Source organism: Anoplopoma fimbria, chromosome 7 (genome assembly GCF_027596085.1).
Source record: "Anoplopoma fimbria isolate UVic2021 breed Golden Eagle Sablefish chromosome 7, Afim_UVic_2022, whole genome shotgun sequence".
Lineage (NCBI taxonomy): Eukaryota > Metazoa > Chordata > Actinopteri > Perciformes > Anoplopomatidae > Anoplopoma > Anoplopoma fimbria.
The window spans coordinates 12450035-12522123 of record NC_072455.1 but is presented as its reverse complement, the minus strand read 5'-3'; the positions used below and the strand labels follow the sequence as shown (position 1 = coordinate 12522123).

General features: G+C 42.0%; 4 protein-coding genes across 5 annotated transcripts; 1 reads left to right on the top strand and 3 right to left on the bottom strand.

The window, feature by feature from the left end:
* Positions 1–15185: 15185 nt before the first annotated feature.
* On the bottom strand, positions 15186–49602 carry LOC129093459 (mitogen-activated protein kinase kinase kinase 11). Its single transcript, XM_054601486.1, is given in 11 exon segments — positions 15186–16039; positions 16041–16173; positions 18259–18876; positions 19059–19171; positions 19290–19461; positions 22895–23011; positions 25697–25949; positions 27268–27443; positions 28523–28671; positions 32140–32320; positions 47776–49602. Coding segments are annotated over 11 exon segments (3135 nt in total). The 5' UTR covers positions 48533–49602; the 3' UTR covers positions 15186–15573.
* A 5184-nt stretch (positions 49603–54786) lies between these two features.
* drap1 (DR1-associated protein 1 (negative cofactor 2 alpha)) lies at positions 54787–60326 on the bottom strand. Its single transcript, XM_054601351.1, has 7 exons — positions 59996–60326; positions 59266–59338; positions 58620–58713; positions 58199–58324; positions 56834–56924; positions 56410–56498; positions 54787–55891 (listed from the first exon to the last, which is right to left on the bottom strand). Exons 1-7 carry the CDS (start codon positions 60035–60037, stop codon positions 55702–55704), a joined length of 705 nt encoding a protein of 234 aa, XP_054457326.1. The 5' UTR covers positions 60038–60326; the 3' UTR covers positions 54787–55701.
* A 97-nt stretch (positions 60327–60423) lies between these two features.
* c7h11orf68 (chromosome 7 C11orf68 homolog) lies at positions 60424–62468 on the top strand. The gene is made up of 2 exons (XM_054601188.1): positions 60424–60712; positions 61239–62468. Exon 2 carries the CDS (start codon positions 61280–61282, stop codon positions 62024–62026), a length of 747 nt encoding a protein of 248 aa, XP_054457163.1. The 5' UTR covers positions 60424–60712; positions 61239–61279; the 3' UTR covers positions 62027–62468.
* Positions 62469–62476: 8 nt separating this feature from the next.
* On the bottom strand, positions 62477–71468 carry rela (v-rel avian reticuloendotheliosis viral oncogene homolog A). 2 transcript variants are annotated; one of them, XM_054601186.1, is made up of 11 exons: positions 71430–71468; positions 71028–71063; positions 70715–70860; positions 69636–69781; positions 68873–68964; positions 67938–68072; positions 66784–66888; positions 64837–65052; positions 64593–64673; positions 64403–64483; positions 62477–64316 (listed from the first exon to the last, which is right to left on the bottom strand). In XM_054601186.1, the coding sequence occupies exons 1-11, from the start codon at positions 71452–71454 to the stop codon at positions 63466–63468; spliced, it is 1914 nt and encodes a 637-aa protein (XP_054457161.1). In that variant the 5' UTR covers positions 71455–71468; the 3' UTR covers positions 62477–63465. The 2 variants fall into 2 exon arrangements, with proteins under 2 accessions (XP_054457161.1, XP_054457162.1); XM_054601187.1 differs by having other exon boundaries at positions 62477–64313.
* Positions 71469–72089: the final 621 nt, after the last annotated feature.

Below are 72089 nucleotides of genomic sequence, written 5' to 3'. Positions count from 1 at the left end.
TAGAGTAGATTAGTGCACAAAGTCTCATGCTGTGCACTTGCACGTTGCCCTCTGGTGGTTCCATCTGCACCAACAAAACTGAGTGGATATCCTCCTAAGCCTAATGAATGCATGTAGGGAGAAATATGTCTTTTTGCAATCAGAGCACAGCTAATTGTGTTTTATTTTAGTGATATTCCGCGGTTTTAATGTGACATTAACATTCAAATGAACACAGATTTATACAGTATCACAGACAGCACATTCATCTATTGCCTAAATTACTACATTTGGTCTTTCCTGAGTTCAGTAATAATATTACTGGAAAGGGAGCTCTGTTATGTATCGGCTTGAGATGTCTTGCCTTTCCATTATTACTGCACTGGGGATATCTTTTTATATCTGTTTAAATGGACCTCAATCTTATAGTCACTACGTTTTTAATAGAATGATAGTCTTTGTTCCACTCTTAGACCTTACGTAAACAATGTCAGGCCCTTGACCCCAGGAGGCGGAGCTTCAAGCACTATAAAAGCATTACATTACATTACAGTCATTTAGGCATTTTTATCAAAGACCAGGTCAGTAGGAAACTATTACATATCATTCACCATTCAATCCTGATCACCCATGCATGTGTGCCACCATTCTCTTCCATTTCCACACCTGTGTAAAGACTTGGGGTTTGGAAGTGTCAGGACACATAGAGGTATCGAACCACCGGATTGGAAACTACCTTGCTCTCCATCTACTCAAATGTTGCAATTTCACCTCAAAGACCAGGTTAGGAAACACTTCCCACATTTGATGTCAATTCAATCATCACCCATACGGTGCACGTGCCTCGTGTCCATGTGAATTGCGGTCGTTTTGTTGTGTATATTGCCTCGTGGTAGGCCTAAGCTGATCAATGTATTGTTTTCTTTATTAGCCAGTCGCTGGTTTTGCTAGCATGCTAGCTGGCTCCAGTGTTCGTGTATGTTTCTTTCGAATTATCAACCGGTGAATCATAGTGAAATATATGTTTTAGTGCAAAGTTTGGTAAGAGCTATTTCACAATTCGCAATTGGTGAACTTTAGTGTTGTGCATGCTCGGCACGTTAGCATACGGGTTGAGGGCCATTTTATCTGTGTGGGCTTGATTTCCCTCTACTGTTGTTCACGGTCAGCAATGGATGGGGGATTGATCATCTGAGAGAGGACGTGGACGATCCTCGCAATGCTGCTTGTGATCCGTCCAGGGAGGAGAGTGATTCCCCTCACAAACCAAGCCGTGGTGAGGTGCTTAAAACTGGTAAAGCCCGACTCGTGCTCCATCAGCAAAGAGTTGCAGCTCAGACACTCAACATCAGAATCTCACCACCCTTCAGAGTTTATCTCAGAGGATGGACAGATTTAAGGCTCGTCGTTCCAACTAATCGTTATCCCTAACCGCCCGGACAGAAATGCATTCCTCCACCAGGGCTCCAGAGCTATGACGGAGAGGACACTACGGATGATGCTGATGTTGTGTCTCTTTTTGCTCTCAACTCCCTGTTTGATTGTGTATATCAATCAGGAGGGGGAAGCCACTAGGATGATCCTCATTCAAATACTGCAGAAGTGGATGAGGAATCAGAAGTGTTGCGGGACTTTTCCGCAAATCCTCTTAATACTCGAGTAATAAGTGAAGCCGCTCATGTCTGGCCCAGTCCCTTTGGGAGGTGTATGGGAGGTCATATCTCAGACTAACTCCCAAACTTGCATTTTGGTGGCAGATGATTATGCTTCGATGCTGAGGACAGAATTCAATGAAGGCTGTAGACGGCTGGCTAATGCCTTAAGTCCAGGTCGAAGCTGGACTTGGGGACATGCTACCATGGACAGCGCTAGGGCAAGCCAATGTGTCTATCAAACGCTGCCCCAGGAAAGAGTGTGCTTAAAACCATCCGCCTGATTTCACACTCGTTTAATGCTAACGCACGTGCGGATCAGGATTCCAGGGCTCTTATTGATTCCGCTTTGTCAGCTCATTCGCCACTGAGATGTGGTGTAGGGGAGGCGGCAGTTCTCGGTTTTTTTTTATGACAAGTGTGGCTGGAACAGACTTCTTTGCCAGATGCCATTAACAAAATGAATTTGCCAGTAATGCCTGGTCATGAATTTCTTCCAAGTTCTCAAGATGTGCTGGATAGGGCTGAGTGCTCTATTACTATGAGGGGAACTGTCTGCAGCAAGCCAGTCCCGGCCTTTAAACAGGGGTTTAGAGTACTTCAAAACCTACAGATACTCTAGACAAGTCAGGTACTGGAGGAGGGCTGGTTTCATCCTCGCGGGCAGAGGGGGACGAGTTGCTCATGTAACTGGTACTCAGCCTCTAAGGAAGGCTCCCTTTCAGCTTTTCATCTGCTATGGGAAGACGAAACTAGTGGTTACCGCTTTTCTAAGCAGCGTTTGCCACATTGTGCGGTTGATGTTGTTTGCAATGCCTAAGTGGAACAGGGGTTCTCAGTTCCTACAGGGAGACAAGCCCACTAAACCAGAAGTGTAGCTACTTCACGGGCTGCGCTGAAAGGAGTTCCTTTGGGAGACATTTGTGCTGCAGCATCGTGGTCTACACCATGTATGTTTTTAGAGTTGATGTGACCTGATCATCTTCCTTGCAACCATATTCAACAGATTTGGTAGCATACATGCCTGAGATATATACATTTTGTCATATTTAAGAGGTAATAACAAGTTAAATACCTCTGAGAGCCCACAGTAGTATTATATTAAAGATATACAGTATATATTATAAATAGTATCATATATTTTTCAAAAAGCAAATGCAATATGGAGAGTTTAGTGACCCGACTGTTGGACATAAAAAACATTGTTTTTAGAAGCACTTGCTGAACTGTTTCACTCGACCCCCTAAAGAAGGAATTTCATATCAGGTAACTCACCCAAAGAACGCTCCTCTTTTATGACATGGATGTTAATTTTGCCATTTTCCCTGCTGAAAGGTGACATTTTAGAAACAATTTCTGGGCCTAATTAGAACGTTTCATATGGGTTCATATTTTTCATGGGCTTGCTGAGAATTTCCTGCACAAAATGCTTTTCTGCGGCTTTACTGAATATGGAAGCACAGACAGCCTTGGTTTGAGAAATAAAAGTGATATAGATATAAAAATACAAAACAAGTTTGGAAGGACTTTTCAGCTCACATTAAGTGATGTCATTTCAGGGCAGTTCACAGCAGTCAAGGCTCCCAGAGCGTCATTTTTTAAACATGCAGTAACTGTTTGTTTTTTTGCATACTTAGGGCCAGCGGCTAATGTTATAATATCATCACCTTTTAAGTTGATTCTAAACTTGTTAGCGTCAGACACTTATGTGCATATCCACCAGTTATGGAGCAAATTCATTTGGAGTAGTGTTTTTGTCCACCAGATGAATTCAAGTCCAATATTCTCTCTCTTTTCACTCTATTTTGGTCTCTACCAACTCCGGAAGGAGATATCTCTCTCTTTAGCTGCTAAATGCTCCACTTTGTCTGCTGAAGCCTTAAACAATGCCATGATAGTAGTGATAGTGAAGCACTTAGTATATTTACTCAAGTACTGTACTTGGGAGCATATTTACACTTTTCTTGAGTCTGTCAAATCAAGCCACTTTCTATTTCTACTCCACCACATCTGAGGTGCATACATTCTCACTGCACATTATTTTATAAATACCTGTTTATGTGTGGGAAACGTTTGTGATGCTTATCGTTTATACATCTGGCCCCAGATGTTCTGTCTCTCTCTCTCTGGGCCCGCAGAGACAAGGCGCCGCACTTCACTTGTACTCACTCCGCTCTCATCAAGTCCGTCAGTCAACTGGATAACAGAGAGAATGGAGAATCAGCAGCGTCAGCGAAGACGTGATGGAGAAACTCTCTGCAACGCCTGACCCTCTTCTACCCTGGCACAAGTCTCCAAGGCTCTGGTTGCCATGGACACTCTGAATGAAAGTCTGTAAAGCGCAGTGGTGTGGCTCTGCAGTGCCATCACACTGAGCACTTAGTGCTTTGTTGTTGTTCTTTTTTCCCCTTTTTATTGAAACGAATTACTCTTATGGTTCATGTTGGATGTATTATGTATTATGTTTTGTTTGATTAGAATAAACGGTATAGGACATTTTATATATTATACTCAATGAGGGATAGTAAAACTCAAAGTCAAGTTTAACATACTGTATAATGAATAAACCCATATTAAAAATAAAAAGGAGAATGTTGTAAACTATATAAATATTAAAAGACAAAAAAACATGCAGAATATAAACCATTTAAAAAATACTTGGTGTCAAAAACAAGTGAGAACGAAAGCTGAAAAACCATGAAATCACCGTATAAAGATGGTGAACATGTTAGCAAACAGTTGCCTATTTCTTTATCCAGCAGACGCAGAGCCACATTAGCATTCATATGGAGTTATTTTTCTGGCCGTCTACTGAATGTGAATCCAATATTCACTCTCAGTTCAGCTCTGTTTCAGCCTCAGCTAACTCCTGAGGAAATTATCCGCCAATGTTGCTGTGTGTCTGATGAATATCAATTTATATCAATATATATATTGTTCGCAATTGCAACTTTATGAGGCGATAACATGTCAGTGTTGTGCCCATGTGGCCAAAAAGTAATAAAAAACAACAAGCAATTCTTATTATAAAGTATTTTTTCACTTCTTCTCAACTCTTAAGCATTTGAAAAATTGTTAAATCGTGATGTAAAAATGTTTTAAAATTATTTAAAATTATTTAAAATCAATGCATTAAGCTCTCATTTAAAATTAAATGAAATGGTCCATCAAGTTTATACATAAACTATTGCTGACCGGTTGTTGAGATATTCCTATTTTAGCCCCAGACATCTTCAACACTGTCACCTGATCTGTGTAAAGCTTTCCATGTCCGCAATTCAACTTTAAATCTTTTTTTCTCTTTACAGTTCAAAAGATCCTGTTCAGCATCATATGTATTTACAGACCTTAGCACCAGGTGTTCTAATGTTTGTCTCAGTTTGGTAATCAATTCTGGCTTCCTCTAATCAGGGCATTCTATTTCCCTAAAGAGAACGTCCTATCAACGTTAATGAAGAGTGAGAATGAAGTTCTCTCCTTCTCTTGCAATTGCTCTCTGCTTAGCTGCCTTTTAAGTAAAACAATTTGTCTAGCAGCGAAGCAAAATAAAATAAAAAAAGGAGCATACTCTAAAGTTTCCCCAAGATGTGATTAAACTTAATTCTAGTCCTGAAGAAGAGTGTTTCAGATACTTCACCAAGCTGTAAAGAGGATAACGGTTTTGGGCACTTTTATCTGTTTCAATCACAGAAAAAGCAATGTATGTATATTGGAGCATGGAGCATGGAGGTTTGGAGCTGCTTTCCTGCATCAGCGTCCAGACAACCCCCAACAATTGAGCAATCAATGAGGTAGGAGTTGTAGCAGGAAAAACTGCAGAAGAATAACAGGGCGATTATGAGCAGGGTTATAGAATCTGTGCACTGTCGACAATGCAGAGACCGATAGACATCAGCATTTTGTGAATGGCTAAATCTAGGAACAGACTTTAAGCTTAGTATTATGATTAGGCGTTCCTCTCAACAACCTTGGCAAACTATCATTGCGAAACCAGGTCAAATTGCACCAACCGCCCACATGGCACATAAGTCACTATCGTTCCCAATGGTCAACATTTAATAAACATACCAGCTGGCACAGACTTAACAATGACACAATACACACATTTTAAAAACAATAAGGCCTTTAATCGACAGCTAAAAAGAAATACGTGACGTAACTCACCGGTCACAGAAAAACACTGTCACACCCTCAATGTACATCTCACCAGTCCTCATGGAGCTGGTGGCCAGCAAAGCACGGTAGCTGCTTCTCGTTTTCGTCACCAGCATTGTCCCTTAGGTGTGTCTTTGGCCGACATACAGCATGAAAAAATGTCGAAGAGATACACAAGAGTTTGAATAAGTCAGAGAAAGCATTCTGATATGACCTAAATAACACAATGCATCCCTCATGGCGTTTTTTTTCATTCCTTCAATATGGCGCTTTGCTGGTTGAAGTTAAACAGAAAGGGTATCGTCACTTACTCAGTAACGTTGTCGCATTTTTCTGTATCCCGGTCAACTTCGGCTATTTACAAGTTGAATATGCCACTTAATTTTGCAATTAATAGCTAGTAGTAGCAGTGACAGTAAAGGCTAATATAATGAGCAACGAGCGAATGAGTCTAACTCAGAGCTTCGACCCACCACACTGTGGTTTGACTCCCATTAGAAGCCTATTTTTTACAATTATATGACTAATTATTTTCTATTTTTCATATAAAATGTTCAGGGGGTGCTTGGACTGTCTTGGTGGACCTTGAGCACCCCGTACAGCCACGTGTAGGATGGTCTGTGTTTTTAATGTGTGTGAGTATTGGCACCAGATAATTAACTATGAGACACTGCAGGGATTAGCTGGACTCGCGATATGCATGTCTTTGTGCATCTGTGTGTAAAGCAGTGGTGGAGGAAGCCTAAAGAAAGCAGAAAAATGGCCTCTGTGACTATAATATGTATTTTACTGTAGTTAGTTAAAGTGGAGCTCATTGTTAACTATTGTGTATAGGACTGCAACGGATTATTTTCATTGGACCTATATGGACATAACTGTGGTAGTAGAAATGAGGCTCGTGCACGTGCACCCAAGTCCACAACAAGGCACTTACACGGTGGACATTAGGTCGAATGAGTGCATTCATGTGTCTGAACGAGTGGCCCAGAAATTGTGTTGTTTAGGATAAAATAACACAAGTGCTGTCCTCCCCCCGTCTTCAGCTGCCATGTCGCTGTAAAGCAGCAGCTCTCACCACTGACAAAACGTCTCCACCGAAAGTTACAGGACAGAAATAGAAGATGTGCACACATATACACAGAGCCATCATTTCCACTGAACCATAGTAGTCTTCATTCCATTTAGTGGACCGTAAATGATATGAGAAGATGGTGTAATATGATAATAACACAATATTTCCTTCCGCTTCTGTTGCAGGATTGAGATGGGTTTAGATTGAATATTAACTGAGCTGTCAACTGGAGGTAAATGCTCACATCTGACCCGCAGAGATGACTATTGAAAGCCAGACGGGACATGTACAGGTCCATTTTTTAGCCAGTTTTCTGAGTATCAAGGCATTACTATCTAAAGGTAAGTATTTTGACAACTACCGGATTGATCGCCATCGTCCACAGAGGATGAATGTTTCTGATTCATTTTTGGTGTTGTATTGTTTCTGGAAAAACTGTGAAAGGTGAAATGACTGAAGCCTCTAGAACAGCTACTAAACAGACCTTGTTATCAACAAAATAAAGATGAATGAAAAATAATAATCATGTCAACGTAACATCCTCATGATCACAGAATAAAAAGGACTATGTTGAAATCATGAAATAATGACTTGACATTACATGAACACAACACAAGGGAGATAATTACATGCATGTCCTCTCGGGCCTCCATAGCTGACAGTGAGTCCACAAGGTGGATGAAAATGACAATTAACAAAAATAATATGATATCAATATAATCAATCAGCCTTACTTGTGAAAATAAACTATTTCCTTGAAAGTTTTATAGTTGACTGAGATCCCTAAGGGAACGACTAAGCATTCTTGTTGTGGCACCAGATTCAGTTGTTTCACCTTTTCCTCTAAGATATGAATGAAGTCACAAAGAATTTAGGAGTGTTACATTTTATTTGGTCTTATCTCTTTTTGAGCTTTTTCCTTTGTTTTGTTTTTTTTCCACAGGTTAAAACCCATTATAATAGTCAAGAGAAATAAAAACATTTTCACATAATGTATACAGAAATAGTCCTCTTGACACACAACAATAAAAACAGTTGATTAGGCCCAGCCCAGTGCGAGATTTCACAAAAATGCAACAATAACAAATTTTCAAAGCCCGACGAGCACGAAACCTCGAACTCGCATGAGCGGAGGCGGTTCTGAGAGAGATGTAAAAATGGCTGCCAGGGCAATGCAACAAATGTGTTATCACATCGCCTAGGTTGTAATAAGACACAAAAACAGACATGGAAATGAATCTGGAACAATAACAATAAAAGCAAATAGATACACAGACAGAGAGGAGGTCAACTTTGTCTACTACTTAAGGGACACAAGCCTCATCTCTATCTAGCAGTTTTATGCACAAAAAAATTCAGTATGGGTGCCTCAAGGAGACATTAGACTGCCATTTAAGTTTGGGGTTTTGTTGCAAAGTACACAAAGAACCGGATTTCAAGCTCTACCAGGCAATTCTCTTCAATGTTCTGCTACACACAAATACTGGGGCTTGTAGAGGAATCGTTTTGATGCCGATTTGGTCGAATTGAAGAACTGGAATGTAAAGAGACTCTGCCTCACGTGAAGCACCCATACACACATCTTAAATACTCCAGTGAAAACCTATACAATGTTTTGTTCATATGAAGCAATCAATTCCGTCATCCTAACGTAGACCGCGTCCATGGCCATCTCGAGAGAGAAATAGTTTTGATCCAGTGTGTGAAAAGATGGCCATTTATAAATATCCGCTTTTACCCCAAACCCCCCCTGCATATTAAGTTTTGTAAATGTCCTTAGCTGGCTGGTACGAAGCTTGGAGAAAAGAAAAAGGATTTACAGTACTGTGATCCCGTTAGTGGAAGAGATTTGACCAGTGAGTCATGGCCACCGCTTTTCAAATTGCCTCTGTGGAACATTTAGAGCTATTCAAGCGAGAGCATGAGCAACTGAAAGAGACCACCTGCTGTTAAATATCCTCAAGCCTCATTAAAATATGTTACCCAGAATTATAAAGGCATATCTAAGAAGACATTATTCAGATCAATGACCCGATCCAGGACCATCATACTGCTAATTACGGTTTTGAACACCATTTTGTCACAACATTGGACATTTGGACAACACTTGCTTGCTGCTCACTTAATTTGTAACTTTACACCTGCCTGTCAATCTTTTATCTACAATAATACAGTTAGTTTTTTATTCAATCCAATTTCTTTAATTGGAATCGGAGCAACGAGTGGTCTACACAGAAGTGGCCAAAATCCATGTGTAGTTTTCCATATTTCTAATTTGGTGAACTTTGATATGCAAATTCGTGCCATGTTCAATTTTAGAGGTAGCTTACACCTGAGAGAGCAAAGCGTGCTTGGACTCGTGCTAACGGGGCTAGCTAGCAGGGCCATGGGGCATTGCAACCAAATGTATTGATTCACCTCCGAAAGGCATTTAAAAAAAAATACGTAATTGGAAAAATGTTTAAAATACAAACACAATGGTAGGCAACGTTCTTAGCATTTGTAAGGCGGGGGAAAAATGATGCGAGGCGGGTGAAAAATACTGTTTAAGACATAGCAACAACATCATCAAGTTTCAAGGACGCCAAATAGGTTGTACTCGTAGAAGTAGCTTATGCACACGGACAAGTAGGTTCACAAAGTATTATAATGTAAGCTATTACAAATCTTTCATCTGCGTGCAATGTTGAGGAGACGACAATAAATCACCTGCTGTCTCTAGAATTGAGACACAAGGGCTGTTTACTCCACCAATTGGTTTGCAGCCCATTCAACACTCCAGGAACCGAAATTTACAGATTGAACGGCCTCTATTCCAGGAAGATCACAAGGTAATTGAGTGTCAATAGCTCGGCAGAACAATAATCACGACCACAGGGCTGTCGAGCAAAATAAACCCATGTTTATTTTGCTAAAGAAAGCACCAGCCTTGGTCTTGGAAACAAATTGTTGCTCCTTTCGTGGCTCTCATTCACTGGGATTTTTGTTTTTGGGGAAAAAAAAAAAGAAAAGGACAGCAGATGGTGACCTTGGACGCACAGACTGAAAAGAATTAGGAATAATGTTCACACTTTGAGAGACCGAGCATTAGTTTACACACCTGGCAGAGCTCTCGCAGACATGGCTTTTGTCCACATCCCAATATGTGGATGTGCAATTCCTGTACAGTCGAAGGAAGGTCATATTTGATCATTTGGTCTCGGCCTGTTAATGTCAAACAAAGGCCTGGGCAGGTGTTTCACTTAATACGAGCCAGAAAGAGCAATGATGTGTTTCTGGCGCTGACGGCTGGCTGTGAGACGACCGAAACGAGGCCGATAACCAGCTAGATTTGTAACCTCCACTTAATTGAACACAAGCAAGCAGTGGCAGCACCGGGGAATGGGGTGAAAGCCTGTGAAAAAGCCAGGCCATCTATTTCGTCGTTTCAGAATTTACTCTCCACTGACCCGTCGAGGTAAGATTTCATCAATGAAATAAATGTGGCACGTGTTCAGACGGCGTTTTTCCCTCCGTCCTTCAATTTTCTTAGTAACCGTGAAGAAGAAAAAACATGACTTAGCCAGAGCTGAAGCAATTTAAAAAGTACAGTCCCCTCCTGACTCGACTTCTTTAAAGTCAAAGCTAGAGACGGGGAAGTTCACTACTTTTGAGTTATCAGTATAGAATTCAAGAGTTCAGACTAGTCAATGGGATCCAATTTGAATCGGCAGCTTAATTTGGGTAAATGAAATAATTAGTATGCATGTAAACAAATCCACTGATCATAAAGCCAAATTAAGCTTTAAGTGTGGGTGTAACGCTGACAGATGGTTGCATTAGGCAACGGGTTCCATTGTTACCCTTCACAAAGCCAGCAAATAGCTAACTCACAGCTTTTTTTTTTTCTTCCTCTAGATAATGGCTCTGATTTTTCAGCTTTATAACGCAACAAGCGTTCACAAGCAGCCTCTCGGCGTGATGAGGGTCGCGGCCTTGGGCTCCTCCATTGTGCCGTCTCATTAGCTTTTATTCATGTAATGTATTGACCATTTGCCATTCACTGATTGGGGCAACGGTCTGAGCTTGAACTTTGAATTAAGATCGTCAAATCAGCCACTGCGGGGCTGAAAGTGGATCACCGGTGGCCAGATATGGCTCCCTCCTGCAGAGGATTCACATCCATTGTCCCTGTCAGCTTGTGCTCCGGGACGCTGATTCACAATGACGGATGGGGCGATGCCTGAAAGTGCAGAGCGTCGCAAACAACTCATCTCTGCTTTCTTGTTGGAGTGCCGGCTGTCAGCTCGGGAAGAGGAGTGGCAGCCACGCTTCTTAAATCTGACAGCCAAAACCAAATATCGGAACATTCATGTCCACAAAAGACTTCTTAAAAATGTGTCCCACTCAATCCGTCATCTACCGAACTAGAGTTCTGTCAGATTCACATTTTATATGAATACAAGTATTCCAACATCTTCCTATGCAATAGCGGGAAGGTTTCTCCCCACTTCAAATGAACCACTTCCAGGAGGAAACCCACTCTGACTGTAACTTAATCATACGTAAACAGCACAGTGACTCCTGTTACTACAGGTGATATTTCATGAGGTAAATTACTCAACGTGCTCAAGCTAGATGAAGAACAGCGGGCAACACTTCTCAACATCAGGTCTGATGGAAAATTGAATTCTGGCAGAGAGCAAACATACAGACGAGACATGAGTGGCAGGTTGCAGTGGATACTTGACACGCACACAGAATTTGTGACAGAAATAATCTGCCAGACGTTTCAATCATCTCAAGTTCCTTCATGTATCACTTCTCCTCACAGAGCTATGTTGACAATAACAGCCATCCAAGCCTAATGACTATCACAGGATGGCTCTTGTGGCTTTGTGTGATGACACGGAAGAGACGAGGCAATAACTCATCACTTGTCACGTCGGTAAAATGTTAGCGGTGAGGGACAAGAGAGCAAAGGAAGGTAGGAAGCACTGCTGAGAGAGAAACAACTTCTGCACACCGGGAACGAAGATCCACAGTGCTCATGGCCAGGTGATGACAGGCGCTTGATTGGATCAGAGGTCAACATAACATTTTTGGCAAGCAAAATGTGAATTTTGTTGTTTAGGTGTCATGAGAATAGAGATCTGCTGTTTGCAGAGCATTGCATGTTTTCTTTCATTAACGGTACGCTTTAGCAAGATGCTCCTATATTTTAAAGGGAAACTAAAACAAAAACACGGCCACTCCCCGACACTGTGGTAGCACCTGTCAATCACAAGGTAGCCCCGCCCTAAAGCATTATCTGGTTCATCGTCTTTTTTACCCTAAATGGGACCATAATTTACTAAATGAACATCATGCTGTATTGAAGAAGACTTGAAACTAGAGATTGAGAGCATAAACTCATGTTTACAATGTTTACTGAGGGAATAAATCAAGAGGGAAGTAGAGTCATTTTCTCATAGACTTCTATACAATAAGCCTTCTTTAAGACTTCCCCAGGTTTGAGATACTTCTGCATTGGTCTTAATTGGTCTTAAAAAAAATTCACCAAAGCCTCTTCACCCCCATCTTCCATGAGACGACGGAACAGCCATAAAACACTTTTGGCTTTATATGTGTGTGGACGACACACTGTGCAATCAAGTTTGTTTGACACACAATGAGACTTTTACAATCACTGTGTCTCTTTGTAACTGTTGAATATTACTTGGATGTCCAGTAGATGATGAACAGACGCATTATGGTGCAATAGAGATATTTAATAAAGCTCCTGTTTCAATTTCAAACAAATTCAATTGCCTCTGTAAAATGAGCAATCCCCGGTTATTGGACTCTGTCCTAGAACAAATGCCAATTCTTTTTCCAGGACAGAAACCTGGCTGTTGGTAAATTGAACGGTCTGCGGTGTCAGGACAAATCTGCCCTCCAGAAAACTTTTCAGAGAAGACGGAAGCAAAGGAGAAGGAGTAAGAAGAGAAAATCTCCCGCATCACCTGAAGGTGATGGACGTAGTAAAAGGTGAGCCTTTGCGGTGAGATTTCATCCGGGCAGCAGTTGAGGAGCCAGTGGCAACAGAAAGCAAAGACAGAAAAGTGAAGAAAGATAGGCGAACCTGTCTTTGAAACTTTAAGCATAAAAAAATATATAAAAAAATAAAGGGCACGGCTTTAATCGAGACTTAAGCAGGAAGCAACTCAATATACCTTGTGAGGAGGACGCGGGGCATTCACGTAACGTCGGGGGGATTTAATTAAGCAAATATCTGAACGCTTTGTTAATGCTCTCTGCTCTTATCAAGAGGCTAATTATCACTATCAGCCTCCTCTGTTCGTCAGAAGGATTATTAGGCTAATCACAAAGCCTTCCTCTTCGGAGACAAGGTTTTCACTCTTCATCCGAACAAAGCCGGTATTGTCCACCAATGACACGGTGTCAGTGATGAAGCCAATCACTACAGTATTTGTGCCTCGTAATGCTCCGGCAAAGACATGGGTAACAGGGCGTCTTTGGGCCATGTGTAAGTGGGTCTCTTTCAGTTGCTTACATGCTTGACCTACACTAGTTATGGTAATAGACAACATGCTATAGAACCAGCTGACTAAATTATTGGATAATAATAATTGGATACTGTCTATGATGCCAAATCCATTCCAGGGGTTATTTTGTGAGGAATCTTTTTGTTGCTGCAGTTACTTTCCCTCAACCTGACTCACGTCATACAGGATGTTTTATGGGGAAAAAAAGCCAAGCCTACATCATCCAAGCTCAAGTCGGATTTGATTGAGCCGGAATAGGAATGGACTTGAAACAAGGGAAAACAGATAGCCTGGCTCTGTCAAAAAATAATGAAATCCACCTCTAAAACTAATCAAAAAGTTAAATATTGCTAGTTTAATCTGTGCAACAACATAAAAACAAAGTTTAAAACACTACAAAGTTGTGGTATTCTTGGGGCTCGCGCCTATGCTAATTCTTGGCTGGAAGCAGTGACTGTTTAAGGTTCAACTGGTTGCCTGGAATCCTTCTGGTGACGACAAAACTCCAGGAAGCCACTGCTGATAAACAAACAACATGTGATTTATTAATAAGAGAGGAGCTTTTAAGGTGGATTTATAATTAGAGTCAGGTCAGCCGTTTCCCCCTGCTCCCGGTCTTTATGCTAAGCTAGGCTAAACGTCTATTGGCTCCAGCTTCATATTGAATGGACCAAGTGATGTATCAATCTTTTCCATCTCATTCTGGACAATAAAGAAGTGTATTCACCCAAATTGCAAACTATTCCGTTATAATTTGGGCATGGATTTGAACGTTTGCAGCCTGTTTCTGGCACGATGGTTTCCCTAGTTCAAGAATTGGATGAGGGAACTAATGACAGCTGTGCAAGCACTCGTCCAATCAAGTCAAGGAGAGAAGTGTCAATTTTGTGGTCTAAGACATTTGACTGGCTTTGCGAGGCTTCTACTACTCTGGTGGACTGTACAAATAAATAGAGTATTCAGTGAAGCTTCCATACAGACGAATTGTGGTATGTGCAAATACTTGAAAGTATTTGGTTGAATCTTCCTACAGCATCAGACGGGTCGTGATAAGACAGCAGGGATGATATTAAAGAAGATAACCACAGAAAAGTACGTTAAAGTAATGTTTAAATTCTATCTGTGATTGTCTCCACTTTCTCTGGACTGTCCAGTGTGGCAGCCGACCCCACCCATCTGGCACTGGTAAAAACAATGTACTTGCAAACACCCTTTGTCCCAGTTATGACACTGTCACAGTGGCATTCTTTGGCATATGAAGGGAATGCAGAGGGCCCCCCCCCCTGTCCTGTTTCCTGTGCTATGTCGCCCGCCAGCCAAATGAATCTGTCCAATCCCTGGCATTTCAAGGGGAACGTGATTGGAATTTTATCTGCTTCCAAGTGGAATGTCTGGGTCATGGATTTGTCTTGGATTTCATGAGTGGCCTGGAATATTTGGTGCTTTCTCCCATAATGCAACAGGCAGATGCTGTTTAAAAAAAAAAAACAGTCAGCTTTCCTTGAACAATGAGTCTAGACATACATGCACACACGCACGCACACGCAGACGACATTTTCCTCCACAGCAATGCTAAGCTGATTTGCAAATTTAAGCCAAATTCATGGCATCTTCCCTATGCACCAGAATAACCATTCAAGACATCTTGAAAAGATATATGCTAAAAACACTTCACAAAGTAAGGCACTCCATTTTCCCATTGTCCTGAATGCTTTCAGTTTGCAGAGAGGTAGAGGCAGATGAAGCTGTGCAAGGCGCCTTATCCACCTCTGCATTGTCACAATGCTTCAAAGGCAGGGGGGTGATGAAAGCAGGTGATATGAGGGGTCTGATAGAATCTGAAGATGGGACTAGTGATCTGTGTTCTGCTCCTTCAAAGGGATAGAGAAACCAAGATAGAGAGGGAGAATGAAATGGGCACCAGCTATTGGTTCAAAGGCAGCTATCCCACAATCCAATGTACCACCTTTCACCGGCTTTCCGGTTTACGGAACAGCAGGCAGGCGTATAAAGGACCTGCAAGGATTGGGGCTCCCATTGGGGGAAACTTCCCTCTGTGGGTTCAGTGATGGCTGTGTGTTTTTTTTAAAAGATTCCAAATCCTGGCTAAGATGTGGGACAAAGCAGTAAAAAGAGTCCTGGACTGTGATGCTGTGATAAAAACCACGGCCTTGCCACTGGCACAGGTTTAGAACCTATCGTCTCTGAGTTGCGTTGGGGACTTGAAGGGCTTGAGCCCCAGTGTCTTGCGGGGGTGAGCTCTCTCTTTGGTGACATCCAGGGGCTTGCTGCAGGACGGCCAGCCCAGGTCGATGAGGGTCGAGTCGGCCGGGTTGAGGGGCGCTATACGGAACGAGGGTAGTGTGGGTGAGCCGTTATGGGAGCACGGGGCAGAACGGGAGGTGGGAAAGGGTGCCGAGAAGGGGTCGAAGGGGGAGGCAGCGTCCGAGCCACTCGAGGGGTCAGCCTTGAGGGCGAACGGGTCGCAGTCCGGTGAGGGGAAGGGGTCACAGTTGGTGAAGGGGTTGGTAGGGGAGGGTTGGTAGCCCAGAGGGTTGCCGTCCAAGCGGTGTGGGCTGCGGCCACCACCTGAGTTCGCGCCACCTGCCGAGATGAAGCTCCAGGGGTCGATGCGGGGCGGATGGGGGACGGGCGGGGCCGGGGATGACGGTGACCTCCAGGCGGCGGGTTTTGGGGCTCCATAGGGCAGGGTTTGGGTGGAGAGACGAGGACACCGAAGGCTTGTCATCAGAGTCCTGTGTGTCTTGGCACAAGGGCAGGTCCAAAACTGGAAGGAACAGAGAGAAACAACATTAAAGGGGCACTGCAGACATTTAGTATCTGACTAGTTGGAAAGACTGGCGTGAAACAGACGTCAAATCGAAGCAGTGGAGGACAATCCCTAGTATGAGTCAAGCTTTAAAATGATGGTACCTACATTTCCCATAATGCAACTCAAGAAAATCTTTTATATGACTATCCCTTCCTGTCAAATCCCCTGTTTCAATTTGCCCTGCTGCTCTTTCATAAACTGCTCTCCTATATGAAATTTGCATTTGCCTTCTAGTATTTGGCAAAACACATAAACCTGCGAGATGAAATTGATTCGAACAGACACACAAAAGTGGCACAGTATTGTTGCAAAAAGAAATGGAACAATAACCAGCATAGAATGCTGATGCAATTAGTCAAAATTAAGCATAACATGGCGCTGTGTAACTAGTTGACAGAGCTGTAACAGCAAGTGTAAATTAGCACTGACAAGAACATTAAACTCAAAATGAATCAGCTTGAATGAACATTTGCTATTTCCAAATGCGATGTGTCTGCCAAATGGCATTATTTACATCAACAGCAGCTCTCCGAGGCGCCTAACTTATTCAGCTGACAAGATAGAGCATCAGGAGTCACATGAGAGCACATGATAAACGGCCGTGAAGGAATCCTCCCTCTTTCAAGCGCATATTCAGCGCCATGCAACCGTGTGGCAGTGCGTCCGTGCATCTGAGCCGTTACAGTCAATAAACATAATAAGATGTTTAGCTAAAACACCCCCATGTTTAATAATGTTCACCTCTGCGCGCCCGTTGTAATGAGCACATGCGGTTTGTGAGATTACGGTTGTGTCTGCTCGAAGGGGGAGGTGAGAACATCTCTGTGGAGCAGCCAAGGCTCTTGTGAGTCAAACAGAGCAGATGTACTGTGTGGAACGTTACCAGAGGGCATTCTTAAAGCACTCGTAAAGCCCACTTGCTCTTAAAACAAGCAATACCCACGCCTCCGTCGTTACGGCTCTAAACTGTGTCGGTGCTTCTAAGAAAAGACATGTGAATGTGCTGTACAGTAGATGAACGCGGTATGCAGATCATCTCTGCTTACATGAATTAAAACAAAAGTGTAAATATGCCCTTTAGGAACTGAACATCTATTTCCCATGTAATTTAAGGCTGGGAATAAATGCTAATCCTTCTTGAATGTGTTGTTGTTTCATGTGTCATGTATGAATCCTTTACACATGGCATATAAGCAGAAATTTGACATGCTTCCATGTGAAAATGTGCCGGATCTGAAGTGTAGATACACCCTAGAGAGAGTCGACGCCGTGGTGGTGGTGAAGTCAATAACGGATTATTAGCAATTTTGAATCCAGCCCTTTCTTTCTGCATGACCTCAGCTGTGCCCCCTGGATGTTTTGCATTCATCTCCAACATTGCAATAAAAGAAAACCCTGACTTGAAAGAGGGAAAACAAAAGAAAATTGGATGCTAGCTTTGCTTAGCAAGTATTAGCAGTGAAGTATGTGGGGGGCCTCAGCTGTTACCTGAGATATGCAAATAGCTGAAGACGAGCTTTGATGTAAATGAAAAAGCTTGTTCTGCATTGAAGCCTCCCTTGTGCCAGAAAAGATCTTGCTAAAAAAATAATAATTCTGCAAGAACTGTGAAGGGAATATTGTCATGCTGAAAGGGTACATTATTCAAGGTTGGATCCAATTTCAGTGGGGGGGGGGGGGGGGGTTTCCTAAAAAACATACTTAATGCTCTTGAGGAAATGTGGATGAATAATGGAAATAAATTTAAAACCTAACTGTGAATCTAATTTGGAGAAGAGACTGTAATAAGTTACATGCAAAAGACAAATAATAATCAAAAGAGAATGGTCAAAATCAAAGCAGCAGAATTCAAGATATCCGACCTTTAACCTCTAGTATGAGTCATGCTCCTAAAACACTGGACTTACTATACTTCCCACAATGCAAACTTCACACCCCCTAGTGACTAACACAGGCTTTCTTTTACAAATGTGTGAATTAACTCATCCTGACTCGTAGAATTGGTGGGGTTCCCCTTTAAGGTGAACGTGTCAGACTGACCTAGCTGAGAGGCTAGCAGGCCTTGGCTGGACCTCCTCCTCCTGTCAGCTTTGTGCTCCCAGGCCTCACAGCCCAGCTCCCCGTTAGTCGAATGGGAACTCGGGGTCCATTCCCCCGGGCTGGCCTTGCCGTGCTGTAGGGGGTTCCGGGGGCAATGCGGACTGTGTGGTATCTGCGGCGTCCGGTGGCCGCTCCTCTCACGGGGGTTCGGTGGAGGCGGCGTCAGGGGCAAGGGCTTCAGTTCTTGGTACTGCAGAGCTAAATCCAAAAGTGGTCTGGGGAGCAGCTCGGAGGGGGAGAAGGTGATGAGATCGTCCACCACTGGGGGGTCTGAAATGAGGGGCATAGGGGCAGAGATCTCTGGTTCGGAGGGGGTGCGGCTCCCTAGGGATGGGAGGTTAGTTCGAGGAGGCACCCTTGGGGGAATATCCAGGCAGCGACCTAGTACTATGGAGGCCAGGAGGGAGCCCCCGCCCAACAGGGCCTGGTGGGTGCTCTTAACGAGCCCACCGAGGCTCCTCTCTGGCCTGGGGGAGCCAGCCGGGGAGGAACACCCTTCCTCGCTGGCCGAGTCTCGCTGAGGTAGAGGAAGCCGCAGGCTGTCCTTCACTGAGGAGCCTGCAGAGAGAAAAACGTTGTTTTTTTAAGTTTTAAAGAGACAGAGAGGGCCGAAAGAGACGAAACATTTATTATTCATTTAGCTTTTATGCATAATTCACAGTCATGACAGTGTGAGTTGAAACAGTGGCTAAAAGGATCTGCGGCTGGCGGTTAAGCTGGTGATGGAGGGTGTCAGATACCGTTCTGTGCCAGGGGAGGGGTCGGCGCGGAGGGTCTGTACTCCTCAAAGTCATCCTTGGATTCCCCCCTCACATTGCTGTCTGATTCAAGGAGCTTGGCCCTCATCGACAGACTGGAAGGGCCAAGAAATGTAAAAATATTTAAGCATGGTAATGAATTATGTTGAGCTTGATCAAATTCTACGTTTTTCAAAGGTTTACTTGTAAAAGAAAAGGGCAGTCTTGCTGTACCTGCTTTCCTGGGGACTAAGGCGTATGACTTTTGGGCTTTTGGGACTTTTGGGGCTCTGGGGCCTCCAGTGGTGGCCCACCCTCAGGTCTCCATTGGCTTGTTTATGAGAAGTGGCCTCTAGGGGCCAGACCGGGCTCAGACCAAACGTCCTGCTGTTGTCACTGGGACTGACTGCAGGGGGACAAGAGGAGAAAAAGGAGAGGAAAAAAATGAATATAAGCATGTCATCAGTATTCATAACACTTAGCTGTATCCTAATGAGGTGTGCATTTTTAAAAGGCAGGTTTCACCAATAAATCAATGCAGCCCTGCAATCATCGCCACACAATGACCTTTAATTGACTCCTGCAACAGCAAGAATTCATGGGACTTTAATGCACTTTTTTTCTGCTCATATTTATGCACAGTCCTGATTGTCTCTGAAACAGTGAGAAGGTTACCTTATCATATGGATATAGCTTAGCTGGTAACCCTAAAGCACAGAGCAGAAAGTGTGCGAATAAGGAGCCAAAATCATCCAGGGAGAAGATGGGAGAGGAGATGCTGAGTGCTAATAAAAAGTTGGGATTTCACCTGCCTTTCACTCGCTTCACCCAGATGCTGGCAACTCATCCCGCCACTCTCCACCCGCCAAATGGATCACGGCTAACGCCAAGTGTGTGAGCGCTGCGTGAACGTTCATTCATGCACAGCGTGTAAAGTGTATGCTAGGCTTCCTGCCACAACATATAGACCCCACCACACCCTCCCAAAGGCCTTATACAGCCAGGCAAGATAACACCTGGCATTTTAGTAAAATAAATAGACATAAGCAAAATATATCACAAATACCAGGGAGGAAAACTTTAAACCTCCGGTTCGTTTCACTGAGTTCTGGCGCTTGCCTCATTCATGTCATTTTCATTTTAGTTTCAGATTTGTGAAAAGGTAAATATGCTCTCTGAGTGGACAAGCATTATTATTGTCTTTGGCCTGTCTTCTACACTGGGGGCCTGGCGGATGCACTCTGCCTATCACTCTCCAGAACAATGTTTTCAAAGCAAGCACATTTTCTTTTGCAACGTGTCACTGTTAATGTCATCATGCGCTGTCGATAAAATGTTTCGTGTTCTTTTTATATATGTATATCACCATTTCATCCTCTGCTAATCATCTGCCCCATGTTGATATTAAGTCTGCATGTGGCAGGATAAATATTGCTTTTCATTGTGAGATTTTGAGTCAGGCTAAAGGCGGTTTGGATGTCACTTTGTTAAGCTTCAATATTTTTTTCGAGTGAGAAAGTAACCATTTAGATTCTCAATATGTGGTCAGCTTATTCATATGACGCCTGTTTGGAAATTTGCTGCAACGTTTTTGGTGAAATGACGGAGCCGTTGGCTGGCAGTATTGAGACCAGCCCAGACACCAGAGCATACTTCAGAGTGACCTGTCACTAAATTAAATTAAATCATAATGAATTGTTCATTTAGTAAACAGTATGCAGTTCATACTGATTGAGTATGTAGTGTGCAGTACCAAAGTATGCAGTTTGGAACTCAGCAAAGCTCACAGATACAATTCTAGAACGCTGATGTTAGCAGGTTACGTTTCCCATGTTCACCATCTTAAATTAGCGTTATGCTATTAAACACAAAGTGCTGCTGAGGCAGTTCTCAACAATAAAAAAAATGTTTTTAACACATCTGGTTTTTTTGGAACCGATGACGGAAGCAGCTAAAGAGGATGTGGGCAAAACCCCAGATTAATTTAACTAAATAAACAGTAAACATTAAAATTAACTTTAGTCTTTGCTGTCATTAGAAAATGTTAATAAATTAAACTAATTGTACAAGGGCAAGTAAAAATAGACTTTGGGCAAGTTGATTTCTGAAAGAAACCCAACATTAAGGTTGAACCCTGTGAGGCTGTCAAAAGTCATTAGCTTTGAAGGAATCACTTAAGTTATTACATTTGATCTAGAGGAGGATATGAATGGCTGTACCAAAGTTTGCTAAAACCCCTCAGGTCAAAATTGAGCTAATTCCCTAGATGAGTGAAGATTTTTTAACCTTAGCTAGAGAAAATATGGGGGATCACCAACTCTGTATCAGCCATCCCCTTGGTACCGTGGATGTCTGTACCAAATTTGACCGCAATCCATTGAAAAGTTGTTGAGGTACTGACTCACCGACTAACACCGCCATCCCTAGAGCTACTTTGCGAAAAAGGTTAGCATTTTATATAATCAGACAAACAGGGAAATGTAGAGAATTCTATACGTCATGTTCTGGAACTGGAATGATGAATAGGACTAAGAGAGAAGCTCAAGAACCAAGACTAATCCGGCTCCCCAAAGATAGAGGAAAATAATGAGGATGGCGATATCCATAAGCTGCCAGAACCTCTACCAGCACATTGACATGCTAAAAATCAATCCAATCCAAGAGTTCAAAAATACAGTTTGATTTTCTTGTGATCTAATTCATTAGAATATGGCACAACAAGAGAACTTACAGACAATCTTTCTGTAGATTCATTGTGCCTTCCTATACTCATTTGTATTAACAGAACAATAATCCTGTTGTATAGAACTCTGTGGACTAATGCAAATCAATTTGGAAGTTCTCTAGACAAATAAGTCAGGGATGCCCCAGCAATAAATCACTGCTCGCGACTGAGAGGGCAAGCATAAATGCCCACTAAACACATTTTAATGACAGACACACTCATGGCTTAGTGGTAACCATTAAGGAAAGTCATTAGCAAGTAAAGAAAATCAGCCCTCTATTTGATGAATAAAAGAAGCTGGCAGATGTTTTTGATCTACTAACCACTTTTACAAATAAATGTTTCACTAGAATTTGTGCTTTTATGTCAACCGCCTTTGGTTAATTGCTTAGAGAAAAAAAGTCCCTTTCACTGGCTGTTGCTACACCACAAATTTCCTCTTGGGTTTTGTTAAGACGCCCTGTGACCCACTGGCTCCAATTTCCCTCCGAAGGGAAACGATCATGGGGCGTTTGTCTGGAAGCCCGACAAGAAGAAGAGTATTGTAAATCTCTGCCGCTGCTGCAACCCTTCTCAACCTCCTTCTACTGGAGCAATGAATTCCTCCCTGCTTATTTTTAATTCAGTAAACCGCACTGTAGCCACTACATGCATATAAAACTGTGGACTCGTTCTGCCTGGAAAATACAGCTCAATGGCTCCCCCCGCTGCAGCAATGAGGAAACTGCAGGCAAGGTGGGAGAGCAGACAGAGGGCTGCAGTGGAACAAAAAGCTGCTGAGAAGTGCTGAGCCGCTGGGAGGAAGTCAGATAATATTTGGACAGTGGAAAAGGGAAAAGGGTGTGTGTGAGAGAGAGAGCAGTAAAGCAGGGAGGGGGAGAGAGAGGGGGCCAACAGGGAAACATGGGAAGACAAAAAATACGTGTGGGTGGTTGAGAGCACATGAAACGAGAGAATTTGGAAACTGAGAGAAGTAATGTTGCAACAGAGTCTTTGTGTGCACGAGAGAAGGCGAGCAATCCCACATTATTTGGTTTTCTGAATGTCTCTGGAAGCACACACAAACATTTGCACCTGTGTGTTTTATCCAAAAGGGGGAAATCACTGCACTCACGTTGGATTGCACGGAAACGTGGGCCGTAGGAGGGCGAGGAGCCCGAACCCAGATCCGGAGAGTTCCGCCTCTTCTCCAGGCCCGGGGAAGCCTGCACCGTGATCTTATGGATGAAATCTGCAACACACAAGCACATAGGGCAGATGTTAGACCACCTGGATGGCACACGCCAACACAAAATACATGCACAATGTTTGGGTTCCCTTGCTCTACTTCACATTCATACATTTGAAGTTGTTAGGTTGCAACACTTTTTTTTTTTACTTCCTTATTTCTCTTGATCAGCCTGTAGGGACTTTTATGGTAGTGGAAATTCAGTGTAATACTTGTTCTCAGCTTGGTAATAAATGCTGTTTCTTTACGTAAAACTTCTAAGCAGATTTCCGTAGCCTTATGTTACATGGCTTATTTCTGTGCTGTGTTTTGTGTGGGGAACTGGACATCTTCAACCTAGCAAGTACCTACTAACTTAGCTTTGATTCACAGCATGCTACTGCTACTACTTGCTACTAGCTAACACTGCTAATAACAAGCTACAGAGCCCAGTGGGTGTCAGGGGACAAACCTTTAAATGGCTAATAATTTAATTAACTTTAATGCTAATTTGAGGAATGATTTTCTGAAGAGCAATTAGCCACTAGCAGTAACTACTAGCATGTAGCAGCAGTACTTAGAGGAGCAAGCAACACTATTAATGATGAGCTTCACTGCTTGGTTGGTATCAGGAGGGAAATCTAATCTAATACATTATTAATTAAATTAGTAAATCATGCCCTCAAATTATGAGCAATTAACTCCAATGAATGTGCTCTCAACATATCCATTTTCTTCCCTGAATCTGTAATTTGAACTCATAGAAATAGGGTAATAGGTAATTCCTTCCCTTTTAATCAATGGTTGGTGCCTTCCGATTACGAAATTAGGTTTTTAAATTAGTATTGACTTCTATTTAAAGGATATCGAAGATGACTCAGTGTTGTTTTAAATTGCAGAAATCTAAAGTTTTATTAAATGCAAAGGTCTCTAGTGAGCGTGTCAAGAAGGCACTAACAAATGAAACAAAGGAGATCTCACTATTAACTTGAATTAATAAATAAATAATGTGGTTCGACAACGAAATTGTAAACTGTAAATTCAAGGAAAGGAATTCAGTAACTCAAGGGTGTAAATTAGTCAATTAAGGTAATAAAACAAGTGTAATTTGCATTTGGCATTAGCTATCAGCATTAGCTTGTACTTGCTGATTGATGTAGTGAATTGGTGTTGCTTAACTAGCTTGCTGGCTAGCTGGCAAAAGAAGCTAACGCTTTGTTCATGTTAACTGAACCGACCCAAGCTATACACCGTGTTTAGAAGTAGAAACTAGGGCTGAAGATTCAAAACCAATTCCTTTACAATAATATTCACATTTACTTAAAGTGTACCTGGAATGTCAGCTGCACCACTGCAATTATGCTCAGCTATCTCTCTATTGCCAGCCTGTTTTTTTGGCTGTGTATTTAGCCACTATACAACCATGATAGAGCCAAATTTGTAATGAAACTGCAAAGCCTCAATTAGTTATTTACCAAAGCATTAAGAGTATGCCGTCCTGAATCTCACTACACATATTGAATGTGTCCTTAATAAGAACATCCTAAGCATGATCTTGTTTATATCAATGGGATGAAGCATAATATAGAAGTTATCCCACAGGGTCAAAAGTACAAGAACACATGGTGGAGAAAAAAATATAATAATAATATTGGTGGAGAGAGGAAGAGACAAAAGAAAGGGAGTCACACAGATATAGTTAGGAGGAGAATAACAACAGAGACTAGGGAGCTAGAGGGGAGAGGAGTGATGAGAAAAAGGGTGGATGAGGGATACCGAGAGAGAGAGAGAGAGAGGCCAGCCAGCAATGTATCCATAGACAGGAAGTAACAAGGCGTGGTTGGCTCACGCTCCCCTCTCATCAACCCCCCCCACTAGCACCACCACATCACCGCCCTGCTGCTGCTGGGAAAGGCCTAACCACAACACACACATAGATAGACACACACACACACACACACACACACACACACACACACACACACACACACACACACACACACACACACACACACACACACACACACACACACACACAATATGTATTTACGCATGCTTGCCTTGCCTAAAATACACTCACACACACGCGCATTTAAAAACACACTGGATGTGAACGGCAGCAGGCTGTGTGACTTTGTGATAGCAGAGGATGCATAAGGAATAGCAGCCAGCTGAGTATTAAACAGGAGCAAAAACTGAGCGTCGGTCAGTGTAAACCTGAGATCCATCTTTAGTCACACAAATGTCTCACAATGGGCTGAAATGTGTTTCAGGGCATGGAAACATTTTGAAGTTTTCAAAATTGAAAATAAGAGTAAACAATAGAAAATAGTGCAGCCTACTTCTTAAAAAAGTCAGCCTTTAAACCTACACAAGTCTTGTCCAGATAGGAACCATCAGCAAAGCCAAGCTACAAAATTACAGTTGCACCACAAAACTCTCTCCCTCGCTTCCTCCTCTCTGCTTTTTTATTTTTTTGCCTGTTGTTGTTTTTGCTGCTTCTTGAGACTGAGCCAGTAATGGCCCTTGAAATGGAATTTCTCGTCAAGACTGTTGGCTGACACAATCCAGCTACTAGTTGGATTTGTGACAAACAACTCAAAAACAGTTCAAAGAAACACACACACACACACACACACACACACACACACACACACACACACACACACACACACACACACACACACACACACACACACACACACACACCTTGAGGCATGCTGATCTTCTCGCCGTTTTTGCACTTGAGCTTGTGCTTCTTGAAGGTGCCCTTCCTCTTCTTGACGTTGGGCTTCTCCTGGTTCTGGTTCTGGTTCAGGTGGAGGATGAGGAGGCTGAGCTCGCGCTCAAACACGTCCTGCTCCCACTGGGCCAGCTGCTGCTCGCGCTGCCGCAGGAACTCTTCGTGGGACTTCTGCTCCAGGGCCGCTCGCTTCAGCTCCTCCTCGCGGCATCGCAGCTCCTGATGGCGGAGGAAGAGAAGGCGGATGAGAGAGATGAGGAGGTGTTATAAATGGAGCAGGTCCCAGTCGTCTGTGACTGAGGTGTGCAGTGTGAAATGAGCTTCTGAGGGTTGGTTGCAATGAAATCTCTCAGAGCAGTAACAGCAAGAGGACTTACAACTTGATAACTTGACATATTTGATGTTCCACAGATTTGTGTTTGAAGGTGTTGCCACAAATTAAAAAGTTGCAGTGTATGTATTGGCCTCTACTTCTTGAATCTTACATTAAAGCTTGGGTAGGTACATTGGCAATAGTCATTATTGGTCAAAGTGAACATAAACAACAAACATGGCTATTGTCTCACAGCATTTTTGTGTGACGAATGCCGTGTGTTCTACGTTTTTAGTGTGTAGCTTTTAATGATGATTTTAATGTTTGTAAAGTGTCTTTGAGAACTTTGAAAAGCGCTCTATAAATAAAATGTATGACGCGCAAAGAGTGCACCCAGGTAGAAGGGCAGGTAGCCCGTCCAATCATTATATTCAGGCCGAATGAAATGATTGAGCAGTTTTTGTTTCTTTGTGTAATGGGAGCAAAAATAGCTGCTTTTTATATCTATTACCAATAACATGGCTTGCTATAGCTTCTTAAGGTTCAGTGTGTACGATGTGGTTGCATCTAGCAGTTTACAGTAAAAGAGACCTTAAAGCAGAGTATTTTTTAGGGTGGGGCTACTTGTGATTGACAGATTCGCTACCTCAGTGTTGTCCAGTATGGGAGTTGTCCATGTTTTCGTCTTACAACGTTAAACCCTTTCACAGTTTGTTTACAGTTCATCAAAGTTAATTGTAACATTTTGGCTGCCTAAAAATCTATCTGTAGCCCACCCTATTGTGCCACTTCTGGTTGCAAAAAAATCATGATGGCAATGGCCAAAATACCAAACTCCAAGTTTCAAAATGGTAGTCCAAGTTGATGATTATTATCACAGTTTTACAAGCATGTCTGAGCAATAAACACATGGCGGACTACGTGAACACGGCCCACTCCCTATGCAGATATAAAGGGCTAATGAAAATACAGTGATTCTTAGTTTCAAGTGATTATACACAAATGAAAGTTATGAATATTATATTTAATTTATGCTAATAAATGGTGCAAAATGCTACACACTGACCCTTTAAATATTTTAAATCATTTTAGGCAATATTGCAGGAATGTTCACTGATGGAATTCAGTTTTGTATAGCTTTATCTTTTGATCAAAATGGATTGATGAATGAAAAGAGGCACAAAAATGGTTACTTGACTCAATCACACACTGACTCCCTCCTACCTTCTCTTTAGCCCGGAGTTCATCGAACATGTCCTGGATCTCAAGTTTCCAGTCCTCCTGCAGGGAGTGGAAGGACTCCTGCGGCATCTCTTCCTTCACCTGCTGCTCCAGGGCCAGGAGCTGGGCCAGGATGGAGCTGAAATTGGGTCTGCGGTGGGGGTCCTGGTCCCAGCACTCTGTCACACACACGGCAGACACAGTCAGACACCATGGTCCTTACTGAAGCACTTCAGAAACTGGGTTTTTACTACAACGCTGTCTACCGAACGCCGAGAAATTTAAAAAAAATTTAAAAATGAGGAAGTAGTGGACCAAAGCAGAGCAGAATGGATATTAAGCAGGATTAGGTTGGAAAATAAAGAAAGGGAGTCGCTTCCTTAAAATGAGTGGAAAAAATCTAACATCAAATTCAACATAATTCACTTTTTCCAGCAGTTTCACTTCTCTTTAGCATTTTCTTGAATCAACAGCCCTGAAAAAAGGAAGTAACTCACATACATACTGATTTGCCTTGGAAAAAAAGAGTTGTTGAGAGGCGTTCATAACAATAGTAAGATTTAAAATCCGGTCAGATTGCTTCTACGATGCCAACGTTACACTCCATGTCCAATGAGTATCCTGAGTTGGCTCTCGTTTCTATTTACACATACTTCAGGCACTTGTGTGAGCATAATCTAGAGTCAAGCTGATCACTTATTCAAAGTGTTATGCTTAATTAACTTGCTGCGGGGGGTTTTGCATAATTTGCTGCATTACAAGCAGATAAAAAAACCAATCCGATAATTAATTAATCCTCTGAGGTGGCTATCGGTGGTTTTGTGCAGTGATCTCTTTTTTTTTTTTTTAAACACAACCGTAAAAGACAAGCAGATATCAAGACAAGGGGCTCAGCAGAAAGACTGTTATCTGTTAGTGACTACTTTTTGGCAAAGGTGGATGACAGGCTCCTGGTAGAATGTTATAAAGTACCCAGAGGACATTTCTTTTTAACTTGAAACTGAACAAAGGAAGAACACAAACATATTGCACAACTAAGTTGCAGGACAAAACACTTCCTCTCCGCGGACAGTCATTAACAACACACAGCACTATGTTTTCTCAATTTCAACCCAGCCTCTGGGAAATGGGAGGAGAGCGTGCCGGGTACACCAATTTGATCTCAGGCAAGAGAACTCTCACACCGCTGGACTGAAAGTAATTTGCCTAAACAGTGCACTGGGTGTATTCTGATTACATTTCCAAACACGTGTCCCACCTGACATGAGCTGAGCGAAGGGTTCCGGGCACGTGGAGGGGATGGGCAGGGTCAGCTTGTTGACAGCGACTCCGTAGGCGACAGCAAGTCCATCTATCCCTTTGTAGGGCGCCTCTCCTGTTAGCAGCTCCCACAGCAGAACACCATAGCTGGAGGGGGGACAACATGAGACAGTACACTCAGTCCAGAATTAGACACAAAATACATCCTGGAAAACACGCTTCATACTGTGTTTTTGCAACACAGGCAGCACCGCACTATCAGCATATTTTTGAATATTGTTATATAATATTTAATCTGACCAGTGCAGTATCAATATATACAGACAACCTTCTGTGTGGAGTTTGCATAAAGGATATATATTTATATAATATATATATATATATATATATATATATATAAATATATATATATATAAATATATATATAAATATATATAATATATATATATATAATATATATATATATATAATAATATATATATATATATATATATAAAAATATATATATTATATATATATTTGGTAAATTGTTCTATTTTCTTTTTTTAGAGGTTAAGATTTAAACTTTGTTTCATATTTATTCTCATTATTATCTACCCAAGATATTCCTCATTGCCAGTGTTTTGGTACATTCTGGAAAAAGGGAAAAAAATAAGTTTGATGAAATCCCAAGTATAGAGGTTCAAATGAAACAGCAAAGAATGGTTTACATTTTGTAATACCTTGACATTTTCAAGTACCATCATCATTTCAAGTGTTAATTGGAAAAATAAATATTATCTAAAATAAAACTGGACCAATCCTGTCTCATTATGTTTTTGGTTTTTTTTGCGATATATGAAATGTGCCAAATCTGATACAATATTTTTGTCTCATGCCTACAAACACATTTGCAGCATAGATACCAATAGATTCCAAAAGGAGAATTCAAATACTGTATATGATGGTGTTTTAACAAGGTTATTGGCTCATCTAGTTCTGAACTGACACAGAAGATAAAACCTTGAGTCGTCTACGGTGTTTAAATATTTCATGGTCATTTTTTCTACTCCCTACAGCACATCATATCTTCACATTACAGTCATTGTCATGGAAGTGACGGAACAGAACTAAGACACATTTGTGCAATGGAACATTTTTGCCTGATGAAACATGTGCTTACAAAGAAATGTGAACTCATGCATGCAAAACTTGTACAAACAGAAATACACAAAAGCACACGCACACACACACACACACACACACACACACACACACACACACACACACACACACACACACACACACACACACACAATGGGAGCAGCCCTGTGTCCTAAGATGATGAAGCGTGGCGCAGGACTTGGATCCAAACACTGTCAATTAGCCCTCGCCTGGACCTGACTGAACACACTGTGGAGGCTCACTAAGTGGAGAGCACAGGCCGCAGCCTTTTTTTATTTTAGTTCTTTAATTACAACTTCCACACACTGTGACTGTGCTGAAGCGCTGCTCGCCGCTCCCAGAGGCGGTCGCTGTCTTCACGTGGCGGCCTTAGGGACAAGCGGGCCGTGGACAGATGAGAAGAGAACAGTAGAACAAAAAGATTACCCTTCACTTTCAGAGCAGGGCCGCCTGCTCAGCTCGCTACATTCTCTTTTTTTTTTTTTTTTTTTTTGCTGTTTTCCAGATTCATGCCGTGATTTGCTGGGAAAATGAGCTTGCGTGGGTTTGTTGTTGATAGACGGTGGAGATGGAAACGGAGAGGATGTGTGTGTGAGATCCCATTAGGGTAGTTAAAAAAATACACACTAACTTAAAGCACCAGAAAATTCCTTAAGTAGCTTGCACCACAGCAGAACCCTTTTTTGATGTTCTCAAGGACGCTTTCAAAAAGGTTCTATGTAACAGCGTGTTCAATTGGTTCCACATAGGCTCTGTGTGGGGCTGCAAAGACCCATTTAAGAGTGGATTAAATGGTCCAAATCCACTGGATTATAAATGAAACCATAGCATATGAGAGTAACTGCCACAACCACAATGCAGCAAAGCCGTGAATATGTATTACTGCTTTAATAAATTGTTTATCTTGTTCCCTACTGCTGAGCAAAAACAGCCCAGCTCTCTTCATCCCACATGCAAGTTCATATATGGCACTTAGAAGCCATCATGAATCCCCTCTCAACAAATCACACAGTTGTTTGAGCCATCATTATAAAACCACAAACCATAATCAAGGGACTCTTCTCTTTCTGTGTAGATTTGGCCAAACACACACAGATATGCACACACACACACACACACACACACACACACACACACACACACACACACACACACACACACACACACACACACACACACACACACACACACACACACACACAGAACTATTCCCAGATAAAGGGCTGTGGTTAGGTCTAGTGTGTGGCCTCCTTCTCAATCTGTGCCGAAGACAATGGGACAGTGTGCAGTACAGATGTCCCACAACAAAGCACAGAGCAGCCCTTTGAAGAGACGCCGTCACGTGGCCGCGGGTCGGTCTCACTGCAATCCATCATACTCGCCATCACTCTGTCTCCCACCATCACTTCTCCCTGCACTTTTTAACCTCTCCCCTCTATGTCTACCACACTTTCTGTCCTCAGACTGCGGCAGCAGGTGCACTATCCTGCAGATCATCACTGCACACTACTGTTTATATACTAAAAGCAGGAGGAGACCTCCGGTTCTAAAGAGTGAAGCAAATGCAAAAGTGTCTGAAACTTGCATTCTCTCTACTGACCATCAGGGGGAAACTCAAAATGCTTTAGGGCGGGCTACCTTATGATTTATAGGTCGCTTCCACTACCTGAGCCATATACAGCGTCTTTACGTTACTCCTCCGCCGTCCAAATATGGTCACTTACTGGTGGCAAAAAGCCAAGATTGCAACGACCGTAATCCAACATGGTGAAAGACAAAACACCGAACTCGAGGCTTCAAAACGTCAGTCAAGAAAACCAATGGGTGAAGTCATGTTGACTACCTTAAAGTCTCTTTAGTTGCCTATTATTAGCCCCATGTTGACATCACAACACAAGTTTGTATCATTTTATAATATAATCCAATTTTAGATCTATAATTATACAGAACAAAACTTTTTTATTTTTTTTAATAACATACTTTTTATTGTATTCTAAGGTCTACATTACTGCAACCTAAAGGAGCATGTCATTGTCACTATGACCAGCTCTACTTCTTCATCCTCTCATGTTGGACTGGGGACAGACTGGACTCTGAAGTGACTCACTGTCTTGTCCAGTAACAAGTGGTATTACAGGACAGGACGGGCCGGATGGAGCTGGTTAGCATGCCAATTTCATCTCATAAAATTTGCACCTTTAAAGGAATAGTTTGACATTTTAATACACTAAATTGCTAAAACCCTAGCTTCAAATTTAGCGTACAGACATTAGCGTGGTGTTGATCTTCCCATGTACCTCTCAGCAAAAAAGTGAAAAGCCAATAAGTGTGTTTCCTAAGATGAGAAAACTATTCCTTTAAAAGGGGTGTGATAACATGAATACCATTTAAGAGCACCTTCACACCTAATAAAAAATCCTGTACTGAAAAACCCTGAACATGATCGCTCACCTCCAGACGTCGCTGCCCTTGGAGAAGGTGGAGGACTTGATGACCTCGGGGGCCATCCAGGCGTAGGTGCCGGCGGTGCTCATCTTGGTGGTCTTGTGCCACTCCCTCGCCAGGCCGAAGTCTGTGATCTTCAACGTCAGACCCTCCATACATTCATTCTCTATGGGCTGAGCCAGGAGGACTGGAGGAAGGGAGGGAGGAAGAGGAGGGAAAGAAAGAGAGGTGAAAGGTTTTAAAGAGTTAAATATGTTTTAAGTGATTAAAATACAACTAAATGCATCACTGCAAGCACTAAGCCTTTCTTCATTACGCACATTTTCTCACTTCCTATTGTCTTTATGCCCCTACAATCCAAACTGACAGTGACAAACAATGTATCCTATGCTACGACTGAGTCGACTTGCATTTGACAACATGCAAGTCACATGGGCAAAAAGAGAGGAAGTGCCATTTTGAAAATGAATGCTCAGAGTCCAGTAGCTCCTGTGTGCTGTGATTGCTGGGTTAAGACGTGTAAGCCAAACACTTCCTACTTCCTGGCTGCTGCCTCATATTAAAAGCTTCCCACCACTAGATCCACTAAAGGGCTTTTATTGTGAAGCAGTTACAGGAAATGTTGAATATCAAATAAATAAAAAACAATATAATAAAATAAACATACATATTTATAAATAGTACGAAATATATAAATGATAAAACTCACTATTATATTATTTTACTTAATAATTCATTTCAAAATACAAAAACAGTTTAAGAAGATTTTTTAAGTCTGTTTTTATTTCATATTAACATTTTTCCCAATGATAACCTTAACATCTTATTATCATATTTTCTGAGCGGATAAAAAAAAAAGTCATGACAAAAGTGTTGAGACCACTTTAAGCTCCCGTCAGAGGCAAACCTCGCTCTCCTGAGTGACTTCCCGTGGGCTAAATGAAAACCACAATAACGCAGTTTAAATGAAGAACAGTAGACCCAATCTAATGTCACTAATTTCACTTTCAGCAAAGTGAACAAAGCATATAAGTGCTTGTAGTTGAATAGAGCAGTAACAAGGTTGTTTGACAGCGTTTTGTCAGAGTTGATAATCTTACTCTTGCCGTGTGAAAATAATCCATGATTATGTTCTGCTATTTCTTGCAGACACAGAAAGACAATTTAAGCTCTGCAGGGATCGGCTGACTCGCATTCGTTATCTTGACTGAGAAACTGGAGGCTTTATACGCTGCTGAAACGCCGTCAAACCAAAAATACTAGGCAGTTACTGTGTTTTAGGGCAAATCTGTTAAATATGGCATGAATGTAAGTGGAATAATAATCACAGTACATATATCAAAACATCAGCAAACAAGTAGTAATGGGGAAGAATCAAAAATAAATGAATGAATAATATTTGACACTAAGACCCGCATCACAGGCTCTGATCACAGTACCTCACAGTACACCAGTGTGCAGTGTCCCAACTGTTTTAGTAAATACAAATAACTACAATTGCAAAAGCACACTGGAGTTGCCAAATCTGTTGGTCATATCTCTGTAAATCACATGACCCCAGTGAACACAGATTTGTTGGTTAAAACTGAGCTTAACCTGGTTGCAAATGGAATGTTTCTTTATTAACCTAGATTACATAAAATGAATATATTTCAATGTGTTGCAGGTTCTAACTACGAATATAGTTATTCAAATGCTTTTGAACTAAATACACAACAGCATAACCTGCACTCTTAAAAAACTTTAAGCTTTAAACCAAGTATAGCAGAGTTTTAACTCAGATGTCAACACAACTTTGACCTTGCTGTGCTTACTTGGACCAGTAAATATACTGAGAATAGGTACATTTTCTTACTTGAATATGCCAAAAACCAGAGCCATTTCATTAAAAAAAAAAAGTCTAGAGTTGATACACAGAATCAGATTGATTGACCCTTATTGACAGGGAGGGACAACCCTGACAGCAGCAACATAATGGATCAATCAGATACGGATGACTGATACTCAAGAATAGGCCTCTAAACATAGACGCAAACGGCGAAATCCGAAATGAGAAAAGTATACACTGTAAAATGTAATAACCCTATAAGTAAACACATTCTGGTAACCAGCCAGTGTTGTGCGACCACGCGGCGTTGGAAGGCTTTGTTTCCATGAAAATAGAATGTAACGCCGAGGACCTCGGTTGCTGCGGTGTGACTCTGTATCACATGCCTCGGTATGATCGGCCGCCCGTGCCTCTCTTCCCCTTTGTTGGCAGGGCTGGGCAGATGCAGGGTTAGGCCGGCCATCAAACGCAGGGAGGAGAAGCAGCAAAGAATTTGACTTATTATAGGGAAGTAAGAGTCCTGCTATTTGCAGTCACTTTCTGACTCTCTGGGCTCGGCGCTCTTCTTCTTTTGCTGAAAATCCTCCAGAGACTTTCTTTTCCTTTAACCCAACAAATATGAAATGTGTCTTTTGCCACACATACAGATGATTCTCTCTCTTTCTCTCTTTGTTGTCTATGTCTTTGTCTGTCTCCCTCTCTCTCTCTGGCATCCTGTACAGAGCCTCGTAGCCCAGAGGCGGCTGGTTTGACGTCACAAAGGAGTGAATCACAAGAGATTGTGTTGTCTGCTGTGTGTGTGTGTGTGTGTGTGTGTGTGTGTGTGTGTGTGTGTGTGTGTGTGTGTGTGTGTGTGTGTGTGTGTGAACTTTAAAAGGGATGGGAGACTTGGTCCTTTCATAATGTTTTAGGCACAGCAATTCCAGCACCCAGTTGAAAGTGCTGAAACCACACACACATGCAGACACCTTCCACAGCAGCAGCTTATGTGATTTTTGTCCATTCTGTTTTAAAAGATGGAGACAAGTGCAAAGACAGACAGATAATCAATGGAGGCTTTGACCTCACATTCCTGACAGCCAGACCGCTTCTTTTTTTAATGGGGGAGAAAAAACAACATCAAGGTATGTCCATCACAAACTTTTCCATTGACTTCTGCCTCGAGACGAAGACACAAACAACAAAAGTAACAAAAGTAGCCAATGGCCAAAACAAAAACAACCTCTACAGTGAGAGAGAAACTGCCCGCTCATTTAACCTTTTTCGCAGAAAATCAATTTCTGTCCATTCTATGGTTGAGTCATTGTTTCTGTCAATTCAACATGCCCTCAGGGAGGGAGGTGGTGTTGAAGGGGGTGCTGGTAATTACTGCATCAGGCCCTGATCTCTTACTCCACTTCTTTTGTCTACCTGCCAGTCAGCCCCTGGTAAAAACAAGCCCCGGTCAGTCACCCCTATTTCCACCCGGGTGCTTACTCGCTGCACCGTCACCCCACTTCCAGGAAGTGACACCGGTGTCAGGCCAATTAGCCTCCGGTGACGGGCCCTTACTTTTAAAAAAAATACTTTTTAAAATCTGATGATGTTGTTCCGGCTTGCTGTGCACGCTATTTTAGGAAACTGAGGGTTGAGAGGCGTCACGTGACACCAGAACGCTGACAGGCACAGGTGGGAGGGAAGTGGAGGTGCCGCAGTATAACGAGCTGGAGGCGACTGAGACAGAGGTGACGATGGTTATCATATGATTGAGAGCTAACAGTGGTTGCCCAAAGTTATAGAAAATGGCAAGCATGTCACACACACACACAAAGCACTCATTCTACGTGGGCAACCAGATAGACACACGAGGTACTTTATACAACACACTCTAGAAATGTCTACACACACACACACACACACACACACACACACACACACACACACACACACACACACACACACACACACACACACACACACACACACACACACACACACACACACACACACACACACACACACACACACACACACACACACTCCCAGAAGTGTACAATATGGGTGCTCTTAAAGCGGGGCGATAATCTAATGTGATAATTGAGCGTCTTTCAATGGAATCACATTGTGATGAGAAGACAATAACAGGCAATATTTTTGTTAAAGCTAGTTTGGGAAAAGCGCCAAATCGTGTTTAATCAAGCATGAGAACAAATATGCTCAAACGCTTTCTGTGAGATGAGACGTCAGGACACATTTAGCCTAGCTTAGCATAAAGACTGGGAACAAGGGGAAGCTTGGCTCTGTCTAAAGCATGGACTGTATATAGGAAGTGGACGCAGTGGTGGATCGTAAAATCATCCATTGGTTTGTGGACTGCCGTTTCAAAGCCTCAAGTTCGGATTTTTGCCGAGTCATAATGACAAAAAAGTTTAGTGGATAGTATTCTATGCAACCTGTGATAAACATTTAACTTCGGAGTCCTGCTGGGAGAGACGCAGATTATAAATCCCTGGCCTTGGGCCTATATTACACCAGCACATGTTCACAATCACACACATAGATTTATTGAAGGGTTCTGCCAAATTCATAACACACACATAATAAAAATACATAACCAATGCATAGAAATGTCTCTGCACTTACTAGACGGATATAGCCTGCCTGTAAACACACTCATGCGTGCACATATATAACTAAACATTGAAACGAACATGCAAATCCACACAGGGAACAAAAGCCTTTTAGCAGCTTCAGCACAAATACACACCACATTTTTCTTCCACTTCCTGAGCTAAGGCAGAGTGCATCTGCAGTTCAGCCTTCCCTCCTCCAACCGCCACCACCACACGGACGACGGCTGTCGCATTAGTCAGCTGCTTACTGGACGGTATGTGGCAACGCACTGTGTCCAAATCGGCTGCTGACCCACATAACGTTAAGTCTGCAGAAGACATCTTCAAGACAACACTGGAAAGTTTAAAGTAGTGCACTGAAGTCCGGACGGGGTAACTTCAAAATACTGCGGAGGGAACCATGAAAACAATTATCTCTGATCTTCATTGGATTTACATACATTTTATTTGGGTTATACAATAAAGATAAACAGGATTTTTCACCTGCATCCTCTGGTATCTCTCACCTGGGATCACATTTTGAGGAGGCGTGTTCACAAAAGGTGGCGATCAGAACAGGAAGTACACCTATCTTTCAGCAAAAAATAACGGCGAGTATCATGACTAGATCAGTCTTGCCCAGACAGAGCGTCTTCTTGAGGTGAAACCAACAATGTCGCCACAAAAGCACCGTGACAGATCACCATGACAACAGGACTGTGTTTGGTATTGTTTGTTATGCAGAAACAAGAGAGTGTCAGTTGCAGACATGACTCCTACCTGCAGAGTTTGGTGCTGGGACTGACTCAACGCGCCACTCGCTTAGCGAGGATCCCATTGTCAGGGAATTTTGCATGGTGCGTTCAAGGGCTGATTTTAAAAATATAAAATATTTTTAATTAACCCTTCTAAATGAAAACAAATCTATTCATTTGTATTTTTATATCAAAATCCAATGAGCTTTACTTCCTGTAAAACAAAATATGACGTGTGCTTATGTAAGCTAATACCAACTTTCAACCAATCTGTATCGCGATACATTCTAAGCCCGCCCACCTTTTAGCGGTTCAATCAAATGCGGTTTTGCAATCAATCATTCCATTTCACTGGGAAATACGTCACATTACAGAAGCTTAACATGGATTTCAAACAGATCCAGTTAAATCATTTTTTCCAATTATATTATTTTCCACTTTCACAGAGTTAAATCTTTTATCCAACAGCCGTCCTGATCACAATATATTCATTCTTTAAATGACAGTTGGTTTATATAATGCTGCTGTTGTTTTTCATGAAAAACAAACACAAACATGTTATTATATTCTATATGCTAAATACTAAGGGGATTCTGGGATATGTCAATGATAAGCAACAAAATTGATTTTGATGGATTTCAATTTTTTGTGCAGGAAACAATGAAAATAGCATGGGATTTGCCCAAGGGCAAACATGAATTAATTACTCAAACTAGTGGAAAACACTAGATTGGTCCTCAAGGGTCTGAGTGTCTGTATTTGGGCTACACAGTTTATTATTGATTTATGATAGGTGCTGAAGTTGAAAAAAAAACACCCAAAGACTGGATACAGTGTGTTCAAGCAGCTCGTGGAGCTAACGTTAGTTTAATTAGCTAGCTAGCTAGATCTAAACCTGCAAGCCAGTTGTCACACTAGCTGGCAAAATAAAGAGATATCGGCTGGAAATGAGAATTCTGCTTCAGTCTGAAATGAAGGACCCTATTGTTTCAAAAGTAACTTCCAGTATTCCAGTAATAATTTCCACTGGTAAATCTGCCATTGGTATCATTGTGAGCTGCAAAGGTGTCGTTTGAGAAAGCAGAACTTGACTGGCGTAGTAACAGACACTTAAGGGGGCTTAGCATTGGACTGCATTTACAGCACCTGAGATACCGAGAGCAAAAGCCTGGACAGGGTCAACGTCCTGCTCAAGGACATTAGAGAGGACACGTGGCCGTTGCTGAGCATACAGTACATGTAGTCATAGAGGCCGTGACCTTTCGGCTGCAGGCCACTTTCTCTCCAAACACCCAGTCCCGTCACCGCAACATGCCAGATGCAAAAGTCAGCTCCACAGAGCCGCTCTCTGCTCCGTCACTCTGCACCTCACTTAATTACGTTTTCTCCACATTTCAACGCTGGAGCTCCGTCCCCATCTCCATCGCTCGGCGCATTTTTCTCGTGTATCATTCAGCACCCCCTCCAAATCTCTGGCATTTAGACTGATATGTCAGTGTGTCAGCATGATGCAGCTATCGCTGGAGGTGGCTGAACAGCTGATGTTTTGTGTTCATTTTTTAAACCAGGAAATAAGACTAAAATATCTGAAAAACAAACAAACCACTGACCAAAATTAAAATATCTGTATTGGCTTTTAAAAAGCCACATCGGTTCAACCTAAGCCTCCTCTATGCTCCCTCTACCTTCCTTCCTCCCTCCCTCCCTCCTCCCCCTCCCTGCACTGCACCCGTAGGCGAAAGGGAGAATTCCGCCAGGGCGGGGGTTTTCCCCAGGAAGAACGGGAGCTTTGTCCCCCGAGGGACGAGGCCATAGGCTGACAGACAGTCTGGCAACTTCTGACCAGGCAGCCAGTGAGTGAGAGAGTGAGAGAGAGTGATAGGGCATAATCACAGTGCGGAAGATGAAACTAGCGCTGGAGTTTCGTCTCAGCTCGGAGGCACGCACTAAGTTCACCGGGTGTAGAGACAAGGCAACGTCAGTCAGTTTACAAACCAGGACACAAGTGACTTATAACTAGAAGACTCAGCACTCAGTCTGAGGAGGCGTTTTGTTCTCCTTTAATGTATCTAAAGATAGAAATGTGATTCAGGTTCTAACATTCACCATTAACACCAGTGTTTTTTGGTGTTTCCCACAACTTCTTAAAAATGACAAAACCATCGCGACCCAATTCACAATAGGCCTCATCTCTAAAATCACAAGAAAAGAGAATTTGTGCGTAAATTAATGTTGCAGACCCCCTTTTACTGCCATTACCACATCACCTTGTTTTATCTTAAATAGGTAAACTAGCCTTTTTGAACACATTAAGTACCTTTGATAAATCACTACTTTAGGCATTTGTTATTAAAAACATATACACACGTCAAATACTATTCATACATATACATGTATATTTTCACATAATGTATATATACATGTGTAAATATAAACATGTGTGAATATACATATATATATATGTGTATATACACATTTATACATACATATACAGATATACAAGTATACATAAATAAATATATAAATATACGCATACCTACATAAAGACTATGGAAGATTTTTTTTGTGAACGCCTTCTCTTCACTACAGTGTTATGATTAAATTAAACCTGACACCTTAATTGTCAGTTTTATTGTTACATCCTTGTTTTATCACCCTGCATAGTGGAGTGAGTTGACCCGCTTAATGACGTATTTAATGTACGAAGCTCTCCGTGCTATGCTGTTTATCAGGTTTGTCAGGTATCGCCTCTCCAGGTTGAAAAAGTCAGTGTCATCTATAATTTCATTACCTTCATTCAGTTACAAATGTGGTGTAACATTGTACTGGGGATTACCAGATCATAACTTGTGCAGTATCTGTGTCTGTTGCCAGGTTAAATGCTGTGAGGCCCTGAGGACGGTCACTTATTAACAATCCAGTGATCATGTGTTGAAGTTTAACCTTCTTTAGCATTAATCTTCCAAACTCAGACAGAGGGCCATTACTGACTGGAAGGTAGGGTTTGGAGGGAGCGCTGCTGTTCTGACAACGTAAATATGACGACTCCAACACAACCAGTAATACAAAGAACCAGGAACTACGGCTCAGGAACTTCTTCACTAGAAAGGGGCTGTAATATCACTTGACATTCAGTCTGTGATTGTAGAGACCTAAAATTAACATGGATGTGTTTCTTGACATCAATATGGACTTAAATTGTCTTTGAGGAAGTGGAACTGCTTCAAAGACATGATTTGAATTAAATTACACGAGATAAAGCTTCGGAAGTCACTTGCCTGTCTTGTTAAACAACATTTAAGATACGTTTTGAGACACACAAAGGTTGAAGTTGCAACCAAGGTGATGTTCCATGTAGGTATTTAAAAAAAATATACTTAGACAGTTGTCAATAAAGCGGAACAAAACCAAATGAATTACAAATGATGAAAGGGGGGAAAAGAAGCAAAAACCCACAAATACGTTGTTATAAATAAATACCTTCTCATGTCCCAAACTCAAACACCCTCATCCTAAAAAGGTCAAGATTAAAAAGACCACAAAGCCATCTCAAAGATGCCAGCTATAACAAAGTCAACAACTGATTGTAACATCCTTTGAGTTGGTTTCCTTCCTAAACTCACAACAAATGTGTGCTAATCCTCAGAGCCATTTTCTCCTCCACAAACAGACATGTAGGTCTTTCACTGATCTGCATGGGAACTGTCTTGTGATCTCTGTGGCGAGAAAGAGGCGGAGCTGAGAAAGAGGCGGAGCTGAGAACGAGGCGTCAGACCGGAGAAGGGAAAAGACAACAACAAACTCTGGCTGAGTTCTGGAAACCTCTCTACTTCCTGTGCGCTCTGACCTTCCAGTGTCTGCTCTTCTTTTTCTTTTTTCTTTTTTCTCCTCCTCCCCTGCAGTTGTTGTTCTGCCCCCTCACTCATCCGGCCCAAACTACACACAGGCACACATACACACACATACCGTGCGGCTTTCATGACTAAGCATGGTGGTGCACTCATTGTGTGGGCTCATCTCATTTTGCACCTACAGTACATAGTGTATACAGAATGTGAAGACAGGCTACATGGTGCAGATGTACAGTATTAGACCCTGGTCACTGTCTTATTAAAACTAAGATCAGGTCAGCAAATGGATATTAGTGTTCCCTTGGATATTTTGATTGCACTGCACTTAAGTATGCTTAGATAGTGTTCTATAATTTCTAATATTAATATAACATTTTTCTTACTTTCATAATGATGAAAGTAAGAAAAAGGCATAGTCAGGCTAGCTGTTTCCTATTTTATCCCGTCTTTATGCTAAGCTAAGCTAATCACCTCCAGGTTCCAGCTCTGAATTTCAAGCAGCCCAAGAATCTACTTTGAACCTCAGAGGATAAGATAAAATAAGATAATCCTTTAGTAGTCCCACAGCGAGGAAATTTGCAATCATTTTGTTGTGGATATGAAAACGGTCAAAGTTCAATACAACACTAAAAAAATGGCTTCTAGAGGCTTTGAACTATAACTACTGTTGTCATCAGTAGCTTCGACAAACCTTCAGCTGGATTCTGTCCATTCTCATGTTAAAGTCTTTTAAATATCCAGACGTAACCTGCTCTTTAATCCAATGTGAGCCAAGGACCTCTGGATTCTGCCTACCTGTCTTTTCCAGACTAAAGAATAAAGACAGTAGAGAAACAACGGAGCCAGACAGCTGGACCCCTCTGCCTTATCACCCACTGACACTCACTCTGAGCCAGCAGCAGCACCGCTGAGCTCTACCCCTGGTGACCCCTTTCCTCTCCCGCCAGCCCACCCCAGGCACCCCTCAGATATGCCAATCAGCAAGCTACTGCTGGAGTTGCAGCCATGTTTATGGATGGGTAACTTAATGACGATGCCTTTTCTTCTACACTTGACATTTGAGGTCACGTCTCCTGCTTAATAAAAATACTTAACCTATGCATTAAATGTGCTCTCTTCATGCCGGCGTAGCTTAAAAGTGGTGCGCTAGTCGAGTTACTCAGTAAAGTTTGAAAGCAGACACTTTGTGGGTAATTCATTCTAGAACAATGCTGTGTTCACACCGAACAAAAAGCTCATTTTTGCCTCGCCTTACTCGTCCCAAGTTGACCACGGGAACATTTGTGTTTCTTGGCGTCACTCGCACAAGATGCACCAGAGTTGACCTCCATGTAGATACCAAGAGATTGTTCAGAGCATCTTGGATACCAGCGTTTCTTTACATCTTCAAACATGGCCGAAATAACCAGTCTTGCTGCTTTGTCTTCGAAAAACGCTGCTTTTGTCTGGGTTCATAACATCATCCGGCGGCGTTTCACCAAGCTGTATTCACTGTATCCTGCAAGTCCCACCTGGGCTGAATGAAGCTGGTTTGCTAGAGGTATGAACCCGGATTAAACATATTTTTCTATGATTGAATTACAATAAACGGATTCAAAAGGGTGCCGAAATAATTATCTCATTAGTCTGAATTCATGCTTTATCATGTCTGTCCACGAGACATGAGCAAATTACTTTGAAAATGCATGTGTTTTTGAATGGAATGCGGATTGATCAGTATCTGCTATGCTAAGATTGTAGCTGCTTAATCAACACTCAAAATAATGTCATCTAGTCAAGAATACGACATAAACTGTAATGTGTATACAGAAACATTTATACACACAGATTTTAGTTTGGTCTCTGTAATATAATACAAGATAACTTTTTAAATCGCAGAGCTCTAGTTGCCCACAGATGGCTACTATCATTTTTAGCTACATTTCTGATCAAGACGTCAGTTGATCAAAAAAATCTCTAAAGGGCACAATTTATTAAAAAAATACGACAGCCAATGTAAACATGACGTCAGCTAGAGACAGCCTGTGCAGAACAAAGTTAGTATCTCAATGCTTTCTCGACACATGCACGCTGCGAAAGCACCGTAAATTCACCTCATTCTTTTTGCACGGAAAACTTGCATTTGGTGTGAACTCTCCATAAGAACAATGCCTTCTGGATCTTAACTTCAATCTTCTCATGTGTCAGGAATATGTGGATATCAATCTTACTATACATGTGCATGATGGCATAAAAGGTCAATATGGTGGTGCTGAGCAAAGGACAGATGTTTTTTTTGCAAACAAGGGCTGTATTGACATCCATTCATGGGTGATGATGGTAGTTAGCATGATCAATAGGTGCTGACTGAGATGAATGCCAGGTGTCTGACACACACACACACTGCATATGTATTGTTTATACTGTATGTAATATCTAGTCATTAAATAGGACAGAGGAACTTCTCACACATACACTGTTGAGATGAAACTGAAAGCAATAGTGCAGCTTTAACCACTAAATTTCCATCTGTAGATAGGATTTTTATCGTGTTCTCTCTCTCTAATGGCCAGCTGAACTTTGTTATTGACTCACTTGTAAACTAAAGTACACATTCTAAGTTGTAATACGGTAATAGGCCATAACCATACACAGGTGCATGTTCAGACTTTATCAGGTTTAAAATACCCCCATTCCATAATTAAAATGTCTAAATTGCCACCATGATTTCCAGGGCAATGGTGGTGTGTGTCTGTGTGTACAGTTGTTACAGGAGAGCAGTTCACCGCACACATGCAAACATCACACACCCAGCTGCCACACACACACACACACACACACACACACACACACACACACACACACACACACACACACACACACACACACACACACACACACACACACACACACACACACACACACACACACACACACACACACACACACACACAGGATGTTTGAGTGTGCTGCAGTGTGGAGCACTGGGGGCCCTGAATGAAAACATGCTGGTAGTGGGATGTATCAGATGTTTGTCCACCCGTGGAAAAAGAAAAAAAAAAAAAAGAAGAAGAAAGATGTGTTGATCCAAGATCTAACTGTGGCTTCTTCCTGAGAGAAAAAGGCCTGTGAGGTCCAGCCCAGTAAGTGCTTAGCTTGGCACTTTCCCCCGCCGGTTCTAAGTACAGCCGTGTGGTGATGCCTCGCTGTTTTTGCATCTATGAAGGCTTTGTGCAGAGAGATAACTGACAGTGGGAGGACGGCAACCCGACTGAATGGGCTTTTGAGGGCTGTTGCTGATAGCAAGGTTTTTACTCTAGCGGCAGCAAAAATGAATGTTCATATATTAATAACAGGCGACTAAACGCAGCACTAATGAATATTTCTATTGAAACCACGGAACAAACACGACAGACAGACAAAGTTAGCAACTAGCCGGAGAACATAGCGGAGCATTTAGCAGCTAAAGAGCCACATATCTTTCTGGGTAGTTGGTAGAGAACAAACCACAGCTACCAGAAGTGTGAATATTGGCCTCACATTTAATCTGCCAGGTGACCAAACACATGACTCCAAATGCGATATGTCAATGTTGTTCCGCTTCCACCCTAGTGGCCAAAAATAAAGTCCCAGCGAAATTGAAGTAGGAACATCTTTAATCGTGATGTTCCCCCCTATGAAGCTGAATATTTGAGCAGTGTACGATTACAAGAGGGATTTAAAAGGAGCGCTAAAAAGTGGACGGGGTTAGAATGACTCGCAATACAGACCTAAAGTGGACTTTTGCCTCACATAAACCTCTCTTGTCGCTAATATCTGCAGATTGATTGATGGATGGATCTCATGATACTAGCTTACGAGAGCATGCACCATTTTTTTGTTTTACAGGAAGGAAAGATGATCATATTTGCATATAGAAATCCGAAACCAAAATCTTTTTGCATGTATTTTCAATGTGATCTAAAAGGGGTTTAATAGGCAATTTTTAATTAATCACGACTTTTACATTTAAATGTTAATTAGCTGGATTTAAGCTGTTTTGTTGTGCTACAGCTGACAGGATAATAACAATCTAACTATCTAACCTGCAGACTGAAGTAAGCAGTGAAGTTCACCCTGACTTCTGTTTAGTAGTGTGTTCAGCACGCCAAGGTGCATCACGAGGTTTGTAGATAAGAAGAAGTCAAAGGGTTAGAAAAAGCTAATGTGGGTCGGGTTTCACACTCTTGAGGTTTTGAACCACGGATGCTGGCTGTCAGTCAGTGTGAGCTGACGGGGGTGAGAATGAAACCATTTGATAAAATAAAAACAGCAGCAGTCTCACCAGGATTCAGTGTTTCCTGCAGAAATGTGTGGTTAAGCGTCTGAAACCTCATTTAGATAACCACCAGATACTAAAACACTCGTCTGCTAAAAACAGAGAATGACTGAGTGCATAAGATGTGAAAAGTCCCCAGATTCTCATCCCAATATGACACAACAGTGAGAGATAGAGGCTCCTCTATTCTCTGTTCTCTATTTACTTTCAATGGAATTCCAGTTATGGCCTTTCTTCAGCGATCCTGTTTCATCAGCATCTTCTAAAACAGGCCAAAGCCCTCGGATGCTCATTAGCTCCAAACTGTATCTCTTGTCTACAAGCCATTCACGGCTAACAACTATATATCCATTACTAACAGCTGGTCAAAAGGGAACCTTCTTTAGAATGTAGTGATGTGCGGCTGGTGGTCGCTTTAGCGGCATATATTCATGAAAGAGTTTCTCTCTCAACCTCCCTCTTGTACCATCAGTATCCATGTGGTCCACTTTAGGCCACAATTGGAAATAGGTCTTGTGACAGATTTCTGACTGTGTGACTACAGAGCGCTGACGCAAAATTCAAGCTCATGAAAGAAGAACTTGAGTCATTAGTCTGAGGAACTGCCTCCACAATCTGAGGATTACCTTTGATGCTTTGGTACATTCTGTACTGTCTGCCTATCATCTGGTTTTCAAACAGGGTCTCCGTGTGAATTTTTCCTTTAAAATGCCCTTATGTTAAGATGCTCTCGCACCTGTGTGATAAACCTGTCGGCTAAACCTTAGCCCCCTCCAACCCAAACACCACCACCACCACCACAACAGGTTATTGTTAGCAGCACAACAGTGTCCTGGCTGTTTGGAGACATGTAGGGGCAAGCCAGGGACCAAGAATTGAAAAAGCAAGAGGCAGGAGAGCGATACGATCTCCCGGACGCACGGAGACAGGGATCGTGTTTGCGTTGGCCTGCCTCATGCACAAACACTATATTGACATAACTCAACTTTCTTTTTGCGCTATGGGAGAATTTCTTTGTTTTGTTTGTTATTTCCAGTACCTGACACAAGGGTGAAACAAAGTGTGTCCCAGAGAATTGGGAGAGGAACAGTTGAGCAAGACTGACGGAAACAGTTAGCGCTCGTTCTAAAGTGAAAAAGATGGGAGCGCTAAAAGGAGTCTGGGAGAAAGGTATTGTTAGGCTTTGCTGAATAGGGAGCATCTGATTTAAACGGAGTGTGGAATCAAGGGAGTAAGCCTTCCAGTGCCCCTAAGCAAGGTCACATTATCAGAACCTACAGCACTGAATGCTTTGCGGTGTCAGTCGTTCCCAGTTAAACCAGGTGGACCATAATCTAGTTTTTATTTCGGTGAGCGTCGGCGATCAGGATCTGCAGTAACAGAGAGTATGAGCCGAGGAAGGTTGAAAATCTTTTGCACCGCAACAGATACAGCCACGAAGCTGATGGGGGGGGGGGGGATATATACACTGCATCACAAGAATGATAATAACAGAGGGGAGGCTGCTGTAACATTCAGGTGGCTTGGTGTTTGGGTTGGATTAATGTGCTAGTAAGAGCTGAGAAAAGGCACTTGTTCTGCTTCAAAAGGAGGAGGGGGGGGAGGGGGGTGCTGCATCAGCGATACATCTCTCTGCAGTTTAGATTTAATGACAAGGTTCAATGCCTACGTGTCTGCTGCTCACGAGGGCCCGAAACTATGACGCAAGACCTTCCCCCCGACTGCCCCCGGACGGCGTCAAAGTCCAAAGCGTGAGGTGCTGAGACAGAGAGCCTCCTCCTGAATTCCTGAACTCTGCCAGCAAAGCGTGGCGTTTTGTGCTTTCGACGACACATATCTGCAGCCATGGCCTACATTTTAGAGAGTCACATGACTGGGCCACAATCAAAAAAGATTTGTTGGTCCACTACAAACTTATTTTTTAATGTAATGATCTTGAACTAGATCTCTAGATAAAATTGGTTGATTACCCCGAGACAATGACTTGGACTGTACCAATTATGGCACACGATCAAAAGTAGAGAGAAAATCCAATTTCCAAGACTAACGGGATGTTTGGGTTAATAATTCTACTGGAGCACAGTATGTTGAGGGAGTGAAAAAAGGTTGCCTTTGTTCTATATGTGGCCTTGTGAACACTGAGAGAAGCCTTCAGCAGCTTTGTATGTAGTACACCATGTTCCATCACTGCCACGGGGCATGTTGCCACCCAGCAGCCCCAGTAAATACGTCTGATCCCTTATTGTCATTAATCTAACACTGACAGAATGGCACTGGGTCTGATTGATGACCGACTCGCACTGCGGTTTGAAGGACTTACTGTTGTTGGACTTGAGATCCCGATGGATGACGGGGACGATGGCCTCGCTGTGCAGGTACAACATCCCCCTGGCTATCTGCACGGCCCAGTTGACCAGGACGTGCGGCGGAATGCGACGCCCGGCCAGCGCCCGGCTCAGCGCCCCTCCTGAGGCGTACTCCATGATGAGGCACAGGTTGGGCTCCTCCAGGCACACGCCCTTCAGGGCGATGATGTTCGGGTGTGTAAGCATGGCGAACAAACGCGCCTCCTGTCTGACGTTCTGAGCCGTCACGCTGATGTCCTCGTCCGGGTCTTGCCGGGCCGCCTTCACTGCCACCTCCCGGCCCCTCCATGTACCACGATACACCTTTCCAAAGCCCCCGACCCCGATGACCTCCTCCAGGCTCAGCTCCCGGAAATCCAGCACGTCGGGTTCAAACTGGGCAACCACGGCCGGGCTAAGCTCACCGACCACAGCGCTGCCCGGGAGCTTCCCATACCCGGTCGGCTTGAAGGAGCCGTAGTTGGACGGGAAGATGCCCACCTTGTTGTTGACCTTCCCCGCCCACCAACCCTCGTCCCCTGATATCTCAGAGTCCAGAGATAGGACTTCCACCAGGTCACCCTTACGTAAGGTGAGCTCGTCTTTACAGGACGCCTCATAGTCGAATAAGGCCGTCCACACAGGGTTGGTGAAGTTCCCTTTTTGTGATTGATCCAAATTCTTCCAGTTGGACAGCGGGCTGCGACTGAATATGTTCTTCAGTGGCTCCATGGAGCCTCAAGCAGATGTCTAGACTGGATCTGATTTTGCACCCAAAGGGTTTGAAAATAAAGTACAAAGAAGTACTTTATTGCGCCTCGCTCCCTTTCCTGTCTTTCTTGTTGGTTCATCAGGGACCAGTGAAATGTGTTCAAAAGCTTGACCAACAAGTGGGCTACAGAAGAGGATTCAAAGACGACTGAATGGTGAGTCTCTTTCATTCGTCTTGACATTACATGCAAAGCTCCCCACTTGAAAAACACAGGATCAGTTGGTTGAGAGATTGACTTTGTGTGATGGCGACGAGTGTTTCAGAGCTCAGAAAGGCAGCACTGTCAGCACTGAGTTTCTCTCCGTTCCATTGATGTGTGGTTTCCTCAACATGGTCAGAGCACATTATCACTTCACCAGCCTGTATTTAAGAGGCTCTTCAGTCGCCTCATTATGGGCAAATGAGCTCTCCTCTTCCCTCATTCAAAATTGCCACCTGTTGAGCTGTGATGTGGATGACTCAAAGTGTAGAGACCAAAAATGAAACTACCCAAAGCTTGTTGTAAAATACTTCAGAGTATTCCAAATGACGGTTCCCTCTACGTTCAGCTGTCCATTTGGAGTTCTTTATGTATTTTTAGCCATTAAGCGCAGTGGCCACCACAAGCAGGAAGCGCTGCGAAGAGGAGAAGAATAGCAGGAAAAGGAGCATTCAGTCCAGCCAACCAGTGTTTTACGACGAGTTCCAGGGCTAACCAGTGCGCACTAGCAAACCGAAATGTCCAATAACCGCGTCTGACCGCAACCGTGCGGCGCTCCCGCAGGAAATCCCGCATCGCTTTGAGCGAGAGTATCCATACTTACGGCGTTATCAAGAGCACGCAATGAGCCGGGCTTTATCACGACATAAAACCCGTAAGGAACCTCCGACTTTGGAACAGGAAGAGCTAATCCAAACCTGCTTCACTTTCCAGAGAGAAACACGCAGGAAAAACAAATCCCGTTAGTTCCCCAAATTGGAGTTCAGCGCGTGGCCTCGTCCTGCTCGGTGGTCTCGTTGTTACAGTCGGTATCCAAACAGCGCAATAACTTCCGTCAAAACTTATTATCATATTCCTCTTCCTCGGTCAGTGTTCACTCGTCCGGACCTCGAACCACTTCTACGTCTGCTTACAGGCAGTAGAGAGGGTGGGGTTTCAAAACTTTTTTTTCTCTCCCAACAGGAAAAGAGTCAGATGACAGGCCAGGGTGAAGCGACACGCAGTAACATAGCGGCATATCCGGTTATGACTGTCAAAATAAAACTTGGACGGACGGGAACGTTTTAGAGACAAAAGGCGGGTGGAATATTTAAATGTTGTTTGGTAAAGTTTCATTCAATGGGAACAAATTGTCAGTAAAAGTTTTCATGGTAAAAAAAAAGACGGTCAGCAAAACAAAAAGTCAATATTACTACTTTATACTTCATTTAATACTGAATTTAGCTGAAATACCTGTATCTGCATACTAAGATAATTGTGGCCAACTCCAATCGGACATTATCATGTATTATCCTTATTTGGACAATACATGATTAAAGAAAGGTCACTGTATCTATAATAAGTCACCAATTCCCTTTAATTACATCCCCCATATTTTATTTGTGTCCTTTTTGCATCATTTTGCTTTTTACTGTAATAAAAGTTATAAAAAGCAACATGTATTTTCAGTACAGTGAAGTATCCTTTCACGTTAGAGCAAGTTTCAGACTCTTTTATATTATTCTAATATTACTCTAAAGTTGCGAGTGTTCAATTTTATAGTATAAAAGTAGGTTATTTATTTCAACATTTATTTCACTGTCTAAGTAAAAGTCAAAAATCATTTGTGGTGTTTATGGATTAGTTATTAGTTAGTTCTGAGCAACCGGTCTGAATTTGATGTATTTATGACTTTTATTTTGAATAAATTTTCCTGTGGCTACTTTTCTGCTAAGTGCTAACTAACGCTAACATTAACACTGCTGCGAGGCCAGAACGCTGGAGGTGAGTCAAGCTAGCAGAAAACAACAATGAAGAGGAAGTGCTTGCCTTTGGATTACAATTATAGACACAACAGAAGTAGTAAATCACCATAGTGTTGAAATGACCAGGATATCGATTTTATTATGTCGTTATTTATTTAGGATGTGACTCATGTTTTGGAGTGAAAAATGCATTTAATATATTTTAATTTACTTTAAATTTTCTTCTTACCACACCGCACAGTTTAGCGCGGCTTTTATTTTGAAATACACCATATAAGTTATATTTGTTAATTATGGCTGACTTGGTATTGATGGTAACAGGTGGCAAATTAACCTGAAAAGAAAAAACGCTCAAAAACATTTAGTACGAGGCAACACATAGACATTAATGAAATAATATTCATATATGTGGGCAAGTTTGTCCATTAATCTGTAATTATTATGTGCAAACCCCATAATGTGCAAACCCCAAGAAAGTGTTATTTTCCACACTCTGCATGTATCAAAGCATTTATATTTCATACGCCATATGGTTAGTTTAAATCCATGCAATTTGCTCTATTGCTATCTACAACGATTGTTATTTGCTCCCATCTGCTACTATAACACCACAGTAAAGTGTCCTCCTGTTAAATCAGTTGAGACATTATGCTTTAGTGACATTGAGTCCAAACACTCAAGGACAGCAGTTCATTAAAAAATGTTCCCCACAGTCAAAGAAAGGAGGATAAAGTGCTGCCGTTAGGTTTCTGTGAGGAGGGATTTGTCTGGTATAGCTTTGAACAACAAACAGAGTTTCACGGCTATCCTCAAGCAACACATTTAAAAGCCTTTGGCATATGGCTGGTTTAATGTTCTTTGTGCAGTTTGATGGGCTCCTTACCCGACCGAGGTAGAAAAGCTGTTATGGAAATTTCACTCAAGTGGAGTCGGATTTACTGCAGTACAGTCCACTTAAGAAAGAAGTCAAAAAGCTCATTTAAAAGTTTTATTCCAAGGAGACTTCTCTCACTTTAAGTATCACCTTTCCATTGTTAAAACACTGGAGTCCAGCAGAGTAGTTCTGCAGATTCTCTTAATGAAAAATGAAACTACATTCTGTGATGCAATGATGTAATGTTTATAAAAAAAAAGCCTACAAATGTGTCATCCTCTGATATGACTTACTACAGCTCACACTGCAGCCATAACCACGCTTTCCAAAAACCACAAAACTCATGGAGAGGCCAAATTATGAGACGTTAAATCCAGGTGTTGATTCATAATTAGGGGAGTAATTCATAATTTGGATTTAGGAAGTCAAAATTTGGATTCGTTTTTCTGTGCGTTCCAATACCTATACTACCATACTATTTAGTATGCCAGAAAAATATTCAGCATGTCCACAAACAAAGAATTTCAAATTCAGTCTGCCAAAAATACCAGGATGTTCGACTACATCCGGTGGCATTTCGCAGTATGTATTTCTGGCTATTCTGACCCACAATCCTTTGAGCTGCAGATACATGAGCTAGAGAAGTTCAAGGTGCTCCGTTATGAGAAAGTATTAATATTTTCCAACTGAATGCATACTGCATGCAACAGTACATACTTTGTAAGGGAGCTGCAGTGTGTACTAAAAGTAAAAAGAAAAAGTATTCGATTTGGAACGCAGCTACAATTTTGGGCATTTTGGCGATCACCATCTTCGTTTTTGGCCATCGCCATCTTGGCTTTTTGCATTTTCCGTACAGAGTTTGGTAAAAATAAATGACTTGTGTTCTATTTTGTCTGTGTGTGAATGTCCTGCCTGTCTGTAACCCTATGTTGTATTGGTGTTGTCTTAAACAGGTCTCTCTTGAGCATGAGACCCAGTGTTTCAACGAGATTAAGTGTCTTAATAAAAGTTATATAACATTTTTTAAAGTTTGTGTATTGAGGTGTAAGAGAAATATAACATGTTCTTTCACTAAGACTTTATGTAATCACAGCTTTTTAAAAGGTGATATGAAGAACGTATTTGATTTCATACAAGTGGAAGGGTAAAAAAACCTGCTCCATTCAACATCTTGCCAATGAAAAAGTAATCCTTTACTACGGGTCGTAAATAGTTACTGTGAGCTGCACTTCATATTTGTCTGTTCCGTAGTCAAACTTTACCAAAACAATATGAATTACACAGTATTCTCTACAGTATTTTGAGAGGGTATCCGACAGGTAATCTGTTGCTTTGACAAACATTTCACAGACTGAATATGGCAATAATTGTCTGACAAGTGGACACTTCTAAAATAACAAAAAAGTACTCATTATAATACGGACATCTAGTCCTCACAGTAGCTGCTGATACTTTAGTTACTGATAGGGGGCCTTAAAGAGACAGGCGCGAAAACGGATCATTGCAGAGGGTGAATATATACTCCTCAAATTAAAAGCATGAACCTGAAAATAAGCTTAATATGTGACCTTTATTATTGCTTTTTCATTGATTTATAGTATTCCTATTGTACAGAGGGTCCATCCAAAGTGTGTTGAAGCTGCTGCCTTTAGTTTTGAGTGTGGCTCCAGGGAAGCTGCTGTCAGTCCGCCACTGAAATATTTCATCACTATTGGATGGATTGCCATTAAAGTTGCACAGACATCCATGGTCCCCAGAATTTTACGGGCTTTGGTGATTCACAGACTTCTATTGTAGCACCACCATGAGGTTGAAATACATTTTTTTCTGGAAATTATTCGACAACTCTTTGATGGCTTTCCATAAAATATAAGATTTCATCTCGCACCATCACCAGGTCATAATTTTATTTGTCCAATACAACATCTGCCAAGCTAATGACATTCCAGTTAGCCTCAGCTGTACTTTGTGTTCAGTGCTATATATACACACCCATCGCACACTTGTTATTTTGTTCACATTTTGTAGGCTTACACATCATTTAAAATAAAGGATAAGCTATTATTTAGGTGTTGTATTTTTTAATAAAACATTTTACAACATTTGTAATTTTTACTTTATAAAATAGTTGAATAGGGCACTTAAGGGACAAATATTCCTTTGCGCACTGTGACACACTTTGAGAGCCACTGGTTCAGAAGTCAGTGGCTTCATGGGAGTGGATGGGAATCAGAGGGCCACCTTTGACCCCTCCGGCTCGCTGCGTGGAAACAGTGTGCTTCCTTCTGCTAGCCCTTTGATGGCTCCCCCCTCCTCCCATGCCCCATGGCTGCCGTTTGTTTGTACACCAACCTCCTAATGTCAACCATCTACACCCCCGCACCCCCACCCCACACACACACACACACACAGTAGCCCACACAGCTGACCCCACCCTCCCCACAGTCCGCTGAGTCAACGCTTGTGCAGGAAGGATGCAGTTGTTTTTTGAGGCCCCGGCTCAGGGTTGCTTGGTCGGTAGGGTGGGGGTGGAGGGTCGGGGGTGGAGGGGAGATGAGGCGGCTGCATTTACTCGACAAAATGGACTGTTTGAAAACTAAAGGAAGCAGGAGGAAGAGGAAACGGGCTGGACGCACACTCAGGGCCAAGTGTGCCGGCTACTTGTTCTATGACGGGAACAAGCTCCTCTGTGCACACCTCTACACAAACCTGTGCCGTCTTCTACGCATCTGATTCCACTACCAGGAATAGAAATACCTGCACTGGTCTTTCAGGTTTGCACCAGTCATTGCCGGTAAATCAACGAGAGATGCGTCCACAGATGAAACTTGTTTTCATACTGCAAAATACAGAAAGTAAAGAACTCACTAAATGCAATGAGTCACAGCATCAGGACTACAAAGGATGTCTTCCAACCGGTGAAATTTAAAAAATGAAGGGGGAAGCACTTTGAAATATTTTCCCTCAAAGAAACCGCAGGATTCAGTTTTTCTTCTGGTAAACAAAGAGCTGTGTTTAACAGTGAATGCCATCTCAGATTTGCTTGATGTGGAAAGCCTTTCAGGCTCTTCCTCTCTGATATGGAGAACACAACAAGCCCAAACAAGGGTTGCTTTTTTTAATTGAAATATGAACTTTATTTTACCCATACAAAATAAAAAGAATGTTAAAAGTTTACAATACAGTGTCAACTTCAACTGTCTATTTGGAAACATTTCATATTGAGAGTGACACATAAATGGGAGCCCCATCTCTGTTTTTCACTGGATACATTTAAAACAATCTAAAAGAGGAGGGGGGAAAAAATGTTAAAGATAAATTTACTCAAACGTTGGAGGAGTGGCCAGAATAGAAATGATAAGAGGACAAAAGGAGACAAACAACTTTAAAAACAAAGTTATGGTCCGAGAGTCACAGTAAACTTCTGATGGGGCAATTCAGGGGAATTTAATGGTCGTATAAAAAAAGAATAATACTAGAGCCAACTGCCAAAGAACTAACCTCTGACAGCGTGAAAAACATAACACGGTGTAAATCATTAACCTGCTGATATGGTTGACTTCATGGCTATGGCTGTGGTTGTGGAGGTTTATAGTTCTCTTGATAAAAACGTGAATTAAAAATAGAAACCAATTCAAAAAGCTGCGGTCCAGCGAACCTATAATAAAAATACACCTGCTTCCTTGTTTATGTTTCAGCCTGACAATTGGACTGACAAAGCCGGGAAGTACACATCTTAACGGCAGTATTTCATAGCCAATCAGACTCATCTCTGCTAGGCGCCTTTGTACGAACATCAAAGGCCGTATTAAGGCTTGAACTACTACTTGAAGGATTTTTTTTCAAGCCAACCTTGGGCAACTCATTTGTTCACTTCATAAGTCTACTAGGGAGGACTGAGGAGGAAAGAAAAATGCCAAAAGAAAAAGCTACAAGGCAACACAAACTACACCTATCCTGTCTGCGGGGGCTCATGGCAAAAATGGTGACAACTGCCATTTTCTTTATAGTCAAAATAGAACAACTGACTTGTTAAAAAACATCCTGGTCGGATTCTCCTCTACAATAAAATAAAACCTTTAAAAAAAAAAAGAAAAAGAAACTTAAAACACATAATGTACAACCAGTTTCCTGTCTCCTGTGATGGCGTCTCTTTGCTTTTCGGCGGGCCGTGATGAAGAGTCTTTCCCTCCTCTGCTCGGAGCGGCCGCCGCAACAACAACTTAAGAAATCGAAAATAATGTTGAAGAGTGTATGTGCGCGTGTGTGTGTGTGTGTGAGAGTGGTGGAGTAGGAAGGAGGAGGGAGCTAAGAGTCATAGTCTTCATCGTCGTCGTCGTCCTCGTTTTTGTGCGGCTCGGGGGCTGGGGGAGGCGGTGCGACGCTGATCATGGAGGGGTGGGGGGCGAAGGCCATGCCGCCCTGGGGCTGTGCCGGAGCCATGCTGCCCATTGAGGCCATGCTGCCCATCTGCATGTACTGGGGGGGGTCGTTTGAGCTGCGGGGGAACAGGCAGAGGTGTAAACCAGATGTTAGGAGTCAATCAAATGAAAACATTATTTTACTTCCCATTTAAACATCAATAAATCACTGCGGTATTTTTTTTTTGTGAATCTCTATAAGCTCTCAAGCACAGTGTCCCAAATACCCACTAAACTCTAATTAAATAGTATGTACTAATAACTATATTGTCATAGTAAGTAAATGTACCATAAAATCTACATATTTCATTTTAGACTAACAGGAAATGAGTAATGCATAAAGTCGGAGGTTTGCAGGTCGGTCAGTTTATTAGTGCATATTATTGCATGTTGGTTGGGCGGATTGACTCTCAATTTATATTTTAAAAAACAATCAAATACTTCCCAGTGATTACTGAATAGTATTTTGGCTTGAGATGCCCATGCCTAGAAAGCTGCATTCTTAATCATTCAGCCTGTATTTTTCATCAGATTATGATAACATAAAACATTTTGTGAAATAAATTATTTAGAAACACGCGGTCTGGTTCCGTACCTGTGGAACCTGGAAGCAGCCTGCTGATTTGTGCTGGACTGAGAGCCGTCCTCCTCGTCCCCATCCGTCTCGCTGTCTTCAGAGTCATCCTGTTTCCGTCACAACAAACATACCAGTCAGCCCATTAAGATCACACACACACACACACACACACACACACACACACACACACACACACACACACACACACACACACACACACACACACACACACACACACACACACACACACACACACACACACACACACACCATTTAAACTGTATGGAGTTCAATTAGATCTTTCTGCGTGAAATGATCATTTCTCTTCTAAATAGAATTGATGTGCTTTCAAAATATTTTTTTTCTGTGCTCCAAAAGTAAAGTAAAAAAAAATAACGATAAAGCTGTAGATAGTTATTGGTACATGCAAATAAACCCCCACCTCTTGCTCCGACTCTGTGCCAGACAACTTCTTGTCCTTGCCTTTGGAGCCAGCTCCCCCATTCTTGCGGCCAGAGCCTGGTTTTCTACCCCTGGGGAGGAAAAAAAACAGAGAAAAAGAACAAAACATTATGTGCATCATTCAGATAAACAGACACAATCCTGAGGTGGGGAATAATGTGGTCAATACTGCTGGTGAAATGGCTTTCAGCTATTTATATTCAAAGACCCTGTGTCTCCGCATGCCTCAATCCCTTAGCTGAGACCATGTGTCTAAATATTAGGAGCGTACAAGCACTTTAAATTCAATCAGAATCGAATCTGCCACTCTTTAGTGAAAATAAGTTAATTTATGTGTAATTATCTGCCAAGCTCTCTCTTTCATTTAGCTGCAGTGCTTGATTTGAGAGTCAATACTGCTTTTTCTTCGCTACAATCCTCTATAATTAGTGTACCCTCTCTTGTTTTTTTCTTCTCTTTTCTTTGTAGTTCATCTAAAATCACGAAATAAAATGGAAACGGTGATCTTAAGGATGACAAACGTATTGCTTTGGACAATTTATGTTTACAGTAGCAGCTGTTCCTGGAAAAGGAAAAAACAACCCTCCTTGTGTCCATATACGTAGCTGAGTGCTGTTGAGTGATTAATTTCTAAATTGTGTGGGTGCATGCACTTATCAGAAATTACTGAAAGGATTGACAGAGAAATTACAAGTATACGAGTCACCAGATGCCTCCAACAACGTTGTCTGGGGTCATGTAGAGAACGTCAAACACGATATAGATACATGAGCATTTTCTATCAGTCCTGTGATAGTCAACACGTTTAAGAGCTATCTTTTGTCAGTGATTCGGTTTAAACAAGAGACTGTGTTTACTGGTGACTCTCAGCCGAGTGCATTGTGGTTGCTCTTAGTAACAGCAGCTGTTGAAAACACAAACAGAACATGTAGGTGTCCTCGTAAAAGCCTTAATCAATTTAAATACATACTCGTCTGTGTTTATTATTTATGCTAACCACGGACGCATTCATTCGTCTGAAAGTCACAAGTTAACACGGTCACTTGTTAAACTGAAACACACCTGTTGCTCTGAAATGGTGTAGATCCTGTCTGAATTATATAGAAATTAAGTCCCCTGTTGGAATATCGATTCTGACAACCGAACATGCAACAATCAGACATATTGATGCTGGTAAAGGTTTTTCTATGTTTAAAGTTCGCTAACTCGTCTGGGGCAAAAATGCCACTTCTGTTGCTAACATGAGCATGCATGTTTCTGATGACGTTGGCTGAAAAAGGGTCTATACCTACGTGTTACTGTGTGTGTATGTGTGTGTGAGAGAGAGAGAGAGAGAGAGACACACCTGCGTGGGACTTTTTCTCCTCCCCCCTCTGTGTGGTTCTCTTCCCCCTCGCCCTGCATGTCCGGCACCGTTGCCACCAGGTCTTTCAAGAAATCAAACTGTTGCTCCAGCTCAATACACTGCTTTCTGTGAACACACAATTTTAGATCAGTGCATTGCCTCCTTCACAGACTTGAGAAAAAGATTAAATGAGCACTTAATATTTATTTCAAAGGAAGTGAGCACCTTTTCAGCTAAATGTGTCCAAAATCAAATAACTTCAATATGATTTCCTGTTACTATCCAGCTGCCTGAATTCACATCTGTGGTATGTCGGTCACAATGAACTGCACTGAGGATCACTCTCAAACTAGCCCACCTCCAAAACATTGCCGTAAGGACCAGATTCTTTACCAAGACACACACGAACACAGAAACTTACAGATGCGATGTTGTCATCGTCTTTGCATTCCTAGACTGGGTGACTTGACAGGCCTTTGTAAGCAATGATTCCAAAAAAAGCTCCAGGGCTCTCGCTGACATCTTAAATTAAGGAAATTACGATGTAGCAGGGAGATTTTCTGTATTTGTAATACTACCTGATTGAGTGCCAATGCACAACGTATACACAACGTCAAGCTATGGCTGACAAAAGTTGTTTTTTTTTCATTATTGATTCATCTGTCATAAAATATGTTCAATTTCGTCGTTAGTCTAGAAAGTGTAAAATGTATAATGCACATGACAAGTTCCCAAAGTCCAAAATGTCTTCTTTTTTTCTGGACAACAGTCCACACCCAAACAGTTATTCACTTGACATTGATTTAAAATTCAGTAAAAGCAGCAAATCTTCAAATTGGAGAAACCTTAACCAGCAAAGGTTTTGCTTGCTTTAACAAACTAAAAAGTTGATTATTGTTCTGTTAATTGACTGGTTAATCAAGTGATTGTTTCATCTTAAAGTCCAACCATATTAGAAGATCATTAGACTAAATGAATGGTACAATTCATATAAATAAATTCTGTGAATTCAAAATACAGAGATTATCTGGTACATGCACCGAAGAGATTTTGGGCAGGAAGGATACAAATAATAACAGGTACTGCTGCAGCCACTTTGCCTATTTCTTCATCTGTCTGCATAATCTTCTTAATCCTTGCCTGTAAAGAGAAAAGGTTCAGTATTACCTATGCTGTGTTTGTAGAGTCAGCCAATGCCTATTTATACATTGACACCATTTCTTTATGAAAAACAAGACTTTTAGACAGATTAATGCAACAAAACTCAAAGTTCGTTAACTTGACAACAAAATACAGTAAAGTTACAGCACATTTTGTAATCGTGGCTATCATAATACAACTTTAATGTTCAAAAGTATTCATTGCCGGCATGTTTATGGGTGATTCTATAGTGTTTGCAATGTGAATACCTAAAAAAAAATCGCTTAATTTGCACCCACAATCAACAGAAACCCCCAGATTCATAGCATTCAGTTTCACTTAGCTTGGCATGCTAAAAACAACGATAATTTGTGGACCCGTTAGAAACTTACGTCGCACGCCTCAAATGTGCCATAGCTAGCTCTGGGATGCAACGCTAGTTGGCCAATTCATTCAAAGCAACGACGTTGGTATCACGGTACTAGTGCAGTTCACATTTAAGCGTTAAAAGACTTGCGTTTGTAGTTGGCTTGTTAGCGCTCTAGGCAACAACATAGGCCGAATCCCAGTTAAGCTAGCTACCAACGCTAGCTTTCCACCAGACAGTCAGCTAACGTTGCCCAGTCTTGACACCGGTTCAGCAAAGTTTAAACTTACCGGAGGGAATCTGGCGTTGTATTTCTTCTTTTTGCTAGGCATAATTAAATCACTTGGATGGCTATCCTAAAATAAAAGGCAATATAACCTCGAAAATTGATCTGTATCATACATAAATCGACCCCACCGCGCACACACTAGATAGCGATAGCTTCCCTGCTAACTCGTTAGCACGTCGTCACTCGTTCCCGTCGCCTGGCAGGTCAGCTCGGATCCGCAGGGTCACAGCGCCGTCAATTTTGGAGCAACTTTGTACAGAAGTCTAATGTAATATCACGTTATTATGTCAATAATGTATCACGGTTGCACTTCATAACTTAACAGAATGAACATGACGAATGAATGAACGCTTGCATATTTTGCAGATATATATTATATATATATATATATATATATATATATACTAAACTTCTTTTTTTCTGCGCCGAAGTTTTGTATCAAATACGGTTCATTTCCGAGGTACGTGATTCACCATTAACTAGATTAGTCGGTTGGCAGGGCAAGGGTATACGGACATTTTGATCGCGTTTTCCACATTGCTCTTTGATAATGAGGATGTGTAAAGTGCACAGTGAGGATTCATTGCGTCGCTCACGCCCCCGTAACTGCACGAATAGGCGCGCAACGCAACCAAACGGCGGCGAGCTTCACCACCGCAGTCGGCTTGTGCGGAAGAACAACACACTGCGGAAGAACAACACACTGTAACATCCACAGGTATGTTAAGCCTCGACGTTTGCGACGAATGTGCCATACGTCCCACCGTCCACATGGGACACATGCACGTTACAGCGTTGAGGATGGTCAACAGCTGGCTGTAAATAGCTAACCTCCACATTTGTGAAGAAGACGAACATGGATCAAATGTTGTAATAATGTAAAATGGCTGGCTGGCTGGCTAGCTACAATTAGGCTGAAGCCTAGAAGTTACAAACTTCGTGTTTGTTACATGTCAACTGTAGACAGAACAAAATCGCAATGGATAGACAATTATATTTCGTAAAATAATCTGTGATAGAGAAACGATCTCGGGGGCTATTGAACAATTGTTGCTAATGTGGGAGGCTAACGTCAGTAGGTGACGTTAGCAGAGTTGGTAAACATCCGCTAACAATCCAGCTGTTCACTTTGGCCTTGATTTAGAAGTACCGCAAACTAACACAGAGGCTGCATCTGTCTTTTCTTTTTTTTTCTTTTTTTTTAACATACAGTTTAATACATAACACCCTCCTCCTTTCAATAGGAGAAGTTCCAGGAGTTGTTCAATAGCCCCACACTGACAGCATGATGGAGGAAGAAGTGGCCCCTGTAGATGGCGAGGTGGAGACCCATTTTGCTGCAGAGATTTATGCTGCTGAGGCCATGGCTGCAGACATGAACCCCTGGATTGTGTTTGACTCGAGAAGAACGCCCAGATCCGAGTTTGACGGCTGGCTGGAGAGCAATGGGCCCTCACAAGTGAACAGGTTTGGTGATGAGGAAAGTGGTGTTAGTCCTGTGGGGTGGATCGCTGTGATGGGCCTGAACTACAGCCCCAGCAACGGGGATGTTACGGGTCTCCAGGAGAGCTGGGAGAAACATTTGGACAGCGGCCGGCCTGTCTGCTTCCAGACAGTGAAGGAGCTGGCCCTGAACCACGGAGTGCTCGCGGGCAAATGGCTGATGCACTTGGACTCTGGTTTCAAGTTGGACCATGCCTGGGAGTGTGTGGCCAGAGCAGCCCTGGATGGCAAGATCGGTCAAGTTAAAGTCAGTACCCATGATCCCAAGAGTGAGGGCAGGCAGGTCATTTGTGTCTATAACCAGAACTTCACTGATGAAAGCGAGGTTATAAGGCTGGAAAGCGCCATCCGTGCCACAGGGGTCAAATGCTCCCTCACCTACAAGCCCGACGTGTACACATACCTGGGAATCTACAGAAACAACCGCTGGAAACTGCGTCCAACCATATATGAGAGCAAATTTGACCTTGAGTGTGTACCCAGGCGTTCCCACATTTTCAACACAGTCGCCAATCTTGAAGTAACATAAGCCTCTCATAACAGGATACTCTTGGAGAACGGGTAATGAAGAGGCACTTGGCGATCCCATGAGCTGGGTTGTGCAGTACATCTCACTGATTAAAAGGGATTTGAAAGTCAGTTGTTGAATTTTGAATTTGATCTCAAGTTCTTCCTTTTGTCAAAAAAAAACAAACATTAAGTCTAATTTCAGTCTGTAATATTTCCTAAGTGACCTGAACTATTGTCACATTTTTGCATTGATTCTCTTGTATTCACAAGAGAAATGATTTGTGTTCTTGATGTTCTGTCAACACTTACCTGAGGGAAAGGGTGGCCGAAGATATCCTTGATTTGTATGCACAGAGAATAAATGTTCTTTTTTACAATATACATATGTAATTTGTTTGGATTTAGTTTCTGGTTCATATGGAACCACCATAACAGAGTTGCCAAATAAAATCTACTTTTGAAGGCCATCTTAATATGTTGTGGTTTTTATTGCCAAGAAAAGTGTTTCGGAATTTTGACAGAATTAATCAATAATTACAGCAAGAAGGCATATAGTATAATCTGCTCACAACATACCAGTATAAAACAGCATTATTTTAACTGGAAGCATCTTTTACTACAGAGTAAAGCAAATTCACCTACAGCCATTATTCACAAAATAACTGTAGAAAAACTGATAAGACACAAAAACAAGATCTGATACAGCTCCACGAGCGCGAGCTTCTGTGATATAAGCATGTACTTATAAATGTTGCTTGTTTGATAATTACTTATATGTAGACCTTCATTTGGTTTGTAACACATTACTACATTTTGTTGAGACTCAACAATGGCACCTGTATGGGAAGGTTGTCAGTTACTGCTGACATTCAGAAAACATTCCAAAGTAATACATGGGGATAATAATCACAAGGACAGTGGGATCATATGCATAAACTTACCTCCAGACCTAATTACCTGCTGAAAATACCAACCGCTTTGTTTGAAATCAGAAAGCAGACCAAACGTACACATTTCAGAGTGATAATCACAGTAACACTGACGGGAGCTACCACAATGGTTAGAATGATGAGTACAAAAACATGCTTAACATGTTCCACGGGCAAACATTTGAACAGATGCCTTCAGCAATGCATCTGCTCTGATTGTTTTTATAAACTGATGCTGAACAAGGGCTATGAAATCTGAAACGGGTCAGTCCTGTCTTTTATTATTTGTCAGTCAAACTGTATTTAAAGACAGGGCAAAACCCTCTAATTGAACACCATAAAGAGTCTTTGCTGGGGTTTCTATGAGCCACAGTGAGCAGATTTGCTACATTCTGCTGCTTACAGCTCTATTAGATCCACCTCATTTTGACTTTTCTAACAAAAAAGGTCTTTTTGTTCCGAGCGTTAAAAGGGCAGATACAAGTGGTTATGTATATATGTTCGTAAAAAAAAATCCCTTGGATACACTTTAAGTCGGGTGTCCTGAAACGAACCCAGCTTGGCTTCCATTGTTAAAAATGGAAATAAGACGCTCCTCGTCAGCGGACATCAACTCGTCAAACTCATCCAGAACAGCGGGCCGGTGGTTGCTGTTGCTGGACGCGATGTCAATCATGCCCTCGTTTTGGAGCAGGTTGACGATGCTGTTGGGGTAATTCATCCAGGTGCTTCCTGGGATGCTGGCAGGGTCAGAAGTGTTCTGCGATGCTGCGTTGTGGGCCGCGGTAGAGGAGCTGGGCGGGGCGGCTTGTTGACACGAAGCTTGCGCCAACATGGAGCTGCCGTTTCCGCTCTCGTTTATGAGGCCGGGGTGCAGAAGGTCCTCAAAATCTTCCATGTTCAGGTTGTCCAGGGTGGCTTGCGCCTGGGCTTCGGAAAAGCTAGGGAACTCTGGGATATCGTCGTCCGCAAGTGGTGCGTCCACACGGAACGGAGAGCACTGGAGGGTGTAGGAGAGGCCGGTCTGTGAAGAGGCCAAGCTGCCCTGAGAAGCTGCGTGCTCCTGGGCCATGGCGGAGGAAATGTTGGGGAAGAATTGATGAAGGTCTGACAGGTTGACGGTTGACAAGTCCTGGTTGGCAGTGGACATGGTGGTAGAGGAGCCGGGGATGGCTGCCTGGCTCGCTGTAAAGTTGGGCACTGGAGTGGCTTTGGGCTGGGGGCCCAGGTTCAGGTTCTCCATGATCCTCCATGTCTGGTTTGTAGTTGCAGTGGAGATGGGGGCCTCGACCTTGGGCTGGACCGAGAAGAGCTGGCCCGGTTGATACGAGTAGGAAGGCTGGGGTTTAGCTCCAATAGCACCAGAGGGCACCGCAGCTGCTGGAGAACACACACAAGTGTTATTGCTACACATGTTCAAAAGCCAGCTATCCATGTCTTTAAGACAAATCAAACAGACTCCCCACCTTGTGCATTCATTGATGGAGGCTTGGCTGTGACTGTCCTCCTTGCCGGGCTTATGTGCCGTCTATCTTGTGGCATGGACACTAAATTCAAACGGACATGGTTACATTACATTACATTACAACTAACTACTTTATAATAAATACAGTATAACAGTGAGAGCGATAGAAAAAAAGAATCCCATCAACGTACCACTAGATAGCATGGGCCCCAGCTTCAGGCTCTGGAACATGTCCCCTGTACGCTTTCTCTTCTCACTCAGCCTGTATTCATCTACAAGAGGGCATTTTTATGAGCAGTTAGAAGACTGGGTTTTTAGAGTCAATCGAAAAATTAAACTCTTGGGCATTCGAGATGTTCAATATCCTCTGGAAAAGCTTACATTAGTAACGTATGTGACTTCATAATATGGAATGATGGGAACATTGCATCTCACCTGGGTCGGCCGGCAGGTACTGGAAGTCCATTGGCTCGCTGACCTCGCGGTCAGAGGGCCGGCGGAGCTGCATCTTGACTCTAACGGGCTCGCTGAGGTTAGTGTCGCGGTATGGCGGCGTGCGGAACACAATGGCCACCTGCCTGTGGACGTCAGCCTGGGAGAACGTGCCCTTACCCTCCCAGGAGTCCTGGAAGAAGCGCACTTCGATGTCCTCTGCAGGGCGAACAAAAAAAAAAAAAAAAAAAAAAAAGGAAATTCAGGGCGCCATACTATCTTTTAATCGTGGTTGACACGCTGGCAACCAGACCTCAGATTTTGGGTCCGAAACTAAAAATATGGTTGCCATTTTTAGTCACCTTATATTTTGAGTACTCAAGATACTGTGCAGTTAAACGTCGGCTAGATAATGGAAATGTAACATAAAATAATTAAAGCTTTATTACAGTAACCAAAGCATTTTTTGTATTTTAGCTGAAACTTGCAGAATTTGAATCCTAAGTGTTATCAGTTAATGTGTCCACCCTCGAGTTCTGATATACAAAGTAGCAGCAGACTTTCAGTAAAGAAGGACGGCCAAAAAGTGTTCGCAAGGAGCAGAGAGGCTGAAAGTTTTAAGAGTTCTATCAGTGTCACAACACCCATGCAGGAAATCCTTCGCAAGTTAACCTCATGATATACTGCAAAAACCTTCAAATTTAGCAGGCCCGCAAACACAGTGGGAAGCAGTAAGATGTCATGTTACACATATGGCATGTTAGTAATTTATTAGAAAGTATGAAGAACAAGAAGTGGACAGCAGGATAGAGGAAGAACGCTTTTGGTTTGTGATGAAGTCAGAGCTATCGTGTCTGCTTTCCATTACACAGCCGATGCTGTGACAGGCGACAAAACCAACAGTGGCGCTGAGCAAAAATATCACTTCATACTGGTTGTGTGGAGGAAGTGTTATCTGAGTGCAGAGGTTTTTTTATATGAAATGTATATTTAAAAGCTGCAATCTTTTATTCCTCTAGGCCACACAATCAAGCTGAAAACGTAATAGTGACATTATTACAACACATGTTATCAAACGCTAGTTGCTAACTTAGCCTGCTGTGTGGAGCTGGACACAAAGTGTACAGTGGTTTTTAGAGGTTTTCTTAAGCTAAAAACAGCTGCTGCAGCGAGTGATGGCAGGAAACCGAAACAACGAGCTAAAAGAGGCTCAAACACGAAGCAAAGCTGCAGAGTTGGTGATAATTCTTTGTAGGTTCTTCACTAAGAGCAACACCTTTCATATTAAACATAGTCATTTGATCCATCATCAAATAAAAGCGTTTATTAGTGCAGCGTTTAAGGTCCGCTATACAACATTCAGAGCATTAGCTTTGAGTAGCAACTATTTGGTAAGACCCACGCTCTGGTTCCCGCTCAGGTAAACACTGTTAACTCTGTCAGCAATTTTTGCTGTTGTTTGTACTGTTAGCACCGTTAGCTGCAAGCCGATGACCCGGCCGTCTCCACGCTGAGAGCCTTGTGGACGCAATAGATAGGCTCTGGGTTTTGCATTTTGCACATATAACGTTCATTTGTGAAGGTTATCACTAACAAATAGGACAAAGGCTGCATAACAACACACGTATTCAGAAGCAATGCATTCAAAACATATGGAGTACACGACACCTTTTGATCAATAGTGACAAGGAGTCATTTATGACAAGCCATGATGTGTTAAACAAGGAGTCATTTATGACAAGCCATGATGTGTTAAACTGCAGTTAAATTGGCTATGAATGTAACTGTAATTTATGAGGTTGTCTATTTCATCATCTACTGTGAACATAAAGGTAATCACTGAATGTAATGCACTTTAATATGAGAGTATGGGTTCTATTTCCAAGCACACAATACTTACTTTATATCAGTATTTCTGTCCAAAGCACACACAGTAAAGGAATATTGTACCTTTTTGCACTTTGTCACAAAGAAGGAAGATTTCATCCCCTCCTTTGCAGCTGCCAGAGTTGCGGTTGACTCGGCAGATCTTCAGCTCAGCTGTGTTTGGGGCCCCTTTAAGACAGAAAAAGCTTTATGAATACATAAAGATACAAATAAATACAAGACAAAGGCTTTTGATTAACACCAGACAACTTGTAAATGAAGAGGAATTTGGACTGTGACTGACAAGTCAACATCCCAGACCTTAAGCAGCCAAAAGAATAATCATTTCCTCTCTATAATTCCTTTTTTATGGTCTTTCTGCTGTAAGCCTGCAAATTTCCCCGCTGCGGGACTAATAAAGGATTATCTTATCTTATCTTATCTTATCTTTCCCGTTTGTACTTAAAGGCACTGGGAGCGGTTTCTATTGTTTCTCATGACTTTGAAGCAAAAGGCAAACTGCTCACTTTGTCTACTCTGAATTCAAAAGTATGATAATTTAATTTATCATGACTGCGCTCATTTTGAAAACGCAGGCGTGGCTTTAATTTGAATAGTGGATATCCCATTCCGAAAGTGAAACACAACCAAAATGGAAACAAAATATTCACACTAGCGATCTGGAGCAACGGACAGATCTATGTTTTAGATCCTCAGCTGAGACACAGCACCGTGAAGACTCCTGACATAACACAAGATTTATGTATTATCTTGATGGGATATGAACACTAAACACTTTTAAATGTACAGGGAGTTTTAAAATGTTTCACATTCATTTAATTTCAACATAAACTTTTCAAAATGTTGCAACCATCATATTTTGAAAAAGACTTTAGGGCAACAGCCTACATTCTATATACATACACTATCTCTATATAGAGCTGTGTGTTAGATTAGGCTTTGAGTTAAGAAGCGCTCAGCAACTGAATGGGAATTGATCTGATTGAGTCGAACTCTTGTAAATACCTTCAGGCTTACAAGAAAGGTTCCAACGCAAAGAGGAACAAAGAGTGTCAGAGGGAATTGAAGGTTGCACAAGTTGTAAAGGTTGGAGTGAGAACCTGCTTACACAGATACTGGTATTTCAATAAAATCCAATAAAGGTTTATCACTTGACCCTGATAAAAAAAAAAAAAATTGTATATGTTCCTGTCTACACATATGTGTGACCCACTCACTGTTGTCATAGATGGGCTGCGATACCACCGGCTCCAGAGGAATCAGATCCCCTGAAGGCAGATTGATGGAGGCCTGGAAGCAAAGCCGGACCGAGTTCAGGTCGAACTCCTCCTCCCACACCTTGGCCTCGGGAACTGCAGCCAAGACACAGCGGGGGAAAGGGTGGGGCACACAATCAGGCAAACACAGCAGTGTGGCAGAGCACGGCATCCTGTCATATGTAGGCTATCAGTATTTAAATCAGTCAGGGGCGACGGTAACAGATTACACTTCCTGTTGTTTATGTAACTGTATATATACACATACCTCATTTGGCTAAAAAATCCAGCTGGTTATCAGTCAGATTTTTTTAATTTCAGTACTATCATTGTTTCGTCTCGTTTTTCGGTAGATGTGTTGAAACAGTGGGGACGAGACTACGCCGTGGAGGCTATCACTGCTAATGCTTACTAGCCAATTAGCTAGTTCTTAATACAGAAGAGGTAAAAGCTCAACTGGCTACAGGTTAAAAAAAACAACAATGTTGTATAAATAGAAGGACAGATAGACACAATTATAAAGTGAAGATATCACACCCTCCACAAAATGTATCAATGACAGAGCAGCTGTCAAGCTACAGTTTTTTTTACCTTTTTTACTTGTATAAGATAAGAACAGACTATTTAAGCTAGTTGGTTAGCCTTTCAAATTAAATGATTCAAATCATTGAGTAACTTCCGCTTGAGTATATTTCAAATAACATTCTATTTTCTTTTATCAGCATGTTTAACGACAGACATGTCTGTTGTAGCTCAGTGAAATAATAGTCTTTACATATGTCAAGGGACTCTCTCCACACAGCACATTGACTTTTCCCACAGTGATAGATTTAGCAGAGAAAAGGCAACACAGAGAGCTTTGTGTCGCACACTCCTCTTTTGGCACCACCACTTACTGTTGAAGGGGTTATTGTTGGTCTGCAGCCTACAAGTGATGGCCTCGTTCACATCCTTCTTCTTGACACACTGAATGCCCAGGTTCTGAAAACTGAAAGCAAGTACAGTCTCAGACCGAAACCAAAAGACAGAAACCACATGTACTTTCTCATTTGATATAATTAATTCTTACATACAACAGATGAATATGTCCAAGACATACAATAATATGAACTTGCTAAAATGACTGTTTAACTGATATTCTATTTCATCTGTATTTATATTCTGAGACCCTATTCTCAAAGTGATCTAGAACTCTTTTTCGTTTAGCAGTATACTTACTTTTTATCAGTTCATTTTCACTGTGAAAAACAGATGACTAATATAAAAAAGTACACTTCATCACTCTGTATCACAATGCTGGCAGTGAAGGGCAGTGCACACTGTTTGTTTAAGCTTCCTAACACAGCAAAACAAGCAGAGGCAAACTCAACTTCGTTGTTAGGTGGGTTACCCTGTTAATGTTTTACTCATCTCCAAACCCAAACTTTAACCAAGGCGACAGTAAACACGTCACCTCCCAAAAATGATGTTGTCCTTATCTCGTGCAGTCTCGAACAAAAGCCACCTTGTTTTGATGTGGTGCTGTAGTCACAGTTCAGTGTAATTTTGAACACCGGCAATAAAAGCGGCATCATTTCCTCAAGTTTCTCTCAAGTGCTAGGGACACAGAGCACGGTGTCTCCGTCACATGTGAAGTCACACGTCCCCTCTCCAGTCTACCTGTGTATTCGTCTCTCCTGCAGGTCGGCCTCGTAGTAGCCATGTTTGCAGTCTTTCCCCACCAGTTCGTGGGGGTGAGGCTTGTGCGGTGCGTTCTTTGTCACCAACGAGATGCGAACACGCAGGGGGCCGCTGTAGTTGTGCACCTGTGAGGGGGGAATATGTTGCACTTGAATGATTCCAAAAGGGAATTTTCTGCTATGTAACACAGCTCTTAATCCATATGGTAGGGAAGGGTTAGCTTCTCCAAGCAACACAAATATTTTAAAAGAAAAACCCTCAAAGGAATAGTTGCTTTCTGAGAGTCAATGCTCAGCTAAGCATAAAGACTAGAAACAGAGGTTAACAGAGAGCCAGGAGAATAGTGTGTGGGACAGGTAAACAGGAGAGGTGTAAGAAGACTAAAAATATATATTTTTTTAAAGGTAGAAATGTGTCCCTATTGTTATGTCTCTTTATTTAACCATTTCATTTATCCTTGTCCACTGTTTAATGTGCTTATTTATTTATACTCTTCTAGTCCCAAAATACACTCCTTCATATTTTATCATCTGTTATATGAATCTTTCAAATACATGTAAATTAGAATTGACACAACAACATACTGTATGTGTAATCTTCTCAATAAAAGTATTTGAAAGGTATACATCCCTAACAGCAAAAGAATAGTTAACAAATATATTAATGACAGACCAACAATACCAAACAACACAATAATAATAGAAACAAATACTAAGAAACAAATTTGAAAAAAAAGAAACAGCTAACCTGCCTCTGTCCAGAGGAAATTAAATCCACCTGCAGTACCAGCACCTCTTAAGCTAATAATTAATTATTTATTTTTACACTCATTATCGATTACTTTGCAAGGGATTTTTTAAATTAACAAATTGATAATTTTGTCTATCAGGTGTCAGAATTGTAAAAAATGTTATTTTGTATGATCTGCTCCTTAGTCAGTGCGTATTTAATTTTCAACAGCAAATATAGTAGAGCAGTATTGTGTTATAGTAGCAATATGGTAAAAAGTAGGGATTTTTGGTAAATGGATCACAGCTAGAAAACATGCTCGATCTCACCTTGATGGCTGGGTGGGTCTTAGTGGTGTCGTTGCTCTTCTCTCCGGGGATGCTTCCGGCTGAACGTCCCTCACACTTGTACCTGAACCTCATCCCCCTCTGCTTCGGCTGCTCGATGATCTCTATGAAGGGGTTCACTCCTTGGACTGTAACAGAAGAAGAATGTGACATAGTTGAGGTCAACACAACCAATCAGTGTGTCAACACAGAAATCGCTCTTTCGTTGATCATCGGTACACACAGTGTTCAAATGTTTACTCATGACCTCCAGTTCATATGGAACACTGGGCATATACGGGAAATTGTTTCTTACCTGGGTTGAGCGGGGTCAGGCCCCATCCATACACAGCTGTGGTGGACAAAAAACAAAAAAAAAGACATGTCAACCACTTGTTAGTCAAAGTATTTAGAGCGATTAGTGGTTTACCATCCACATTGCATGACACACAGCATACAGTGGCAGCAGCGATGACAAAAAGCATTCAGCACATATTTGTGGTTTAGTAACAGTTTGTCATTCGTGCTCTGGTCTGGGTGGAAATCTACTAGACAGAGCAGCGTCCAAAGAGGTCAAAGGGTGCTGAGAAACAAGGGCTTCCCGCCTAAACGTAATTAGTCGCCGTAAACTGCCTGTCAACCAAGGAAAAGGGGAAGAAGTGCAGAATAAAGCAAACAATGTCGACGGGAAGGGTGTGTTATATCGGTGTCCGATTACCTGCCTTGTTGCGAGGAGCCTCCATTGTAAGCGCTCTAGTTTCAGGGACTCGGTTAATGAACCGCTGAGATTCATAAAAGGACTCGAGGTGTGACACAGGATCAGGTGGTCAAAGCTCCACCCATTAGCTTGTAGGACTTGTTTGATGTGAAAGTATGGGTGGGATGCTTTCCAAGCTGTAACATGCCTGAGTCACCAGATCAAACTCATAGAATGTGGATCAAATGACAATCTGTTGGGACTTTTAGCTATATTATGCAGGCTTAATGCAAATGTTTATGGATCTTGGAACCAAAGAAAGCATTAAAGCCTATAAGTGTGTAATAATCACACTTGTGACAAACTATTTGAGAGGCATCCCTACCTAGTTATTCAGCCTGATGTTGTGAAAGTGAAAGTAAATGACTACCACAGGCTGGCCTTGAGAAATCACTTGATATACTAATATCAGACCTGAAGCATCAGAGTCACTTTCAGTCCAGTTGCCATAACAAAAGCGTCACTGCTTCCACATGTTACTGACTTTTTGTGATATGGATTTATTCATCTATATTGTTTATTTCACAGCCATATTCCTCTCCATATTCTAGACACGACAAACCACGTCTATCAACCATGTCAATCTATTTTTGGAAGGTCTGCGATATGGAAAAACCCTAC

Excerpts from the sequence above, each read along its gene's own strand:
- rela (XM_054601186.1), bottom strand. The coding sequence starts at position 71,454 with ATGGAGGCTCCTCGCAACAAGGCAG. Across the intron at positions 71,064-71,429 it reads GGCTCCTCGCAACAAGGCAG|CTGTGTATGGATGGGGCCTG; the intron begins GTAATCGGACAC and ends TGTCCACCACAG. Across the intron at positions 68,965-69,635 it reads CAGGAGAGACGAATACACAG|TTTTCAGAACCTGGGCATTC; the intron begins GTAGACTGGAGA and ends ACTTGCTTTCAG.
- drap1 (XM_054601351.1), bottom strand. The coding sequence starts at position 60,037 with ATGCCTAGCAAAAAGAAGAAATACAACGCCAGATTCCCTCCG. Across the intron at positions 59,339-59,995 it reads ACAACGCCAGATTCCCTCCG|GCAAGGATTAAGAAGATTAT; the intron begins GTAAGTTTAAAC and ends TTCTCTTTACAG. Across the intron at positions 56,925-58,198 it reads GGAGAAAAAGTCCCACGCAG|GGGTAGAAAACCAGGCTCTG; the intron begins GTGTGTCTCTCT and ends TTTCCTCCCCAG.
- c7h11orf68 (XM_054601188.1), top strand. The coding sequence starts at position 61,280 with ATGATGGAGGAAGAAGTGGCCCCTGTAGATGGCGAGGTGGAGACCCAT.